Genomic DNA, 72089 nt, shown 5'->3' with positions numbered 1-72089 from the left:
AATGTCCTATTGAAAGAAAAGGTGTGTCATGCTAATTGAAAATGAATATATAATTTCCTTGGTATATGGTGAAATGGATGGCAAAAATTATATCCTCTAAAACCATATCGTCTTTTAATCCTCGAATTAATTTGTGTAGACGTAAATTAATAGTAGAAATCCGAATTTTTGAAATGGTTAAAAAAGGTTTTATATACTATATTCAAGCAGTGGCAATGATATTGTCCTGTAAATATTTGGCTTAGAATTTATATTTCAAATGTTTCAAGGTTCAAATAATTTTCACTCAAAGGCGTTGAAAAATCATCAAACAAGTAATAAATGCTGCCTATCACCAATATGTAGAGCAAACAGTGTTAGTTCGAATCGCAGTAAAAGCAATTTACAAAAAAAAACACGTGGACGTATCGTCAATAAAGTGAATCAATCCCAGGACGAAGATCATTGAATTCTGTTTTATTATATTAGTATGCTTTATGTAGCGTTCTCATGATTATAATAATAAATACCGTTTGTATTCTGCGCATATAGGATTTGGAAAAAAGCTATAAGATACAGATTTTTTGATTTTCAAAATACAATGGTATAAAATTGTTGAGATTAGAAGAAGATATATTTTCTCAAGATGATCCATAATTTTATGCATAATGATGTAAAATAAGAAACACACGTCGTAATATACAATTTAATATATATAAGACCTTAGTAAACATATCGCCTACAATAAATTATCCTATTTCATTAAATAAATAAATTTCTTTTATGCGTCGAATTTATTTGTAATATTATGTTCCTATGAATTAAAAAATTTTAATATATATATGCTTAAAAAAACTGTTTGTCATAATCTTACAGTATTACTAGAAAGTGTAACATTATATGGTTATATATGGCGCAATAAATATTTTATTATTACTTTATTTATAGTCAGAAAAATCATCTATTCTGAACTGTAATAAGTATAAATTATAGATGTATAATGTAATAACACTGATTACGTACGCAAATAAGTAACATGGGATTAATAATGATTAAATAAAATATAGAAAAATAAAATCGGGATGCATTTACAGTGTCAAAGTGTATGTGTATATCATCCTGACAGATCTCGATATTTGAAAATCTAAGTAATATGCAAAAAAAAACACGCTTGAGCAAACAAGTATGAATAAGAATAATCTAATTGATGCAATTATAAAAGTCTTTGAGGCAAAGATTACCAGTAAAATTGCTTCCCATTCAGAATATGTACTACACGGAAACCGAATCAAATCACAAATTATGTATTAAATTTATAGATAAAACACTGCAATGACCATAAATGCTCAATACAGTTTTTTTTATAAAATGGTAAAGATTATAATAAAAAATTTTAATGATCATATTAAATGACGATTATATAAGAATAGGACAGTACAATGATTCATATAGTATTAAGAGGTTTTTTTATCTTACCAGATTTTCAACTTTACAGCATCTCAATGTATAAAAAAATAAATTATTCTAGCTAAGTAATTCACTGAATATCTCTTTATAGAAATATATGTAGCTTTATTTTTAAAATTTAAGTCTTTATCCGCAAGAAAAAATATTTCTAATGCATTTTCACACAATAAATGATAATTAATCATGATAGACAAAAATATTTGAATATCATTATTTTATTGTCCAAATCTTTCTACTAAGATATAAATAATTCGATATATTTTATCATATACGTAAAAATTATTATATGAAATACTTTAAGACATCGATGCATAATTTTTTGAATATTTCATTTTATAATATACTAAAAATTATAGATATTAGTATTAATTATTAGAAAACTATATTTTTTATACTATAAAAATCCAATATTTATCCTATAAAAATTATAAATTTTGCATCATATTTAAAATGTCTGTAATAAATTTAGATATAAAATGTTATAGTATGCCTAAAATATCTATTCAAGGCTTCTTTTTATACTTCCATCTAAAATTTCGAATTTCTTTGTTTGTTGATAATTTATACATATACTTTTACCATGTTTCCAATCCACATATATTATTTACACAGAATATCAATAACAACCATCCTATTTATAAAAACATCTAGTCGATCGAAAAATATCTGGTTTACAAAATATTTATTTGTACATATTTTTTAAATGCTATAAAATACGTTTTCACAATGATTTATCCAACTATAACTTCTTTTGCTTTTTAATCACATCTCTTTTAAGTAAAAAGCTATAATTTCTTAATAACTTTCCGCTTCCAACTATAATAAAAGAAAAAAGCAGTGTTACAAAACAAATAGTCATATTGTAAATGTAATTGTGTATTCATAATTAATCGGAAATTATGATAATAGAAGCTCTCGTAAAAAACAGATTTAAATTAATATAGAGCAGATATTATGAAATTCTTTAGAACTAGATAAAACGACATGAAATCAAGATAATAATATCTTATAAAATACAAATTTATAAAATCGCATATGCTAGAATTTCATTTATCTTTTATTTAAACTATCATTGTAGTTCATACTTCTCTAATGTTTTAACACTTGAATTATCTATATACTATGATACGTTAATTTGAATAAAATAATTAATATTATGATTCTATCAATGATAAATACCAATCATATTTATTTTCAATTTTCTGTTATAGGTTAGAAATTGTTTATAAAAATTTATGGAACTTATAAATAAAGCTAAAAATCCCGGACAAAGTAGAAACATATATGCAAGCTCCAATACTCCGCAAGACACTAAATTCATCTCATTTGTGATAAGAAGAGCAGTTAATGAAGATAAGTTAGGGGAAGGTGCAAAAGATGCATCATGGAGTTATGCAATATTTCCAATGGGCTGACCACGTCTAAATAGATATTTTTGATAAAAATAATTAACCGATATATGTTTAAAGGTATTTATATAGACATAGAATTTATAGTAAAACAACTAAAAAATGAGCCAAAACACATAAAAATTTGATTTATAACCTGTAAATTGGATTTAAATCGACATACTTGATTTTTTCAATGCATCGTTAAAAAATTAACTGTTTTTAAAATTTAATAAAGCGAAATAATTACAGATCGTCGTATTTCAAAATTAAATTTAATCTGTGACAAAGATCTATTAAAAATGTTACAAAAAAAATTTATAGAATTAAGTACCTTATAAATTGTGTAATATATTATAGTCAAAAGAATTACATGTAATAGACATTTATATCAAATATGTTCTTTTATATTGTAATTAGAAAAAAAAAATAATTTCAAGTAAAACCATGTATTCATGTTTATGAATGCATTTTTTATACTATAAACACTTCTTAATATTTACAAGTATATTATGTGACTGGAATAAAAAATATGTTTAAAACAATCTAATTTTTAATAAATTTAATAAATATTTTTTTGAATGATAATTGTTCAAATATTATAATTTAAGAATACAAGTAAGAATATTTAAATATCTATTTTTTCTAAAATATTTTTTTTAGCACATGATAAAGTTAACAACAAATCTTAGTATGTTAAGGTATATTCTAATCATATTGATCTAGTATAATTATATATACGATATATTATCGATTATTATTTAAGAAATTATAATTGGAATTCGTTATAAGCCAGTCACATATGATGAGATATAAACTAAAAATAAAACACAAAAAAAACTATCATATGAATTAAAACTTCTATAATCACTATCTTATTATCATTCTGTATGCACAGCATAGAAGCATAAGCTCTTAATTTTTTCATTGTCTTCTAGTAACGAAAATGTATTCAAGATCGGACGTATTTTATAACTAATGCGCGCAATACAAAGGTTTATTATTTGATAAATTTACAAGCTTATTAAAAATCTATCTGATTATAAAATTTGGTGTAACTTACTTTCAATCATGGTTAAATAATATTTGAAATTTATATGCTACTTAAATTAGTAGTATATACATATTTCAAATTTTATTTCTATAAAAAAACATCATAAAATGTTATTATTTCATGCCAAGTATTTTATAAAAAAATATATAAAAGAGAATAAGATTTTACCGTTTTTAAGTGATAGTTTTAACTGATAATAGATAAGATTTTGAAAGAACCCGTGAATTGTAAATTTTTAATGTGAAGTTTGCAATGAAGATTTTATGTTTTGTTAATACATTATGTGACATAGAGTAATTGTAAGCCAAAAAATATATTGGCACAAAATAAAACATATAGAAAATCTTAAAATAGATGTATAAAATATATATATGCCTATAGGTTTAAATAAAGAGGAAATCCAAGATTTATATAACCATAAATGTGCTGTAATTCTAGCTACTAAGATTATGGCATAAATTATTGTATATTATTTTAATTTCTAAATCACTGAGAATTCCTTGAAAATTCTCTATATAAGATGTAGAAACAAGCTTTAAAACTGATCAGTAGCATAAGATATCGAATATGTGTAACCATGTATAACTATGGAACCAGAAGGGATGTAAAAAGTAAAACATTTATATAATGATGTGTATTTCAATGCATAAACATCCCAAGATAATAATCGATTAGATAAAAGTCGATATAGTTTTAGGAATTCGATATTCTTGTGTGTAATTTTAATTAAGATAAAGATATTTAAAAAAGTATATATTAATCAGTTTAAATATAAGTTTCTGTTTATAAACTATAGCATAAAGATATTTTTATAAAAATAAGACTTGCAATGGAATCAGCAAGTCAAATGTATTTAATTTAGCGAAAGTAAAACTTCAATAGTTCTTTTACGGTTAGAAATTAAAAATATGAAAATGTGTGTTAAAAAAAACTATTGTTTGTTAAGGGTCAACAATAAGCTTCGATTATCCTAAATTTTCATGGGTGCTAGTTACGCATAATAAATATTAATTTACGCTTTTGCATATATAAAACAGATTTTATGCTAGAAAACTTATTAACTTGTGCTTTGAGCATGAATTAATAAAATAAAAAGAAGTAGAAAATACATTAGCTAACAACAAGATTAAATGGTGATATTTATAGTTTTCGAAAATTAAACGATACAAATTTAGAGCATCAAAATAAAAAATATGAAGCTGAAGCTGGGCCTACAAACAATATCATCTTTAATAACGTTATGTAATGTATATCGAAATAACTGGTAAATTAACAAATACCATATAACAGATGATATTGAAAATTGTGGTAAGCAAGCCTTTTAGAAGCAATATAAACTTTTCACTATACGCTTTTCTATGGCTAAATATATATAAGCCCATCAATCAATTTAATGCATCTTACATATTATATTTTTATGATAAAATGTATTGATAGGACACAAATTATAACATTATATTTTCTAACATGAAATTCCGATATTTTAAAACATTTGCACAATTATTCTAAATCAATTACAAACTTTATATACGTTTTACAGAGCAAAATTAGATGGAAATATTATATAAATTAATGGCTCTAGGCATATTTACAATCTAATATAAAGATAACTAATATAATATCTTTCAGAACTGCAGAAAAACGTTATATTGCGTATTTTAGAAAGTATATAATTGTTTTTATATATTAGTTGTATTATACCGAATCTAAGAATAGATACACGCTTTCAAATTAAATTAATTAAATTTAATGTGAAAAATCTATTGAAAGTAACGTGGGCTCATTGACAAATAACAACTGTTTGTGTACTAATTAAAATATTTTAGCTTCTACATTTCATATCGATGGCTTTTGTAAAAAACAATAATTGATTACTTTAAAAGCCTATATTTGATAATCAATTTATAAATACGGTATGTAAGCAACGAATTTTAAACCCCTGCTAAACCCAGATGAAAAAATTTTCTTATTAAAATTACAAATTTTGCAAATGTTTTCTAGTTTTTATTATGCTCAACTATATTAGTAGATATTAAAAAAATCATGTCATTGAATATTATCTATTTATGGGGATATTTTACCAAAAAAAACTTATAATCGAAAACATTTAATAACCAGGTATAGTCATTTTTTGATTTTAAAAACAAATATTTCTCAAAATAATCTTTATTTTGTTACATTATTATTGTTAAATCTATATAAAAAAAACTTTCTAGTACTGAACACCAATTATATTTTTTAATAAAGTGGTTTGTATATATTGCTTACTTATATTTTTAACAAAATAAATTTATAATAAAAAAATAGATTATTAGACAATCATAAAAATACCTAATCATAACGAAACAAAATGTAAAATTACATTCAATGACAAGAAATCAATAAAATTTTATTTACGATGTCTATATGTAATATTTTTTTATAATTTATATTGATTTTGATTTTTTGCAAATACTAAAAAATAAGATTTAGATGGCATGTTTCTAAATTAATCTGCAGATCTAATATGAAATTGATTATTGCTATTTATATAGCACATATGCAGCAGAAAATATTTTAACTATTATATGTGTCAATTTGCACAGAAATCAAATTTTATATAAAAATAATTTTATAAATTGCATTTCGCTGGTATTAAAAAAAACATCCTATACAAAAAAATGTTTTTTTTTAAGTTTCCGCTGCAAATATATTTTAGGTATCATATTTATTATATAATATGTGTTTTACGATTGTCGATTGAATAATATTAGCAGTGAAACAATACAGGTTTGCAATAAAATATTTTACGAGTATAATGATAATTTTTAAACTTATTACTGCATGCATAAATTTCTACACTATACATATTTTGTTGAAAATAGGGTTCTATTTCACATATTTCATTGCGTCCTCCATAAACATATCGCTAGATACAATTACTTCATTTTGTATCTCAAAAATAAGGAGTGATTGAACAGAGATTCATAATATTATCAATATATAACTTTAGAATCGAATTCTTCAAAAATAATGATTCTGTGATATATGATCGGTAAACATTAGCAGAATATTTGTGGCTCATTTTTTCAAAATTAAATATGCTCCAAACCTTCCCAATTCTTTAATTTTATACATTATATTTATTAAATTTTCTAATAAATAAAGTTTTTTATTTAATATAAATTGATTTCATTAATCTAGAATATCTTGCAAAAATATATTTTTATACCATTTTATTCTAAATGCAGAGAAGAGATAAAGAATATGTAAATCTACGCAAATACAAAATATAGATATAATTATACACTTTTTTTTACGAAATTATTCATTCCCTGGTTTACTTTAAGCAATCGAACTTAAAATCTAGATACGTATGAAAGTAGTTATATGTAACTGTTTTTAAAGTAAAGTCAAAAAAAAATCCATTAAGTTCTAGACATCTTAAAGAAATATTTATATTTATTTTCATACAAATATGTTCTAATATGGTGATATGCTACAATTACCTAATTTATATTTGCTGAAATATGCAAAAAAATACATTATGACTGTGTAAAAACAATAAGTTTTAGTTTTAATCAGTAAAAAATATAATTTGCAGTGAAAAAGCAGATATTTTTTTAGACCGATAGAAAATTGATGTACAAAAAAAATTAGTTCAATTTTTCTACGATTAATATTGTATAAAAAATATTGATAAGAATAATTTTATTTATTTTAACCAATTCAATGATATCTTTTCTTCCTTATTTCATTCTTTTATATTTTATTTTGATGCGTACTTATGTACGGTAATAAGATAAAAGTCACTTAGTTATGATTTTTAATTACGATAAGAAAATAGAACATTCATAATGTTGTGTTCTTTGTTTTGAAATTATTAAACATAAGATAAATTCAATTCTAGCATCATAAAAAACCAAACTACAATTATTACCGTTTGTCTCATATAAATATTTCTATACGTCTATTATATATTAAAAAATAAATACTTAAGAACTACCTTTTACCAATAATGAAATAGAAATACTATTTGCGACATTTCACGAACACACAAATTATCTATTCGTAAAATTTGACGAAGTGTAAATACCTTTGTAAGAAATAAATTTAGATTCAGGATTTTATAATTTTTTGATACCGTTCTCTGAATTTACGGATTTTTCCAAAAAAGCAATATAACACATACAAAATACATACAGTTTATGTAAGGTTTTTAATAAGTATATCACAAATGTTTATAACTAGCAAAAGTTGTCGTGTTTTTTTCGGTAATTTTAGACCTTTTAACAATCATAAGTAAACATCATGAAATGAATACAGATGTATTGGTGACGAATTTTTTACCCACGTATTTCGATCTTTATCGGCTTTTCTGAGAACTTAAATTCACAAAATATTTGTTGTATAAAAAAAAGTTTACGAACTAATATGATTATTGTGCTATTTCAATCTATAGTTAGATGTGATTTTATGTTTTTATCTTTGTTAGATAAGAACTTTATAATACTCTATAGAATATATTTGACTCACTCTTCTGCATATAACTGCATCTTTAAAATATTCATCGATACATAATCTCTAAAGACTTGAAATTTTAGTTTCTTCTTTGATCTTATAGTTTGTGTGGCTGTTTTCGTTATAGTTGGCCTTCCAAACTCCTTCATATACGACTTATGATATTCTGTATCCATGGTATCACAAGGTGAAACGTTTGTAAATATTCTCATCTACATGTGTAAACTAGGGAGGCTAAGTTGTCGTACTTTTCAATTTTTCGTTGTTTCACATTTATTTAATTCATATATTTAGCAATATTCCTTTCCCCTATTTCTATTAACGTGAAAAGGTTTTTTCTAATCATCAAAAAAAATATCATTTAAATTTTGTGATTACTTGTGTCCATATTTTATTTCTATCGAGTTTTTAATGGTGCTAGTGAATTTTTTTTACTTCTTAAACTTGAGATATTTATTTCTACATTCGATTTTTATTGATTTTTTGGCGAGCATACAGTTTATATAAATAGAAACTTCCTTTTTCGCTGGTGTAGAGTCTAGGCCAAGCATTCCTTCACATTAAGTTGCTAGTTGTTCACTCTTTTTATATTTTATTTTATCCTATTGTGTTGAAATTTTGACTGATATCCTTTATATCAAATATATCTTAAATATAAAATAATCTTGCTTTTTTTGAACTAATCTACAAGATGAACATCTAGTTTTTAGATCTGGCTATTGTTATCATTGAGTTGTTGTAGATACTAAAAGATTTTTCATAACGTTTTTTATCTTATATTTTATGCATTAAACATTTTATTTGCTACAACTTAATATATTTTATGGATAGATTGTTGTTGTGTAAGTTTCAATGAAAAAATATGTTTAAAAAATATCGATGTTTTTTCTTGCTTCCATAATGTACATGAGTTCTATGATTGATGGTATTTTTTGATTGTTGACAAGTGTCTTATCAAGATTAACGGCAATTTTCTGTATAGAAGATTCTAAATAAATTTGTTCTATTTAAATTTAACTTTTTTAAAAAATATTATCTCATTCTCTTGCTGACTGTAAGTTAATATTTTCATTCTCTTTTAAAAAAAATTTGATCATCTCTTGTAGCACAGTCTTTTTTTTCAATTTTATAAACGCCTCCATAGTGGTTTTTTAGTATATTGCGAGCTAGATTTATTTTTTATAAAGTTTTCGAACCAACGTCTGTTTTAACTAGATTCGGAATTCTTGTTATAATTTCTCTAAAATATAGCAAATGTTATATCTTTTTCTTCTGAGATACTATTTTCATGTACTTAGAGGTATGAATATCTGACGAACCAAATATTAAATCAAAATATTGAACACAACTAATATTATTTGTTATAGATTCATTTTATTTTTTTCTAGTCCTATGCAATCACTGAAATGTACCCTTTTTGTCGTCATTTTTTTGTTTTACTGGTCTTTGGTCGCAAGCTGAAGATCAATAATAATAAGAAATAATTTATAATGAATAATTCATTATAGGTTTTTTCAAGTGATTTAAACGTCGATTACATAAAACAATGGATACATACACACGGCAAATAGAAGTTGAAATATACTAGCTCTGAGCATTAAATAAATCTTCTACTTTTTAGAATTGTTTTTTTCCTTGATGTATAATAAAATACCCATATACTCGTTAATACACTTATAAAGCTGTATAAACACTCTTTATGATCGAGTTTTGCCATCAGCGTAATTAAATAGAAATGAATAACTAGAAGCTGTTTTACGCTATATTTCGTTTTTATTACCTTGTTCAGTAGCTTTGTCTACAGATCCTTTACAAGTCATGGAGTACTAGTTGATTTTCAGACAAATGGTTACGCCTTTACACTTAAAACTACTAGAATATCCTCATAATTTATTTTCTAAGTTATATTATATTTTCATGTATGTTATGGGCTCAAATTTTATAACCAATTGTATCAGGTTACTATAAATGTTATTTATTTTTATAATCATTCTTTTCCTTATTTTCTTGCAAATCGTCTCAACAATATTATCGTAGATTTAATATTACAAATATGTCATTTCTTTATATAAAATTTATAGATCCCCTCAGGCGATGCTTTTTTCATATTAGGCCGAAAAATAATAAAATTTTAAGAATTATTTTGAAAGTCAACTTAAAAACACACAATTTCTTTATTCAAATAGATACTTATTAAACATCTTTTTTATATTATTTTATTCATACTTATTCGGGCAAAATCCTCCAATTTATTTCTTATCAGCGTTTATTGTTTTTTTTTCCTTATATAAAAATTTGGGATAAATTATTTTCTTGATATTCATATTAATTTATGCCTGCTGTTATTATCATCCCAACATTTATCGGTCTTTTTTATATTTTTTATACGTATTTTGCATGCAGTTTTTCTATTATTAACTTATAGTAATTAAATTTTCGGTCCAAGATTTTGTAATAAAGTCGCTTAATCTAACGCTGTTTATAATTTTTTTTTGTGCGGTTGATTCTTAGACATTAAAATCTCAATAACGTTCATTTAATGGCAGTGTTTTTATTATATATTCTTGCATGTATAGAAATTCCTTTTATACTGAAAATTCTCTTTTTTGGTGAAAATTCTCTTTTTTGGTGAGTTTATCGGAGGTAAACTGAATGCTCTGTAATATCTTAGACTTTAATAATATATAATGGAAGTTTGCCACTAGTAATTCTCTATACGACAATATACAGAATTTCAACACTTACTCTTTTACTTGTGAGATATTACTTTCTTTGTTCTTGTAAAGATACACATCTAATGATATCTAACTTCAGAGTACATTTTATATTTTATTGATTTACGTTTTAGAAAAATTTTCTATGGCAAAATTTTGTTGTGGTTTAAAATATAAATGCTTTATCTTTTTTTTGAAGTTTCGCAATCAAATTTTCGTTCGGGTCTTACGGTTATTGGTGTCTATTATATTTTCATTGTCTAGCTTCGGTACTTGTTTATAAGATAAGCGCGTTGTAAATTTTTTATTACAGTAATTCACATTTTCTGCGACAAAGGCGTGGCATATGCTCAAACGTGATCGGATTGATTTATAAGAATCCTGAAAAGGATAATAATTTGAAAAGAAATATACTGATAATATACTAAAAAAGCAAGTTCTTATATCGAAATTTATTTTATAAAGTAATTTCTTCATTTATTGAACTCTTCGTTCCTTATAAAATCAATTTGTATGATTTTGCTACTTTAGTTCTTTTCTGGTTTTTTTATTGTAAATTTATTAAAACTGTTATAACTATGATTACAGGTATTTATTTATAGGTTAATTTTCTTTTCATCGATTTTATCTATTTAGACGTGGTCAGCGTGTTGGGAATATTGCACAACTCCTTGATGCATCTTTTGACACCTTCCCCTGATCTATCTTCATCAACTGCTCATTCTTTCTCAAATGAGATGAGTTCAAGTATCTTGCGGAGTGTGAGAGCCTGCATATATGCTTCTTCTTCATCCGGAATTTTGCACTCTTACAATAACTATGATAATATACATTCATAAATAAAAAAATAATTTATCTCGTATTTTCATATATACAATTTTATATACGAAGATGAAGCTTTTTGCAAACAAAATTAAAAAATTATATGCGAGAATAATATGATCATGAATAGTAAACTCGTATCAGTTCAGATACAAAAATTTGTAATATTCAAAACAGACAGTTTTACATTTGAAAAGATCTATAGTAAGTCATTGAGATTTACATATACTATTGATAAAAGAATAATTTGTTTTAGACGGAAAATAAACGAGTTGATGGGATAAAGATACTTAGTGGAGTAACGTCTATTCTAAAATGCAAGAAGTTGTATCACAAGTATGTTACACATTCTATAGATCGTTTTCTATGAATTATATAATCAATTTCAGCTATTAAGTAAAGCTTGTGGAAATACTAGCTAATAAAAGTTTAAAAGAGAAGAATGCAATTTTATATCATAAAAAATCATACAAAGATATTTTTAGTAGGTAGATTGCATATTTTTTTTACAATGTATTTTTATATTTTATAAGGCTTATTGGAGACATCTCAATGCTCATTTATTGCAGAAAAAGACAATCAAATCATGTTTTCTGAATATGCACAAAATTAGAAGCATTTTAATTCAATAGTGCAATCAGTCTATTTGGATACTACGAAAAAAAAATTGTAAATATCCATAAAGGTCTGATATAATGATGCTATTATGCATAAGTTACTTAAAAAAAAATGCGAATCCATATTTCTTTCTTATGTATTATACTATATTAAATTTTAGAATTACTTAAATTATTTAATAACTTTTTTCCGTGATTTTTATTACACTTAAAGTCTTAGCTCATTAAAAACATATTAATATTCGATGGTTTTAATAGTTAAATTTTATAAAATAAATATCATCCTTAGATTAAAAAATCCCTAGAATATTCTTCAATTTTTTATTTTCTTTTAAAAAAGTGGTATATTGTTCTTATAAAACATACAACGAATGTAAATCTTTGCGGTATTCTCTAGCATCAATTATGAAATGTATTATACAGGAATAAAAAAATTCGGCGATAAAGTTGTTTTTTGGTTTTTTGTAATAATTTATGTTGTATATCTACATTTTTTATATATTTACTTCGATTAGCCGGGTAGGTTTATTCAAATCAATCGATTATTAGATTATTTTTGACGTTTAATATTATCTATCATTCCTCAATGTTTAAATCTGAAAACGGATTGATATTTGATGTTTTTCTATAGCTTTAATTACATATGCACATGATTTGGTCTGAAAGTGAACATTTTATTTGTTGAATATATAATACTCAAATGAAATTTCGTTCGTATCGCCAAGAAAGTGTAGTAGAGCCCAAATTCTTAGAAATAATTTAAAAATAAAAATTATCATTAAAATTATAATAAACTATGTTTATGTGGCTAACTAAATATCATCTAGGTTTTTTTGGGGCATAGATATATGTGTAATGTTTTTTTAGATATAATCATATAAAATTTCTAAAGAATGTCTGTTATATATTTCATAGGATTGTTTTAATGAATAATAATAAAATAATTGTAATGAAAAGAAATACTTTTGATAGGTCTTGGAATACATTTATATTGCATGAAAGTTACTATTAGTCCGATTGAAATATTTAAAGTAACCAATATTGTCTTTTATCATCCTTTTAGCTTAGTAACTCTTGATTTTTCCATGCAAGGCTGTAGAATTTGAGTTTTATTTTATTTGTGGATTATACAATAATATATCACATCCGAACTTTTTGGTAGTCAAATTTATTTTATTTATTTTTTGTTCTTTTATCCTCTGGATATATTTTAGATTATTTAAAATAAACTTTCACTTTTAAATTTTTTATTATAATCAAAGACAGTTCAATTTTTGTTTTCAATAATTTTCATAACATTTTATATAAACATTTTCAAAGTTCAATTTCATTATATTTAAATTTAATTCTAGACCACCCGTTTCAATTAGATTTTTCTTGTGTAATTGAATATGTTTATAAGCTTACTACGATCAGAAAATTACATGTTTTTCATCAAATATTTTAACCTTCTGTTTTAAATATATTAATTAAAATGATTATTTACTTTCATTAGTTTGCAATAACAATTAAGGGCTCTTTGCTTTTTAGAAATTTATCACACATATTTGTATTCTTTAAAATCCAATCCTTCATGAATGAACGACAAGGGTGTAAAAATATTTCGTAAAGAATAATAAACAACTATAAACCTGTAGAGGTTAATAAATAGGATATCCTCGTGAAATAGTTTCCTGCTTCTGTAAGATGGCATTGGCCAAAGATTAAAGACCTCTCACCAGGTGAATTGATAAAATGAATGAGAAGCTTTGATGGAGAAAATGTGGTGTTAATTATGCTGATACAAATGTAATTTAAGTTTTTTTATACAACTAAGGTGGTGCAAAAAAATTGTCAGAACATGTTCATCATTTTCTCGAATCTTTAAATAAATTTATAATTTAATCTTGAATTTTTTTAAAAAATATATACTGATACATCTTATTTACTCTATGCTTCTTTCAAACTTACTTTTTATCATTAATCTGATTATAATTATCCAATAAATTTCTAATTATTTAATTTCAAAACAAAAGTGACATCTTAAAAAAAATGAATATATGTTGTTTGTAAATTTGATATATAACATTTAATTTGAAAAATACACAAAAAATTTTTATTGAATAAAAATATGGTCTTTTCAAGCTGGTTTTAACGAATACTTTTTTTATAATATCAAAGTTTAATTTATACAGAAAATATTATGGTTGCAACTGAGATCATTTTCACAAAAGTATGGATTCTATTTTATTAAAGGTTTTTTTTTAATTATGTTGCTAAATGTAACAAAATAATTTATTCTGTCGATTTGAATAGCTATAATTTATATAATTATATCCCATGATTTATTACATTAAACCATCCCATATTATTTATTTATCCTTCTCGGCACAAAAAGAATTCAATCGTTTACAATTTTATTGATTTAAACATTATTTAAAATCTTTTTGTATAAATAAATTACATTTTTAAAATATATAAATAAGAATTCATTTGCATATCATAACTTTGTTAGAAAATTATTTCAAAAGAAAAAGTATGTGGTAAATAAATTATTTTCAGTACTGGGAATGAATAATAGAAACTATAAAAAACCAGCTAAAATCTAGAGAAAATTCATAATTCCTTTAAGCAATCTAAAAATAAATACCCAGGAACAAAATAAATTTATAAAATATTGAAATAAATATAAATTTCATGTTGATAAAAGTCAGACATATAAAATATACAAATCTTTGAGATTATATATTATTGTTCTTAGATTATAAATAATTCTGGATATACACCTTCAAATATAGCATAATTAAATATGAAAATAGACTGGGGTTTTGTAACTAATAATTTTGTCTATTTTTATTTGCAATTATATTATACTATAGTCTAATACTATTTATCATAATAAATATTTTTTCTTCGAAACTTTTTCAATGCTAAAAATAGATAAGGCCACAATTAGAATATAGTTACTAGTTTTATTATTTAACAGATCAATTTTTTTTTTATTTTTCAGTAAAGATTAAAGGCTTAGGCTTTTATAATAGGTTTTCTGACTAATAGATAAATGTTAAATGTAACCTTGTGCAAGATTATCAAGAAAAAAAGCAATAAATATTAAAACAAAAGTAAAACATTTTAGTTTAATAATATTTATGCATATAAATAACTCACAATGATTCGCTTTTTCATAAAAATAAAATAAATTTTATTCAATAAATTAAAGATGATCAACAAAAAATTATTGACAGACAAGAAAGGGATATTATATATATTTTTGTATCTCTGTATATATTTTTACCGTGAAAAACTTCTTATAATTTTCTATGGATCATCATCGATTTCTGTTCATTTTTAACTTATGCTAATAGTTTCTCTTATTTTATTTGCTTGCCTATATAAAAAACAATAAATTTCATAAAAATTGAACAAAATCTATTTACAATACTGCAATTTTATATATAAAAAAATGAAATTGATGATTTTAACTGTGATTATCTTTGTCACTTAAATTGGTTTAAAAAATAAAATATAGCTGTAAATATTTTTTAAAAAATATATGATATGATCCATAATATTAAAAATTATTATAATCAATATTTCTAGTTTTACAAAACATAATTCGCACATGCAAAAATATACCATAAGTAGTGCCTAAAAAAAAATAGTCAGCTCTTCGAAATAAGCCATCTTTACACAAAAGAAACCCATTCATTTATATGCTGATACTATTTTTAGTTTTTAATATTTTAAATTTGATTAAAACGATCTTTGTGTCGCTTTATAGATCCAATAAGGTAACATTAATATGAATAAAATGTTTCTTTAATAATTTAATTTTAAATTATAAACATAATGCGCGACATGTAAAAATATAACATTCAAATTCAATGACGGTTTTTTATTTATAAAAACAAAAATATTATTTTAAATTTACTATCAGAAATTTACAAGCATAAAAAAAAATATTAGAATATATTACAGCTAAAAATAACAATCAGGATGCCTAATTTGTGATTTTGTGTTTTTTTATATTCATAAACAAAATTAACTATTCGATTTATTTCATTTCCATAATAATAAACACCTTTCATGTAGTTTGATTGCTCTTTGGCACACAATCATGCAACAATCGAATTCCACCAAACCTTGAAGAATCAAAATTTCCAGTATCTTTGATTCTGGAATAATTTTATGATAGCTAATTTTTCATTAGTGTCAAATGAATAACTTTTCACATCGATCTACTGTTTAAAAGTAGCATTCTTTTAAAATAATATGAACAAATAAATGATAAAAACACATTAAAAAATTAATTTTGGTGTATTTCGGGGATAAAAAAACCAATCTGCGCATTTAAAACATACAATTATATAAATTTATTAAAGTTTATACTGTTATTCGTGGTACAACATACATTTTTGTTTCGGTCTTTTAAAATTTTAGTGGATCTGCATCAATTTTGCTTTCCTTATTGATGATATTTAGTTAAGACGGGAATATAGGTTTTAATCTTTATGAGTTACTTCGGTTTTATGATCTTAAATTTTTTCTGTATTTCTACTATTTTATATTTATCTTAGATAGAAGAACTCGATTAAAATCTAAATGTTTCTGATCTTAGTCATGTTCAAATTCTTTTTATTGGTTGTAGTAGCTTCAAATTCTATAGCAACAATCTTCTTGGTTTTATGTATTCTCAAAGATCCAAGAGATCGGCATTTGTGTTTTATATGGTCTTAAAATAGAAGTGGCGCCATCTTTAATATTATATGATTCATTGCAAATTAAATTCATCATAAAATGTGTTTCATTTTATCTTGATTCATGGTCTTTAAACTAAGTCTTTAGCTCATCATTGTATTCTAAATATCCAAAAAAACGATTTTCTTTATTTTGCAAATAATATATTTATTAGCTTTTCTGAGTTTTTTATGTTCACATTTTTCTTTGCATCTTCTATCGATACAATTTACATTTTAAAGTACTACGGCATCTAATCTGAATTTTTTTATATATTTATATCTTGTTTTCTTATATTTACTTCATTTGTGGAATAATATTTTCTATCTTGTTCTGTCTTTAAATTGGCTTGCAATTCTAATTCTTGTTCATAATTTCTTGGGGTTTCCCAATAAACATACATATTATTAAAATAAGATCACAAATTTCTTTTATCAATGATATGAAATAAATTTGGTTATACTGTATTTATATACTGCTGATTGTCATCTTCAAAGCTGTAGTTTAATCGATTCCAATATATACTCATTATATACATTGAGCTTCTATCATACTTTAAAAAAAAAATATGCTCCGGTATTTTAATAATTCACAATTGATAATTGTTGGTAAATTTCTATTTCAATAAGATTTTATCACATTTACTTTTTTAAGACAGATTTGTTGTATAACATTATTTATTCCAATGCCTAAAATATAATTTTATTACATAATGCAGGTTATTTGCTTTTTGTTTTAACAAAAAATATTTTTTTTAATGCAATAATAAAGAGTTTTACTCATATTACTAGAATCAGTTATTTGATACTCTAGTTATATGCGACATATTTACCATGAATGGTGCATCTAAACCGCATAAGATTCAAAAATCTCTATATCAAGGAAAATATTTTTGATATACGCTGAAAAAATATTTGTCATTGTTACTTGATAGAATAAAATTTTGTTTATTTATAGCGGAATATATATTTCTTTAAATTTAGCTTTATTTCAGTTGTTAGAAACAAATTTATATATATTTCTATTATATTTTTGGATTTTATCTTAAAGCATCTGAGCAGGTTAAAATATTATTTATCATCTATTTTCTTCATTGGGAAAAAGCACTTAAATGACAATGCAAAAACTTATAGATAAATTGCTTACAAATATCAAAAAACAGTCCGCAGATATGATCAATTAAAATGACACCAAGCTATATATTTTAGTTTTTATTAAGACATAAAATATTTAATATCACACGAAACAAATATGAAGTGAAAACTGCGCTGATAACTGTTTTTTATTTTTGCTTAGTATATAAACATTTTTTAACGTTTAAACTGAATCACAATAAAACCTTTATACGCTATTTTTAAATTATAGAAATTAAATTGTATAAATAAATAATATTTACTAAAGCTAGGAATAAATTTTTTTCGGCAATAACATGTAGAAAATAGAGCAATTGTGGTTCTTTAAAATATCTTTAATAGAAAAATAAAATCAACTACGCTATATGCATCAATGACTTCAGATTGTTGTTTTTTATTTAAGAATTTCATTCTTACATAATTTTATGGTTTATATCATATTATATTTGCCTAAAGACATTTATTGTGTAAAATTTTATCATAATTAATATTTTTTGTTTCTTAATACAAGGTTTTTACAAAGTTTAGCAAAAAAGTAAATTAAAAAAAAGAAGTTTATATTAAACATATGGATAAATATGAAACACATCCTTATATTTTTAATATATCATAGATATTTTTTCTGTCATAAAAAATGTTCTCTTGCTGAACGTAATTTCATTTTAACAAGATTTAATACATTATATTATGGCCAAAGTTAAGAATAATCATTTTAATCATATATTTAAATTAAATATATTGACAAAAATTCAAAACTTATTCGTTGAAAATTTGTTGTGAATATAAGGATGTTGGGAAAATATGTTTTTTATCGTGTTATATTTGCCTAAAAAATATAAAATGCAACAATAAATTAAGAAATATCTTAATTTTTTTTGCAATATTTACTCTTTATATGTGTATAATGTTCACATTAAGCAGAATCTAAATACAAGTTAATGTAAAATACGCATTTTCAAATATACGCATAAAAATCCAATATGATATACGTATTGCTTAGTTAAGATTTTTATGTTTTATACTACTTAATTTATCAAAAATCATTTTTTTTTATGCCTGGCATTCATTTTTTATGTGGAATATACTTTTATTCATGTAAAAAAATATAGCATGTCTGACAATCATACTTTAGTTCACATTTATTTTTTCTTACAAAAATATTATGTAGATTAAAAAATAAAAGCTTGTTTTTTTTATATTACTACGACATTTTATCTTTTTGCCAAGTGATCAATTGAAATAATTATAAAACCCCTCGGGATCCTATTCAATTATTCTAAAACAGTTTAAAAGCCATTTTATATACATTTTATTGTTTTTTTAATTGCTCTTTATATATATCTGGACTATATTTAAATTCTAAATACATGAAACTAGAAATAATTTATATAGCTTTTTATTATTGCCGTATCGCATAAAAAATTTACATTTTTTTTACAAAATCTTTCTATTAAATACTTTTTTTTTTCAAAATAACATTTTTTGCATTAAAAGGAATTATAATTGTTTAAAAAACGTAAACATTTTAGAACTATCTAAAGATATAAGAAATATTAAATAAAATAAATATATTTTAGTTTTTTATAATTATTTTCGTCTTTAGAAAATCTTTTCACAAAATAGAAAAAGAAGCGCAAGATCACATATACTGTTTTTGAATACATATATAAAATTAAGATTATATTTTCGGTAGGTATAATTTTACTATTTAACAGATGATTTGAGAAAATATAACAAAAACATTAAATCGAAATCGTGTACCTACAATATATGCATAGTTCTTTACCAATAAAAAATATTTCACATACCATCTGCAAAATAAATTATATTATTTTATAAAATTTATACTCGGCAGGAATCGTATATTATATTAATCTCGTTTCAACCAAAAAAATAACTAATTTGCTATTTTACAATAACGAAAAAAAAAAGACATTTTGTGTTACATTTGACTATTTTATACTGCATTTATATGATAAATGTTGACCATCGGTGTAGGTTTCCTGTCAAAAAATGAATAATCACTTATTAGAAAATTTTTATCCAGGCATATTATATTTTCTGTACACTCTATCCGATACTAATATTCCAAATCAGTTATTTGATATGAATATAAACAAAACAGATATAACAATAATTTAATATTTTAAATATGTTAAAACGTAGAAAATGTGCATATACTTCAGGAGTCTTAAATTGTTCTTGTATATTTTTAATATATTTGTTGATATTTTAATATTTTTCTGAAGATATTCCATATTTTCTTCGCTTTATACCACCCAAGGATTAAATTATGTTAAGAAACAATGAAATGAACCTTTTTGTACATACGCAATCGCTTTAAGTGCCCTTTTTTTTTATCATTGTAATATTTACTATCACTTTAGGCTCGTAATTATAGACAGAATGAAAAATAGATTTATAATACACAAGATTATACATTTATGCACGATTTCATGCAAATAAAACCAAAAAAATACATTCAGGCAGCAATAATTATAATAATGACGTTATATAATTTATAAATAGAGATGATATTTTTTTAATAAATCATTTTATCTAAATATGCAAACAGTTAATATTTAAGAATAAAACTTATAAAGACAAAAAATTAAAACGAATCAATGATAAATAATAATGATTCTTAGAATAAAACTTAAGACTATAAATAAGTAAAATTCATTCATGAAGAGCAGAATTATTTTAAATTCAATTAAATAATTGAAATTTACACGTATTTCTCAATTGACATTACAGCACTTCAATAATAATTTGAGGGCTTAATTGTTTCAAGCACATAATAATTTAACATTTTTGTTGGTGGAATAGGTGTATCAAAAACCATCACGAAATTAAAATTACAGTCCTCCATACATCAAATCTGGAAATTACTTATTTGGGATCATAAAAAAAGACTTAAAGTAATTAACAACATTGGGTTCGTTTTTATGCAGTTTCAACACGTGATATCAATTTGATAAGATGAGGCAAAGTCAATATATTACAAAGGTGATATTCTGTTATTAAAAGACATTTAAAACAATATACAAGACTTATTTAAACTGTACTCATTATAACCAAACCTTCACGTGTGATATTTTAGTTCAAATGCGTCATGATAATGTAAAATTTACATTTATAAATATTATCTGCCTATAAAATCACTGAAGAAGCTAAAATTCTTTCATTGTCAAAATTTAATATGTTTTTGTAATGAATTATGGGATATATTTATTTTTATTAGATAATAACAATATTCTCCTTATATGAATCTTTTCGAATTATTATTTTTCGCTCAAACAAATAAATTGATATAAATCTAATTAGAGGTGTTTTTTATGTCATCACGACAATAAAAAAGGAAATCAGCACAATATTTTATAAATAAAATTTAGATAGCTTATCCGATAAAATATTGGGCTTAAACCATGATTAATAATTTTTATATTACAGTAATAATTTAAAGTATAAACAAAAAATTATAAAATTTGCTTAACAATCAATAATAAACAGGAAATTATATGATTATTTTAAATTTTCTAAATATTATCACATACAAAAATGGTATATAAACCGAGTAACCTAATTTATAAACTCTTAGAATATAATTATTTTATTTTGACAAATTTTTTGGCTATTTGTTCTTACGATATCTTTTAATATCGTATATTTGCATATAAAGATTTCGTAACCGAAATACCCCTTTTCTACCATCAGCCAGATATTGAGATGGATCAAATACCCAAACCTAAAAAATTATATATATACAGGTATTAATGTGGATTTTAGGAGTTAAATCAATCGCCAGTATAGTTAAAGAATATACATAGCTGTTGATAATTTTTAAGGCTGGGTAAACATACGTCAAAGGAAATTAAAAGTCAACTTTTAACAAGAATATAACACCTATACACACATATTTTACATAATTTTTTTTTTGTGCATGCTATTGCCTGAACTATTTCTTTTAACCCATAAAAGCAGATAAATAATAAAATGTCTGCATGAAAAATAATTTTTATCTTATTGTATCATCAGAAAACGGATTAAATTTTGTATGATCATAAATAACACGATAAAACATATTTAATTTATTTTTTTACATAGAAAATGATCTTAAAATATATAAAAATATCATAAAAGGCTACATAAATAATCTAAAAAAAGAAATTATAATTATTTATTTTTAAAGATTAATATTTTGTTTACAATTTAAAAAAGAAATGTGTCAATCATAAAAAAGTTTGCATAAAAAGATAAATAAAATTCAATCTTTATTTTTTATCCAGTCCATTATATTTAGTAATTCTATTTGACGTGTATGAATGTTTTAAAAAAATAAAACTGCGTATTTTATACGAACCCATAAATTAAATTATATATATAGAAGCCATAATATCATCTTTTAATATCATTGACATGTAATTTTTTGCTCATACATTATCAAAAAATTAACATTTTGCGTATAAACTGATATCTTAGCACGAAATTCATAGTCAATGCATTATTTGTCAAACTATCTGTTTAAAATTTGAATCTGCTTAAGAGTTATTTTTTGAACAATTTAAAGGAATATACAAGGTAAACTTTTTAGTTATGGGCGCAACAAATAATTTATTTTATGTTTTTTTACTTTATGAATTATATTTATTTAAGATAAATTATATTTAATTTATACCATGTAAATCTCTTTTAGATGTTATTTTGTTCTTTTTATGATTATCATAATAATTCAGATATAAAATCTTTTTTTGTATTTAATTATAACTATGAACCCATAACATAGTATTTATAGAGAAAGCAGCTAGCAAAAATAAAGTATTTATGTAGTAATTCTCTATATTTTTTTGCGCATATGAAATATAATATCCATGGATTTTATTATTTAGATATTTTATTCGAATAATTATAAAAAGAACAGCAAATGCTATTTTGGACCATAAAATACTTACAGTAGAAATCATGGTAATATCAGCAGTTTTTTTTGAATATTATATATAAAAATTTGCTCCGTATGCAACAATAAATCATTTTTTACAGCAGGAAAAGTACTCTTTTATGTTTATAAAATATTATTTTCAAAAAAATATTCGGGAAGAAATTTATAAAATATTGCTTATTTTTTGCATTTTAACTGCTTAATAAACTAGCCTAATCTTTTTTCTGTTTACTTGACTTAGATGGTCTGCTTATTTGTTACTTAAAATTAGTAATTCCGCAATAAATGTAAAACACTTTTTATGTTATAATGCTATAATATCACGGGCTGATCGAATTTTTGCTGGGAATTAAGTGAAATCTCACATTTCATTAGAAAGTATATTATATGCATATTTAATAAATTTAACTTATTTTATATTGATTTTACATCTTTTACAACAAGAGTTTGTATTTTTCTGCTTCGTATATAAGCTTACTTTCTTTGTGATATACCATTTATTACTTTGCTTTATTTTTAGATAGATCGGTAAAAATACACATAAATGGACAAAATTTTTCGTAATTAATGACTTATACTAGAAGTCTAATACCCAAATAATAATATCTAAATTTTAAAAGCGTATGAATTAACAAAAAAAATAAAGTTTCTTAGGCTTAGTTTTTCAATATACAATAGTCTAATATGTCAATACTAGAAATATTCACAGAAAAAGTTCTAGTATAAAAGTTTGCGAAATCAAACATACAGTTTAGTACACCCCTATGTTATAGAGTTCAAGATTCTATTACAAATACTACTATTTATATATGTAGCACATGGGCACGTATAGACGGATTCAACACACTCTAACACAAAGATATATAAAATATATTGTGTGCATATTTTTTTGTAAATCTAGAAATTTTTTAATTATAAGATAGAGTTATAGAAAACAGTTTATAAATCTGCCTCGTTATTTGAAAAAATTAGGTTTTGACATAAAAAATGCAAAGGATCACTAAAAAAATATACGAATAATAAGAAAATTTACAAAAATTTTACAATAGTAAGCTATCGATTATTTGATAGATATTTGAAAAATATTTATTCTTGAAGGTTAATTTAGCTAAAAGAAATTAAATGAATATTTTAATATGATAATTTTACGGATTAAAATTCATTATGAGCTTGAATTTGTATTAAAATATAGTCAAATATTTTTATTGTATAAAATAAACAGTATAGTTAATGCCTTTTAAACATATATTATAAACTTTTTTCTGATCGACTATTTTAATTAGCTAGTTATATTGAAAAAAAGATTTTATAATAGTAAAAATATTGTTATAATATGAAAATTTAATTTTTATCCACATAAAATTCAAAAATCATTTATCAAAATCTGTAAATTTAAATATATATTACGAGCCATATCGTAATACTTTATAATATATTTAATTCAAAGTATGGTTTTCAAACTTTTGCAAAATGTTCTAGCCTTCTTTATCTTATCTATTTGAGCGCTCTGATTATCAAGGATAACGAAACTGAGATATTAGATAATAAGATCGAGCTATATTTCACTTATGTGCAATAATTTTTTTTTGGAAATCGTAGTAACAACTCTTATTATAGACGAAAAGAGCTTTTAAAAGTTTATTTATAGTATGATAAATCTACTTGGTAAAAAAAACACGAGTAATCTCAAAATTTTAAAACCAAATAACTTTTCCTTCTGAATTTATAAACTTAACGATAAAAAAAATGCCTCCAACAATATATATAAAACGAACCAGAATAAATAAAAATAGAAGCTAAAATGCTAACATAGATTCCATTGATTTTCGACAGAAAATACCTTTAGGTCCAGTATGAAAATCCATACTTTATAAATATATAGAAAAAAAATAGAAAAAGCACTAAAAAGACGCATTTTGTAGAAGTAAGAAAATAAAAAAACTAAAAAAATTATGTATCTAAATATAAAAACACGAAAGGGCCTTACCATAAAAAATAAAAAGGTTTGCGCACTAAATACAAATAGTAATATATAAAGAAATTAGATTCACGCTTAAGCAAAGAATACAAAAAATAATAATAAAATAAATAAACTAGAAAACTGCTCCTTTAAAATGTCAAAACCATTTTTTAATATCGGAAAGATCATACGGTATTATAAGATTAATACATTATTCTCAAGTGTTTTCTAAGGAGTTTTAAAAACTTATATATTATTAAAAAAAAAATATTTTTCACATATAAGGCATATATTTATATGGAAGTTTGGTATAATTTACATTAATGTTTACGAAGCCGAATGAGTATTTTGAAGGGTTTTAAAAGTCTTATCATATATTACAATATCCATATAAAATCGTAGACATTTCCAGCCACAAAAGTGTATATTTCATAGAAGATCAAGTTGTAAACATTATTGTATGAGAAACGAATTGTTCAATTTGAACGCATTACGAGTAATGGAAACTATTTATTTATATTAAAAAGTTCTCATATATCTAAACTACTAACTAAAAAAGAGACATATGAAAGCATTTAAATTTAAAATTTTATTTTAATTAAAGTATGTTTTTTTGAGCCTTATATGTATAATAACAGTATTAACAAAAAAAAAGCATTAAAAATTGTTATTTTTATGTGTTTATCAATATTATTTGCAGCATCTTAGCACAGATGCTTTATATAAATATTTCCCAATATAAATTTTATTTTTTGGGTTATAAAACATTTTCAGAAAAAATTTGAGAAATTTTGCCAATTATCACAAAAAAGAGTTTCTCATTTTTATCTTTATGCTAAATTACAGTGCCATATAATATTATCTGAACTGCTTTATGAAAAAAATATTTATATATTGTTATAAACATCTAATGTTACTCTATTTTCACATAAAAATGACGTATATACGATTAGAAATATATTTTATTGATGATTACGCGCATTTAAGTGAATGAAAAAAATATTAAATATATATTTAAAACTTGGCTTTTTTTTCAACTTAATAAAGATTGATTCACAGAATAAAAAATATATATTTTGCAATATAAATCTTTTTTTATTATTAATAAAGCGTGTTAAATATGGTAAAATATTTTATAACGAAAAAAGCCATGGCATAAAAAAAAGAATTATCTTCCATTATGTAAATTGGTAATTTAAATATAAACAAATAGCATGAGAACTACTCGGTAATTAAAGAAGTTACATTATAAGTTACTATTTGTCTTCTTTATTCTCGAAAAACGTTCATTCAACTTGTAATATCTAGTTTTTATTAAATCACATATATTTATTTTCGTAGCTTATTAGCGCAAAAATCCATTGAAAGATTTATATAACAATAAAATGACAGTTAAGGTTTTTACCTTTTTTATTAAATTGTGAAAGCATAATTTTGTGTTTGTTTAAACTTCTAGTTTCATAAAATATTTGTTAGATTTGTAAATATATTTTGAACCTACAATATGCATGAATATATTAAATAACAAACATTTATTATAAAGTTTGATGAAAGCGTGAACATCTTCTTACACATTTAAAATATCTCAAAATGCCGTGAAGCGATAAATTTGAAACATGCGTTTTATCGAGTTTATAAAACTACTGCATAAACGTATGTATAAACTTAACTACAATAGAATAACAGAAATGGTTTATTATGTAAATATATTGCGCCATTTATACGTCTTTTCTGACACAGAAACTGTAAATTTTTTTTAAAAAAAAATTACAAATTTTTGTTGAACCACAGCATGTTTATAAGGTGCCTTAAAGCTTTCTGTATTATAATAAAAAATAAAAAAATTTAAAAGATTGATTTTGTGCAGTATTTAAGAACATAAGAGTCGTAAATGCATGAAAAATGTACTTTTAAGTCCAACTTTAACAGCTTGCGCATTTCGATTATTTTTGAGAACAAAAAGCTTGTCTTTTATTATGATAAATCCTATAGATTAAACATAGACAACTTTAGAGTTAGAGAAAAAAAATTATTTTATTATTAATAACCGAACAGTTAGATGCACAACTAGTGTATTATTAATGATAATCAAAACTGATCTGTCGCTTTTTCATGTGATATGTTGCAAGTTTTGACCTATTGAAGCGGTTAACAAGCCTTTTTGTTAGTTATCTTGCGTCCTTACTATGTAGTTTCTAGTTTAGCACCTTATGACAATAAAATTATCATGTCACTTAGTCTTTTATAGTGGAACAAAAAAAAACCTTTCTTAGTTGCTATAATGGCGATATGCATAATTGTGTTAAAAAAATCACTTTGATTTCTTTGTGATTGATTTAGAACTTTTGGTTTGATGCAGTTTAACCTAGTCAAAATACTCAGCTTTATTTTTCCCAGTGGGCTTATGAATTTCAAAGAAAAAAATATATTAAAAATATTTTTATGTTTTAACATACATAGTAATATTGTTGTTTGCCATTGTTATAATTTGCATCTGAATTCTTTAATAGATTGTTGCCAGAAAATTTATTCGAGCAGTCTGTGATTCATTTTTATTTGTGATAATTTCAGTTTGTAATGAAAGAAAAAATACGAATAAGATAATTCAGCATAAACGCAAATCAATGAATAATTTATTGTGGAATATTAAGGTGTTCTTTCATAAAGACAGTAAAACAACATATACAACAAATAATTTACTTTAATTACAAATCTTTGAACAATTTAAAGATGGCTCTCTATTCGAAATTTTATCTTCCTTTGATTTGTCTTTAAAAAATTACAATAAGTCTAAAAATACGTTTTAAATATTAGGCATTTACAATTTTATTCGATGATACTTTCTAACTTTCAACTATCATTTCTTCAAAATTAAGTTATAAAATGCTCATATTCATGTGTTGGAAAAATTATTTGATATTTTAATTGTAATAAAATGTACTTGAGTCAAAAAAATTATATTATCGGTAAAAATATTGACGATCTTCAACTTTATCGATGTGATATGTAGATTCTGATTTATAATTCCCTTTTTGGTATAATATTTCGTAATAAAGAATCGTGGTTATTTCTTCTAATTTTTCTTTTGAAATGTCACAATAATCACCTTTATGTTGTATTTATTTTTTTTATAAATTAAAATGGATAAATTTTCTTTTTCATGCAATATATTTGCGAATTCTGTTTCTTTCTTCGACATTTCTACCGAAGCGTGCATGGAAGCATCGAGTTTTATAATATTATCCAGACTATTTCATAAACACTGTATGTATGCCAAGATTTTTTTTAATGATATTATTGATAATATATTAGATATTGCCTGAAAACGGATAAAAACGTTTCCTTTAAATATACGTATAAAATATTAACAGGTGTAACCGATCAGTTTATTTATTCTATGTTCTTCATAAAATTTAGGTGCTACAATTTAATTATCTGAGTCGATATATATTATTTATGGCAACATATCGTGGTTCAATTTTTAAAAATACAGTAAAACATTTACTTTTTGGTTCTACACAATAATTTACGTATTCTGTTCGTTCTTCTTTAATTTTTTGTTCGTTTTTCACATGTTTGTGTTTTTTATTAAGATTTGAACATACCAGATTCGTTTCTTTGCTTGAAATAGTTCTTTTTTTGTCTATATTTGTTGCTAATACATGTAAAGGATTCAAGTAAATGTTCATCTCATCAATATTATTTCCTTCTTTTGCAATGGATATAAGTTCTTTATTGTTTTTTTTGGGTACAGTTTATTTTTAATATTATATTTGAATGATAAATTGAGTTTATCGCCAAAAATTAAAATAAGCTTATGCTCGATGTGAGTCTGTGTCGTGTCATAATTATACGCGAATAACAGTTTTCTTAGATTTTTATGTCTTTTAGCTCTAGTTGGACAATAAATTCATGATCAAACTCAATGATTTTATATAATAACTGTATAGAAGAAGATTTTACATCACCGATACTGTTTAAATATTCATACATAAAATGTGTTTTACTTTCGCTTGATTTAGCGTGTCTTAATATATATAAGAGATTATCTAAAGGGATTTTTCACATATAAAGTCATTTAAAATGCAAAAATCATTAAAATGAATTATAATAAATCACATTTTCATCACATGTTGGGCCGAGAAATTTAGTTAGATGCCAGATATTGTTATTTTTGTATCTAAATGACAATCATACGAAACTAAAAAGCAATTATGGATATTGATCATAGGTCTCTTTATATCTAAATATACTTTGTTTACGTAGTATTCTTTATTGGACCCATTATTGTTCATTTTATCAAGATACGATAGATTTGTGGGAAGTTATAATTGTGGGATTTACTATAATAATCGCGTAGTTTTCCAGATTATTAATTTGAAGCCTTTTTACATTATTAATATCTTGTATTTTATTTATAAATGAAATTCTTTCACTATATATATTTTTATATTCATTTATATCAGGTCTATTTATATTATCACCATAGCTATTAGGATAGAATAAGTGGACATTTTCATTATAATTTAACTTATAATCCGAGATTCAATAACAATTTATATTCTAATAAAAAAATTATTTCATTTTCTTTAATATTTGAAATAATATCATTAGAAACGATATATTCAAAGCCTGTATATTGGTGTTTTCCGGCAATAAAATCCTTTCATCTTCTCGATTTGCTGCTATATACACAACGTTCCATTATTTTCTTTTCTTTATAATATCGATCGTTGACATAAAGATTTAAAAATCGAATTCATAGTTTATATATTCATAGCGAAAAAATATTTTCAACTGGATAGATTTGCATTAAAAGATAAGCATTATAAGTGTTTTTATAAGTATTTTCTATTTTGCCTTTTTCAATTTTATTATTGTGCCAATCTTTAAAATATTTATAGTCTGCTAAGCACTTTTTTTTCTGTTTTCATCATCAATTCATCGGATGAATAGTAAATATTTGTCTATAATGCACAATATAATTTCTTTGTGTTTGCATTCCCATGGTGTACACTCTATTGACATCAGAAAAACTGTAATAGAAATCCTTCCATATATACATGTCCATAAACTATGATTAGGTTATTCATCTTTGAATCCAAATCAAAGAATTTATGCAGTGAAGGTCATCAAAAAATTGATAAAATAAAGTGATACTTTTAAGCGTATACTTTATAGCATTAGAATCCTGATTGGTACACTTATTTTATATATGGATATAATTAACATCCTTTTATTGAGAAAATCTTCATCAAAAATATCCATCTGAAATTTATTGCTGATATTAGTTTGTTTCTCTGAGAAATCTTATCATCGCATTTGGAAGATTTTAAATTGGTATGTTAAAAACGATGTTTATTCTTATCATCAAGAGAAATGCAACTTTTGCACATCTGAATGTCAGAAAAACATTCTTCTATCGTATTTATCACCTTTATATTTTGACAATAAAGGTCAAGTTTTCTTTTTTTTCAATAATTAGTTTTCCAAAACAGAATCATCAATTCTTTCAAATTAATAACCGATAGTGTATATTTATTACCACACTTAAAGCATTTAATCCACCCTTTAAAAAAGAATAAAATAATAGCTATGTGGCAGTGTGACAATATTTCGTGAGATGAAAATGTAATTCTAAAAATATTATTTCAATTTCTTTCTAAATAAAATCCTTTTCAAAGTCAAGATTATTAACAAAGCATGAAAAAATCACAAGAGATTAATAAATGTATTACTATGAATTAACATACTGTAAAAAGTGATAGATTAAAAGGTTACTGCATTTTTAAAACCGCAGTTTAATGAAAGAAGTTTTTTTAATTGTTAATCGCAAGTTCTACCTGCTCCATTTATCACAAGATGCTCAAGTAAGTGTGCACTCACTTTTATTATGTCCTGAAATGGTCAGACTGCAATAGATAATGAGCAGGCGCTAAGAAGAATTGATCATAATATGCAATTAAAGCCCAATCCAGTTTTGAAGTTGTAAATTTTCATGAGTAAATTGATCGTCTTCATTTCAACATTTTGCTTGCTTCGGCGAGTAAAATTATAGGGATTGTTTTTTGTAAATATTTTGGTCTTGATAACATTCTTGTCAACCACTTATTATTTTATAAATTATGGGGCCTTTAAAATTAAAATTGGATACAAAATCGATAGGTCGCAGATCTTATTTTTACGCAATAACTTATCATGATCGTCAAATATTTCTGCCAACGTTGGGTAAAACTAAATAGATTTCCAAATATAAATCAATAGAATAATTTTTATTTATGGGCTATATTTATAGTCGTAATTTTAGTTTTTGTTCTCAGGTACAGCTTGCTTGATACTCTGTACACACAGTGTAGTTATACTTTCGGCTATCTTCTCCTCTACACAGTCTTCTTCAATACCCCTCCTTCTTTCGAGACCTATTAATTCAAGGGTTTTTCTCAATCCCAATGTTTGAATATATGCCTCAACCTGGTTCGTGACATCTAGTTCCTTCAGGTACCTTCTATGATATCGTGTAACCACACCGTCAAATATAAATCAATATCCATATTTTCATTAGAAAAATATACAAAGTCCTTTAATTAACTAAGAAATAACGTAATTATTTTGGTATCATAAAAAATTGAATATCATTGTATATAGAACATAAATACATGCAGATGTATAAGAATTTGGTGTATTTTGATTTAAATTAAATATTTTGCTTAGATACACAATATTTCTTTGTTCGAATACAATCTAATAGATTTATTTGAATATAAATATATTTTAAGTTGTGTATTAAACAATTTTCTGATTTAAGGCTGAAATTCAAATCAGATTAATTGATTTTAAAAGAGATTAATATCATCAACTTTATATCTCGTAAAATTCACATGTTTCAACATGATTTACCGCTTATAAACAAAATATAATGGAAGCTATTAGAAATAAATGTATATGGTCTAGATAGTTTGTCTAGACGACTTCCATGCGTTATTAAATGTCTTTTATGAAAAAATTTAATAACTAAATGATGTACATTTGCAAAATTCTAGTCTACAATAAATCAATTACTAAAGACATATTTAAAGCTGATTGGTCAACGGTGTATTTATTCAAAAATTTGGTTGTCTTGAAAGAAACAATGCAAAACTACAGTTCATTGTTGACTAAGTTATAACGAGACAAAGTACATCGAACTTTTTCCTAAATATTATTTATTTTTTTTAAATAAAACTGTTTAAAAAGTATATTGAATATATATAATTATTTCTTTAAAGTTTAGACGAAAAACTATGCATTAAAACCAAATTTTTACTTTAAACTGTTGAATAATTATAAAATACAAAAAAAAATTAGACAATATAACACATAATATCTTAAACATGAAATATATGCTATCTAATACAATTTATTATCAGAAAAAAATATGTTTAAACTTGTTAAAGAGTCAAATTGCAAGCTTATGTTATTTTTTGATTTGTATATATTTAATTACTATTGGTAAATTTTCTACTTATTGATATACTTAAGTTTTTAAAAAAATACCATAGCACGATAAAATATAGAAAATTGTTTTTTTCTAAATTCATACTGAAATTCATTTCGAAAAAATTCTATTATATGTATAGATAAACATAAATTACGAATGTTTGTATTATGAATGCTGCGTTCCTGTGTTGTTTGAAATCAACTTATTAATCAGCTATATTTGTTTTTTTCGATATAATAAACCTGTAATATTACATATATTTAGAATATTAACCTATAAAAATATATTTGCTAAAAAAATATATGATCACAGGTATCAATTAGTTATATAATTTTATAACGATAAATTTTTTTGTTAAAACCTCTTTAATTATTTATTTTCTATTCTAAAATCACTAAGAATAACCTGATTTATAAAAAAGTATAATTTCTATAAAAACAATTTTTTCATTTTAATGATCATTATAATTAGTTGTTTGGTTGATATTTCTTGCAAAATTATAGTATAAGACTTTTTTTATTGCCTGCTGATTTTACATAATTATTATATTCCACCCATATATGATAAAATCTTGATTAAACAAGTATAAAGGCATTTAAGAGACTCGTATATCTTAATTGAGTAATTAAAGACTAATATTGGTAAATAACTTAGATTTTTATTGTCGGATTGTACGATCTACTGCATATTATAAGCAAGATTATATGTCATGGTAAATAAGAACTTGTAATTCAAAAAGATTACAAATTTTGTGCAATAAAAAAGCTAACTTAGGCCTATTCTAGTCAATCTAAATACATGATGAAAATATCTAGCCTTTATTTACATATTTTAACAACGGGTTTTATATAACAAGTGAATCTTATAATTATATTAATCTATTTTAAAACTTATAATTATTATCTTTATATACTAAATATGACTAAAATTTCAATTTCTAATTATATTAAGTACTAATATAAATGCAGATTTTTATTTTCAGGTGTTATTTGTTTATAAAGGATCGTGTGTTTAATGATAATCATACATAATAATAAAATAAACATTTAAACTCTATATTCTTGTATTTTATTCAATGTCATCATACAAAAAATTTTTTTCGGAAATTAGTAGATTGAAAAAAAATTCGATGTTTCTCACTTTAAATTAACTATGCGTTTTTTGTAATCTGGGATAGTGTATATTTTACATAAATAAAAATAAGATATATAATTCGATTAATTTTGTAGATTTTAGATTAATTTCAAAAGGCCAAAGGATCACTTGAGAATATATTTAATAATTTCTATGGGTTGTTTATGCCATATGATTTACATTATTTATAAATTTCACTAGGTATTCAAAGCATATAGTCATTTATTCCAAGGGACGAAAAGATCGTTTCTTGAATAATAGAAAAGGATTTTCTATCAATTAAAATGGTTTTGCATAAAGATGTAATCTGACAGTAAATCGATATTTTAATACATCTAAAGAAGCAATAACCAGACATGATATATTAGTTTGGATCAAACTAAGTTTTATAATAACAAAGTAGCAATGGAGCTATTTAAATACACAGTCGCATTTTATTATGTTTTAATTACATTTTTAAGTTAAATTATATTGCTATAATTGCTAAATTCTAAGGCTAATAATTTCTCTATTTTTTTATAATAATACAGGTTATATTCTTGAAAAGAATTTTCACAATCGAAATTTTATATCACATCAAAATTTTATATATTTTAGATTTTTATTAAGGACATATTTATTGATACTTGTTTTTGCAAATTACAGTTAAATTTAATAAGTTGAAAATGTTTTTAAGATTTAATTATTAGCTATTTGAATTACGAAAGCAAAAATTTAGTAATCTCATAATAAAAAACATTGTTTAATAGTTCTTTAATTTCTTCTATATCCACATTAATCCATATTTTGCCTACTTTCAAGTGGCTTCGTTGCGTCTATCTTTATGTTTTCGATATAAAAAACGCTACCAATAAAACCTCATCTACTAAAAAACTGAAGTATCAATTTAATCTATAAATGCATATTTGACAAAAAAATTGACTTATATACTTGTTTTAATTTTTGATATTTAAAGCAATCTAATGTATAATGTTTTGAAATTTTGCAGCCATTAAATAACTTTTTTTATTAAAATTACATAATAACGGTTATGCTGTATACATAAAATTAAGAAACGCATAAAAAGAATTTGAATTGTAGAATTATACCTTATATTCTTGGTTCTTCTCTATATCACTATATTTGCTTATACAAAAATTAGTATAAATTTAAAAATATATCCAAATTATAGAGTTGTGAAAATATATAAATTATATGAAACTTTAAGTTGAAAAATTTAAAAGTATTTGGTATAAATTTCACATAAAAAAGAATATAAAAAAGTTTGCATTAAATATGATGGAATTAAATTTTATTACTAAAACATCAATGATATATAAGGCTAATAAATGACCAAAGAACCCATTAAATTAAGACTATAGAAATTTAAAATCTTCATATCCCTATATAAACAAAAATGGGATCTCAGGTTGAATTTGTACCGAGAAAATAAACATGAAAATGAAAGTATATAAACCAGTCGAAATATTCATATATTTTTGCATGCATTTTATCTATCCTCTAACAACATCTAAATTACATTTTTAAAAATAGACAAACAAATGAAATTCGAAAATATGAAATAAACCAGGGGAAATATATATAAGACAATAATTTTTATTTTCAAGTAATGCAAAAAATTACCCACTGGATGGAAACTATACCTTGATTTTACATTTCAGTTTTTAAATAGTGCTATTCATAAATCTTCTTTTCAGTTCTTGTGTCATCAATATTTATTGTTTTTATCCGTTCATATTTTGCCTTTTCAAACGCCCCATTGTCGAACATAAAGAATTAGTGAACATTCGTTTTCTTTATAAAAAAATTGCTTTGATAACGTTCTACTAAGCGATCGTTTTTATTACATTCAAAATGACTTAATTGTTTTCTATAGTCTATAATTTGCCATAAAACTACAAATTAATAGAAATTTGATATGTTAGTAGTGTCTATGTTTATATTTCACCTCAAAAACTGTAAATTAAATTCAAGTTGGTATTTAAACTAGTTAATATTATGCAAAACTTGTATTTCTTACATATTTAAGGAATTCTGAAAAAAAGATTGTTGTATTAGTAAATAAAATTCTGAAAGGATATAGCTAGACCATAATAATACCAGAAAAATATTTTCTTAAATCCTTCTAAAATGAATTATAGCCAATTTTGTTTCAATGACTATAGATAATTCATCCAAAACTGTGTTTATTTATCTGAACGCCGCAAATAGCCGATAAAAGAATTTTTATACATAAAAAACTTGTTTATTGTATACTTAATTTCATTATTTTGTTCCCTGTGTTTTATTAAAAGGAAGAAAATATAGATTATTTTTTTATTATGCATATAACCCTCTTCATCCCACTTTTAAAATAAAAAAACAACAATATTTAATAATAATAACAATAAATAAAATTCTTTTTGTGTTTTTATAATTAAGCCTGGTTAAAAAAAATACACCTATATACCTTTATTAAGCTGTTTCTTTAATAGAACAGAAAAAAATTAAATAAAATATAAGAACGGTATTATAAAAAATTCAAGTTTTTAAATGGTTTGATATGTTTTTACATTATTTTAAATCCCTTTTGAATTTGTTTTTATATTTATATAAACAAAAAAAAAGAACATAAGAACAGATTTAACATGTAAAGACAGTAGTTTTTACATTTTAAAATTTATTCAAAGAATTAATAACACAATCTGAAAATATTGGATTTCATAACACTCTGTGTACGATATTTAAAATAAAATGTGTAAAAACAAAGAATAGGGATAGTATTCACCTTTATAGGTATATAAGCCTTGTTTCGAGATTACAAACTTTAGCACGATAATATAAGTATATTTTTTCTTGCTAGTTAGTTATACAGTATATCATATTCAACAGATAACATGTCATTGATGCAATAACATTGCTTTTTTAGATATATGTATGTAAACTTGTATTGTTAAAAAATTTATTATTATTTATCATTTATATGAAAATTTTCAGTTTTGATGGTTTTTAGTGTACAATGATTTACAAATTTAATCAATATAATATATTCTGAAAAGTATTCTATCTTTACCTAATGTAAAATGCAAAATAGACAAAAGCGAATGAAATTAAAAAAAAAGATTTCTCGAAATTTCTGAATTTTATGTCAATAAAATATATATTCTAAAGAGAAGATCCCAAAAAAGGTTCTTAAAAGCAAAATTTTGTTGCACAATACATAAGTTTGCATTAGCATTTGTAAATGGTTCCTTTTTAAATAACTAGTGCTTTTATATATATTAATTTCAAAGGTTTACTGTATGTGCTTCTAGCATGTAAAAATGGTAATTATTGCTAAAAATACATCAAAAAGCCAAATAATAAATATTTTCTCTGTAGAAAGAATTGATATTTTATAAATTTTTAGTATTTTATGGCGATGCAAAAATGGTATAATTTTGGGCACACAACATAATAATTAACCATCTTAGAAAAAAAGCCATCTATTATCTTATATATATTTTTTTATGGTGGATTAATATTGAACATGGTTAAAAAAATAATAATAAACCGTATATTTATGTAATTTAATGCTTTTAAAACCCATTATGTATGTATATGTTTATACGCCTATTCTATAAACCAATCTTATCCATAGGTTCTTTCTTCAATCTAAAATGTTATATTAAATGAAATTTTTTAAATTTCGTAGCACTAGTTGTTGATTTTTAGAATAACGTATTGATTACATATATTAGGTTAATAAAGGAAATTTTTATATAAAAGAACATCGGATGTGTCATAGTGACAGCAGCAGAAGCTTTTTTCGAGTTTTACAGGACAGAAAACACAGATTGAATACTTGAATACTAGATTTTGAATTATTGGGATTCACTGCTGGTCTAAATATACAAAAATACCATAAATTTACTTGTCAAACTAAGAATCCCTGCACAAGCCTAGATAGCAATAATTCAGAAACTTGCACTATACTGCTCTATGCCACCTTAGATATATACAGTCAGCGATTTGACACCAAAAAATGCTCTTTCTTCGATTGATTAATTTACGATAAGAGAAAGAATAAAAAAAGAAGAATTAGCACAATGTTTATATAATTCAATCGATTTCTAGATAAAAGAACAAAATTATATGTAAATTATAGATAAATTGGCAATATAAAGGATCCCATCTGTAAGACGCGAAATTCCAATAAAAATAGCTTATTAAATATTAACTAGCAGGATATTGGGAACCCCACTGAAATTTTTGAAAAATACTATTTTTAGAAAAAATTTTACAGATACTGATGCAACAGGTGTTTGTAATCAAAAGCGCGTAACTAAACATTAATATTTAAATATAACATGCAAAAATACACAATTTAAATCATGCATACTACCCGGATATATAAAATCATGCCACCTAAGAGTTCAAAATTTAACACATATTTAAGGAAAAAGTATAAAAATATACAAATACATTTAAAGCTACCCACTATTAGCACAGTAGAATCATAGCATTGGTCAGGATTTTTTTTTGCAAATCAAAAGATTCATATCTGCTCTGTTTATACAAAATCACAAATTTATTTTTTTTAAACCAGATTCAATTTCAACAACAAACAAATTTTTGTTTTGATATTTACCGGTTCAGACGTCAGAAAATCACAGATAAAATGCAATTAAATTCAAAAGAAAGGATATTTTACATAAACTCAAAAAGGGTATTTTATAGAGATTATCTTACGAGAAAATAAACTCGAAATATCACAGAAAACTAAAAAATTTCACATTAATTTTCACGTAACCTCCAATAAGCCGCAATTAATTTTATTGGGTATGTGCTGAATTTTTAACCAAATTGAGATTACTGTTACAAATTTCCAATCTAATGTAAAAGCATATAATATACATGCATAAAGAATTACAAAAATAAACAAATCAAATAGAAAGAAAACAATGTGCACAAAAATATTTATTATATTCTAAATAGAGAAAGTTGTGTATTCTACATGAAGTTAGCTAGAAATAAAATAAATAAAGGTAGAAATACCCTTTAAGAAAAATGGCAAGAAAAACAATAAATTATGTGCATGAACTGGAAAATATTTTTATAAAAAAATATATGAATAAATATAAATAAGAACATCATACATGAGGATCGTGAATCGAGCTTATTCGGCTTCTAGATGCAAGCTTGAGACTTATAATCGACTAAAGAGAGCAAAAAAAGACAGAACAAAAATTTCACTCCTATACTAGAAAATACGAAATAACAGATGAATTATCATATAAGTGTTTATTATGTATTTTAGATGCACTTTCAGATTTGTGAAAATTGCAATCAAGTAGAATGTCATCTCAAAAACTGTTTTAATTTTTAAAAATTGTCTATTTGTTCTTATAAGGTCAAATGAGATTTTTAAAAGAAAGCTTATACCTATAAAAAGCATTTATTAAAAAAAATAAAATTGAAAGATTTCTAATTATATGCTTAGATATTATAATTTTATTTTTTGAATCTAACGAACAAAATAAAAAAGACCTCTCTAATGTTCCCATAAAACCTATATTACTAAAGATTTTACTATAAAAATATGTATTTCTTTTTCTTCAATAGTATTACATATACTCACAAGAAAATATCTCAAGTGGTTTAGTGAAGTGGAACCATCTAAAATCACAACAATTTAAATCTACATTTAACTTATGAACATTAGTCTAACACGATGTAATTATGTGTTATTTAGTATAACTTTGTTAAATTAATCAATGTTCTGCATAATCACGGCTTTTTTTACACTAACCAAAATGAAAATGACATAAATGTATAGAACTGCCGCAAAAGAAGAACTAGAGACTTATATATAAAGTAAATGCAATTTAAAAAAAAACATGCAAAAATCAACGAAATATCAAAAAATCATACATTTCATCGATGATGATTAACTTTGCAATAATGTCAGTTCGATTGTAAATAAAAAAATTTTAATGTGAAAAATTTCAACGAATCTTCTAGTATTCTAATAAAGCATAAATGAACAGAGTTTTTTTATATAAGTAACTTTGAGTAATATAAAAAGTAAGTAGCGATTTTTCGAAAAAATCAAACAGAAATATGTATACCATTTAACGGCTTCAGGCTTTTTAATATATAGTATAAAAATTCCTTTTCTATAAAATTTTTATTCAAGTTTTATGATCAAGATTTGTGTTTACACGAACATAACGCGATTAGGTAAATTTAGCATAAGTATGGCTGGCCAAAATCTGCAAATTCGATACAAGCTGCAAAGATAATATTGCATGCTGAAAATAATAATTTCATGTTTTATTTTTTTTTATATAATAAGTGTGAGCGGTAAAAAGTAACAATTTGCTTTATCATATCTAAAAAACATACTAGATAAATATCACACATGAAATAAAAGATTTTTGCAACAGCTGTTATTCCTCATTTTATATAATAGAAAAATCAATAATTAACAAATTAATCTACGGGTCAACAAGATATAGAGAGCTTAGAAATATAATTATAAGAAAGATTAAATTCTAGGATTACTAATTTTAAAATTTTTTTAGACACTACGGCATTATAAAAATTTAAATTAGAGGCAGGCTATAAAATCAAGCTACGGACCAAGAATCAGAATGACAAAAAAGCTCTTTTTAGATAAAAATTGGAACTTTAAATAGCACATTAACTGATAAAGACCTTTATTCACATTCAAAATATGACTAACATACTAAAAGATCATTACTTGCTAATAAAAAAAAGATTCTCTTACAAATTATTCAATAGATAGCTGAAACTGTTTATAAAAATTACTAATAAAAAAAATATGTTCATACTTTGAAACAGCACAGAAAGAAAACTATAAGCAGCAAAAAAAAAGCCACTATTTGTACATAGAATATGAAACCAGCAAAATATTTTGTGTATTTTGAGGTATAAAACAAGTAATAATTAAAGTTATGCGATTGGTAAATTGCTGGAAAACACATATAAGTGTTAGAGAAGAGACATTATTCTTTATATAAGCAATAAAAAAAATAAAAGAACATTTCGTACGATCATCAATTTCAGATTGATGAAGACACAATAATTATAAAAGTTGTCTGTCAAAGAAATTATGAACCAGTGAGTTATTGGATAAAAATTCTTAAGAAAAATTCTCAAGGAGCGTTTTTGCATAAACAAACTGAAATCAAATGCTTAATTTTAAAAATATGAACTATAAAATACATGGTAAAGGTTTTAAAAGATTGAAGTGTGGTTTTTATACATATTTATTATTATTTTACATTCTGCGAGGATAAAAAATATCAGACAACAAAGCCAATCATATCTTAACAAATAAAATCAAATGCGGCAAAAATCTAATATAAAAATAGGATTAAAATCACTTGATTGAAAACATTTTTACAATAGGCTTGTGAATCCCGATTATCGATCCGAATACGAAAAAAAAAGAATGGCTAAAAAATTATGAATTATATATGTTTTTTACGAATATGAATAACATACCATAATCAACTTAAATTTAGTTATAAAGGATTTGTATGATACTGGAATTCAATTTGTAGAAATAAGACAGCAGATATTAAAAATAATAAGAATAAATTTTTCGGAAATGAAAGATAAAAATTAATAAATAGAATGTTAAAAAAATTTAAGAATTATAAAACTATTAGAGCTCTCTTAATGATTGTTACATATTTTTTAGACATACATGGTAATAGTTGAAAATAAAAACGATAAAATATTTATATTTAATTTATATTATTTTAAATTTAATTTTCAATAATAACCTGCATGATCACATATCGTGTACTAATTTGAGTAAATTGGTTGCAGAATATTATGATATAACATATTTAGCATCAAATATACCTTTTTACTGCACATAAAGTGTTTTCTTTTTTACACCACATTATGCTTGTTTTTTGTCCCACTACTTAATAAAAAAGTTTTCCATTATTGCATGTATTTCTATATATATAGATAACCAGTAAAGTTTTGTTAAGTATTTTTATTAATATACACAGTGTAAACTATTGATTCAAGAATATATACGTTATATATATTTAGATACGTTGTATGGTATGTTAAAAACATTTTAATGCAAATTTCTATGCAAATTCATATATACTTTTATTAAATCTACTATAGATAGCGAAAATTTATTTCTTTAAGTAAAAAAATATATTATGTAAAGGATATATGAAAACGGAAATTGATGAAAATTTTTGTAAGTTTAAATAATATTGCTTTAAAATTGGAATTTATCTTGGTCTTGCTATTAAGAAAGTTGAATTTTATTTAAAAATATGCTCGAATCATACGATATTATAATATGTGCCATTAGATTCACACAAATTCAGCAACGAGGATATTGATTATAATCTGAACACATTAGTGGGGCGTTTCTTATGAGAAACATTTCTATCATACCAATTATTTTTTTGAATGATTGCTCTTGAGTTTTAAAAACAGGATATTTAATCATTGTCACATTTACTGTATAGTAGATCCGAAAGGTTTTTTTCACTATGTTTGCTGTATCGCTTGTGGATGGGCGGAAGTAATGACCTGTTTGATAATAAAGAAATGTAACTTAAGTGAAGAGTATTCAAAATAAAATCATAAATCATAAATCATAATCTGAATATCATATCTTAATCGATCGCCGTCAATTTTGTGTTTTTTAGCATTGTTATCTGATATTGAGTGATGACTGGGCTGAAATGACCTGTCAAAAGTAAAAAAAGTAATTCTTTGCTTTAAATTCATTTTATATAAATCTGAGCGATTTGTGAGTTTTAATTCTAACAATCTATATATTAGTCGGTCATGTACTTAAATTTACAATTATGGATGTGGTTGAAAAATCATGAAAAATGTGTGTATGATTCGTACAGCAATATAAAATTTTAGACACAAACATTCAACTATATAGCGGATCAAAATTTTAAACTAATTATCTTCTAGAAAGCTAATCGACCAGAAGAAAAATTAAATATTAAACAACCGAAGAGATTATATGTTAAGTGGTTAAAGAAATAAAATCAAATAGAATATTCATAAGTGTAACAAACATTCATGAGTTCAACTTATTCATGCTTAAATGTAATTTAAATGGTAAGCGATTCAAACAGAACAAATGGGCGGATATAAGTTTATTTTATAAAATATAAATGATGCTCGAATTTAATATTATCTGTCGGTTATACCAATTATATATTACGTTCAAAATAATTCGGAATTATTTTTTCATAAGAATCTTGTATCTATTTATGTGTAAACATATTTTCCTATTAAAAATATTGTCTGTAAATGATCAAACACTATTCTTGCTGCATCATATTTTTGTGGGTATTAATTACGCATAATAAATGAATCATTAATGTTTGTAATATATATTGTAGCTATAGCTGCTATCATTGCAACTCTAAATGAACGTAAAGATATAACTAAAATTACAGAAACCTATGCAATCATTTATATTTCCTATTATATAATGCTTTCTGCTTTTAACGAATATCAAAATGAGCTAATAAAGATCAAATTATCTAATTTGATGTTTTATTTTGCGTTACAGCTTTAAACAACGAATGAAGAAGATAACAGAATACAATAAAAATAACGATTATAATATATTGGAATCTGATTGCTATAATTAAATTGAGACATATGTGTTATCCTTATTTTCATTCAATTACTGGCATAGACACATTTAGAATCTAAAATAAAAGACTAATAAGACTAAAATAATAATTGAAAAAAAACCTATGAAAAATACAAAATTCATCTTTATTAAAAAAGAAATACTCTTAAGATCCTCTTCGGTAAAAAGTTATAAATGTATATATAAAAAAATATATAATTATAATATAATATTTTTAAAGCTATAGCTATAACTGTTTATATATCGAGTTTTATATTGTACGCTTAGTAGAATTTCCTAGTATTAAAAAGCAAAATATTAGTATTTTCTATTTATTGGTTAAGTTTCATTTCGAATTAAATATACTCAAATGATAAATTTAATATGAATATTTCACAACTACTGTCTACATCTTTTGAAACCTTATACTGATCCTGTTTCATCAACTGCTCTTTTTTATTCGTTTGTTATCTGTATAAGTCTCTTGTGGATTTGGGAGCTTGCATGTATACTATAGTTTCATCTAAGAAAGTTTTACTTCTTAGTATGGTTTTATGTAATTTTTAATCCACGAAATCTCAAGTTAGGGTTTATTGTTTTATTTTTGTTTTGTATTTGTATTTGTAAATAAAACTAATTTAATTTCCAAAGACGTCATATTTCTTTTATTTCACATTCTCGATTCAGTTAATTTTTTAACACTAGTCCTAATTTTCAATCAACGAAATAGTTTTTGTTTCTTATGATTAATTATCGGGGTTATTGTGTTTAATAAAATATCTGTTATTATTTTGGCATTTGATTTTTTTTCCATCTTCATATAAGCAAAACTATTGTACTGTGTTGGTTTTCAAATTTTTGGCATTCTTAGAACTATTACGGCTTGTTAAGTGAAAATAGATATCCTACAATTCCATTGTGTATGAACCTGCGTTCGGGTATAAAATTCACCTAAATTTCGTTACCAAATAGTTGATTTTTGCAATATTTCTGTCTTTTAACGTGAAATCTTATCCTGATACCGAAGAACTATTATTCTTTACAAAACTGAGTATACCACATTTGTTTTAGTTAGATGTTTCTAATTTACGGCATTTTGAAGATCCAAAATGATCAAACATTACGTTTTCTATCTTCCAAAGGATTTTATTTAATTTTGAAAAATAATTAAACCTTACTGATTTTCTCCAATGAATTTTGTATATGTTTTAACTACTCTTTTTTAAACAAAATCTTCTTAAATTAATAGAGATGTCTCTATAAACCTTTTCTAATTTTTTTACAACGGCTTTTCTATGTAGACAGTTTACTAATTCCATGCCGTTTTTTTTAACTTTTAGATCATCTCTCTGCTTTAAATGAAATATTGCAAAGATCAGTTCGAAAAAATATATCTTTACATATTCTATACGTTTAAAACCAGTTTAATGTTTCATAGAAAAATTATCTAAAGCATAACAATTATTAAAATTGAACTAACTTACTCTTCCGGTTTTTATTTTATTGCGCTTATATAATAATTTATGTGCTTTGTTGCATGTTTGATACGAGCTTTTAATTTATTTCTTGCATTTAATCTAGTCTATCATAAATTACTTGCTGTTTGCGATAATTTTTAAATAGTAATCGTAAGTTTTTGTTTTTACCTTCGAGCATTATGATAAATTACTGAAAGATAGCATATACAGCCGAGTTGAGCATATATGATGCAAATCTGCGCATATTTGATAGTTATAGGTTGAATAATTTTTTTGCGTATTTTGAGGCCTATTTTATTAAAAAATGTTTTCATATAATATGGCAGATGAACATGCGTTTATAACGTCTATTTTTTTAAAGTTTTTGATTGTCAGAAAACAAAAGATGATTTATTGCATACAAGTTTCTACTATAAACTGCGCTGATACCGGTACAAGTTTATATAATTAATGAATAGCGTTTTTTTCATAAACAAAAAAAATCAGGGTATCTCTTTGTAGTATTTCGATTTATTTTTTATTATTTATTTTCTATTTACTTCGATTTAGATATTACCGAGATACTCTATTTATAGTTTATTTGATAATATAAGATGATGTTCATTAGAAAAGTTTAGTTTCTAGTAAAAATATATTTTTTTATTTTTTTGACGATAGAATGGTTTTTTTTATTAATCCTCTTTAATATAAGATATTTTTACGTTTTCTTAGATCGAAATATTTAAGAAAGCCACTTCTTTTGAATTGGATTCGTCTTATTGTCGCATTGTTTTCCACAATAAATCCTTACATCCCCACCATTTATGCAATGTTTTTTAATAATATTTTGTACTAAAATTCTATAAATTGGACATAGAAGTGGTTGGACTTAATTTACTATTTTGACAATTTCTTGCGGTATAAGAAATTTTACCATCGTAGAACTCTCATCTGGGTTTTAATAAACCAAATATATTCACACATGATTGTATCAAAAATTTATGTAGGTTGGCTATTTTTGTAAGAAACAAACTATAGTTTTCATCTGGCTCATTGGTATTTTAATATTACAATGATCTTATAATTTCAATATATACGAATTCTGTTAACAAGCATGCATTTTCATTTACGGATCGGTGAAAATAGACATAGATAATCATTAAAATATCCTTTATCATTATTTTACAGACCCCTTTATTACATTATTATCTTAATTCCATTTATTTGTTTATTTGATCAACCGATTATATAGTTATTGTTTTCAGTCTGGCATCTATGGAAAAGTCTTCGATTAAGCACAAGGTAATTGTTTTCTTTTGGAAAGTTAATGTTTTAAGATGTACTGATCTACCATTTAAAGATTTATTCACATATTATCCGTAAAACTGCTGTAATTATTTAAATATATTCATATATTTTTTTTTATGATAAACAAGATGATTTCTAGAAGGTTTAAATTTTATATGAGCAAGCATCGTCAGAAATACAATTATCTAAAATATATGGTGTTTTTGTTTCATTTCGTTTCTTTATTTAGTTTGATTTGGTGTATTATCATTTTAAAAGAAGAAATACTTATATATGCCGAAATTGTTTTTTAAATATAATTTAATTTTTATTTCACCAAAATTTTATATTAAACAAATTGTGAACTATAATACCAGAATAAAACCGTATCAACAGATTTTTCTATCTCTATATTGATAAATCCTAATAAATATACCATGTTCTATCAAGACTTATAAGTTCGAGTGTATTTCTTAATCAAAGAGTACGAAATAATACATCGAAACAGCGGAAATATTATTTTATTATATTATATTATAGTAATCTTTTTATATGTACTTTAATATACGATATAAAAATAAGAATATCCGTATTATTATTCTTCTAATAGAAAAAAAATTCACTATTAAAGCGTATATCTACTTTTTAAAAAAATATTTGATATGTTTTCTTTCTTATATTTATTTTCATGCTAATAAAAAAAATCATACTTGTTTCTTTTAGTAGCTTATATTTTTCAATGTATTTTTATTTTGCTTGAAACATAAAATTGATTGAATGCACATTAAAATATAAGAAATACCATTAAGTCACTAGATATTGCACACAATGATCAAACCTTACATAATTTTATCTAAATCTTCAGTGGATTTTCATCTATGTCATTTTATCTGTCAACAGTGACTATTTTTTTAATCGTGAAATATTTACGAATTTTTAACAAGAAGCGCCTGTATATATAATATGCATACTAGGAAAGAAAAAATAGGAAATAAGAACTTGGAAGAGCCATTCAATTATCGTTCTCTAATCATTATATTGTAAATAGATTTTATAAAATTGTATTTTTCAATAATAAAACAAGAATTTTCTCTAAGATTGCAAATATAAGAAAATTATAATATTATATATGCAATATGTTAAAATATTCTAGTACCAAAAGTTTTCGATTATTTCTTTAGATTCAAATAAAATATTCAGTACAGTATTTAGCATAAACTTTGTGAATTATACTATTTAGGAAATCTTCAAACTTGAGTATGAAATATTTTGCGACATAATTATTCGGGAACGACGAATAATTTAGAGAATAGAATATTCATTGGAAAACAAAATTTTTATAGATAAAAAACATGCTGTTTATCTATAACGGCTATTGTGGATTGAATTTATAGGATATTATTTCTTAAATTTAATATGTATAATATATTAAGGGGACGATTGTATTGACATATAAATATCAAGATACAATAACACAAATGAACCTTAAGACTAAAAAATATGCATATACAATTTAATCGCCATTTAAGCACCCAAAAGAATATACTTTTATTAAAGGTTAAATATATTTGTATTATATGCCTTTAAATTCAGAATCTATATAAGGTAAATAATTGACTTGATCAATAAAAATGGCACATAGTATTACTAAAAAAAACTCATAAAATAAAATTAAGAGAAATCAAAAGTGACCATTCCTTCATTCACAAATGACAATAAGTTTCTAAAAAATCCCTTTTGTATGTTTAGATCAATAAAAATAGATAAAGCAGAAGGTATATTTATATGCTTAAAATGCCATATTTTTACAACATATCCACACCATTATTTTAATAGATTTGCGTATATTATAATAAAAATAGTCAGTTTGTGACAAATTAATACGCATTGAACGATCGAGAAACAATATATTCAGTAACCTTTAAACTTCTGCACTCAGTAAAAAATACGTTTAAATGTTGATTGATCGCATTTATATTTTACATCCACTATAAAATTGTTTTTAGATGAAGAATCATATTTATATAAATGTAAAGCCAAATATAATAGCTGATAGTCATGCGAACAAAGCCTTTATGATGGTTGTCTATTACATTTTTGTAGGTTTAATGTTTTTTTTTCGAGCATATATTACCTGTAATAATATATAGAGTCAGTTTCATTTATGTTGAAAAACTTCATATACTTATAATACAATTTATATGCCTACTAATGCCGCTCATGCAGTTTATTTTTTAGTTGTTCTTCACCTGCATTATATTTGTTATTTATTTTTTTTAAACGCCATATAAACCAGATTATTTGTGTTTATATCATTTTTGCTAGTACTTTGCGAATAAAATTCATTTTTGTGTAAATAAGCTCTGTTTTAAACATGCCTTTTTAACCATCAATGTTTCTTTTATATTATCAGAGATATTATATAATATTAATGACTTCTAAAATTGAACGTCTTTTATTTTTACTTATTTTATATCACTTTTGTTCTGTTATAAATGATACGTATTTGATATTAAAAAATTTATTGGTATACAGGAATAGCAAATATAATTAATAATAATATTCAACAATAAATTTTATCTTTAAAATAGAAATATGATAATGAATCTAAAATTTAATCGGAATTTATAGTATTGTTTATTACATTCTGCATTAAATATTTTCATATTTTGAAGCGTTTTATTAATTGATAAAAATAATTTTCTTCTATGGTGATTTGATTGTATTAAAATAATTTTAACGACCGTAAATATTATCCAATAAAATATAATCTGCATCTGCTATTTTATAATTGGTTTTTCTACTTTAAATTTATTTAAAAGTTGTAAGAACAGGATTAGAATAATATTGTAGCATCATTGGGATCTTTAGTGTAATATTTTCATCTTTTTGTAAATTTAATCAAAAATTTACACGTTTATAAATTTTGTGATATATTCGTAATTTAATTTTCAACGTTTTTGAATAGTTTAAAAATTTAACTTGTAATTTTTTTATAACATTATTTTTTCATTCATATTTAAATATTAATGATCTATGTGATATATATTAATTTTTAAAGAATTCTTGTAGTATATAAATTCCTAAAAAAACCTTTTATTTATTTATTAAGTAGATATTTACATTATTTCTAATTCTTTAATCGAGACAGATAGCTAGTTTATCGATAAAACCAGGTCTACAGGAAACATTCATCCACCTATTTTTTTACTCACTCTATGACATCATGTATAAATTTCGCATGTGTTTATCCTCAGATCATTAAAATCTAGAGTTTTTTAGACTAGGGTATTTTCAGATATTTTTAAAAATACTGTATTTCCTTGGCTCAAAAGATCTACATCATCAAATTAAATTTTGAGCGGTATGCATTTCGAAATTCCAATTCAAAACGGATTACACACGACGAGTCAATAATTTACAAAAATATTTATCTATATAATTTTTTAATATATCTTTTGTTGGTAAGTAATTCTTCTGTTTGGAAATAATTGAAAAGTATGATATAGCTTGCAAAGTCTTATATTCAAAAGATAATATAACTGTGTCTAATTTATCTAAAGCAATCTTTTGGTTCAAATGTTTTGATGCAATCTACACTATTGAGAGAAATGTGCTGCCGTAAATTCTTATCTGAAAACAATAAGCTGCATTTTAGAAAGTTTGAATAAAATATGGGCTGATTATTGTTTATATCATATGTTTAATGTTTGCGCTATCCTGTAACAGAACCGATGATATGGAACATACAATTTACTTTATTCATTAATGGTTTTCAATCTACAAGCTTGTTTTAAAATATGATCAATTTATCTAATAGTATCATAATCAAAATATGTTCAAGTTTTAACAGGATATAATCAAATATACTGGTATACAATGTCCTTTTAAACGATATGAAATATAATTTTTAGAAGACATAATTTTGGCATAATCTGTTTCAAATTTTATCAAATGGATCTTTGAGGGTTTTAAAATATATGGATTTTATCATTATTTAAATATCACATTCATTAAAAGAAAACTAACGATTATATTTTGCTATACGTTAAAATATTATAAATAGAGGTAGATAGAATAATAAAGATTCATATACTTACTAAAAATTATATAAAAAATTTACAATATAAATAAATCAGCGGTGGGCCTTAATTAAATTAGACAGCATTTCCCGTAATGATAAATTTTTTAAAAGAAATATTATTACATATTGTTTTTATACCCTACTGGGTATAAAAATTCAGTTTCTATCTATATTTAAAGTGTTGGTTATGTCATAATAATGACTTAAATCAGCGAGATTCACATCGACACAAATAAAACTATATTAATTTATATTTCATAATATAAAAATCTAAACAGATAATATTTTCAACCTCCAAGAGTTGGATCTTTAATTTTATATGCTCATTATAAAATGATGATATCATATGATTATTAGTGGATAGATATGTATGAAGTATATGGTACTTTTCTATACATAAACAGCCAACGAGCATGCATGTGAATTTTCGTAATATTTTGTCTTGATTTTGTCGTTCGCATATAAATTTAAGTCGATGTAGAACTAAACACAAACAAACATTACATTTATTTGTCATTCGTAGGCTAAAAATGCTAAAAAAAAATTATATGCAATTGGTCGTTTTTCCAATATTCGAGCTATATCATATGTAAATGGTATATTAAAAGATGAAAAACAATAATGATGATTAAAACCCTTTTTTCGATAATATGGTATATAAATTGTCGATAAAATTAATTTACACTTAACTTTTTTTTGGGTATAAAAATTTTGATGGATTTTGTACTGACTCATTTATAATAACTTAAATAATTTAATTTGAACCCTACTTAAACTATTGATCTTATTGTTTTTTTATAATGGTATAACGTAGGTTTATTGAATTTAAATTAAACAATTAAACATTTCATTAACTAATAACCACTTTATAATGCTACATATTTGTATATTTTAATTGTAAGATCATATGATTCTTATCATAAAATTAAAACATTTATTATTTTATCTAGATAAATATTTTACGATTATTATATATATAACATACTTGATATATTATGGGGCTCAATTTATGTAGATATTTAAAATTATAAACTTTAATACTATCTGATTGTTATTTTATCCATAAAAACGTATTTTATGAAGAAACCGGTTGCGAAATAGTAGCGATAATTATTCATTGAATCTTAATATGTTCATATCGTAACGCCGCAAAATAACGACTATTATTTATTATAAAGAATGAATTTCGCTATTTCTACAAAAAAATAATAGTTGAACAAATTCAATGTAAATCTATGCCTTTACAAACTTTTAAATATTACTTTGGATATAATAAATTATAAGAAAAATCTGAAGGGATTAGCAAATATTCCAAACCTAAAATGTTTAATTGTAATTATATTTATTTGTAATTTTTAGTTAAATAAAGTTTTAATCCGCAAAGATAGAGTCATAATATGCCACTTAATTCCTTAAAATTCAAACTAAATCGCGTTTAAAAAAAAGGATTAATGAATGAACGAAAATTTTTTGTATTCGTTTAAAATTTATTATATTTAAAATATGTTAATGTTTGCTTTTTCGTTTTTTACTTGATCTGAACAAATGTTTTTGAAAGTATTTCATAAGAAATTACATGTTTAACTAATAAAAGAATAGTGCTTATTCATGATAGGAATAATTCGTTTTTTTCAGCAAAGAAATGCACTTTTATCCTATGAGTACGTATATACTATGTTTAAAAATCGAATGTGTTATTTTTGCCGTCTAATTGTTAATAATTTTCATGCTTAATACGTAACTAGATGTTAAATTAAAAAGATGTCCATTAGTTTCCCTTTATCGTCTAACTTTAGTATTCTAGTAATATAAGTTTATTTCTAAGAAGATTATAATAAAAATAGGAGCTTATAATTTATAATTTTACTATTATTAGCATTAAAAAAATATAAAAAAAATTTGATACCTGCCCTAATGAGATAAAATATAAGCGATTTAATTTTTTTATACAATTAAAATTGAGCAAAATAAAACTTATCTGCGTCAAGCTCATCAAAATAAAGTCAATAGAAGAAGGCATATAATCACTCGAAAATCACTTATTAGGAAGTTTTAATCTTGAACAGACTAGTTCCTCTATTCTGTAATATGATAAACATAATATATATGCTTTTAATTGAGAATTAATATTGCTATTATATTATTATATGTATCATTTAAAATAAAATCTTTTCTTTATTGATTATTAAAAATGCTATCGAGTAGATTTTACAAGCTTTTTTATGATTCAGAACCAAAATAAACGTTAAGATGAAATCTTCTAACAAAAAATACTTATAAAAAAAAATAAGTTTGGGAGTATTTATTGCTCAATCTGTTATAAATTTAAGAATTCCACTAATAGCTCTTAGCATTAGAAATTTCTACGTGTATAAATATTGTTCTTATTCAATAATAATGTGGGATATATTCGATTTGAATTAACATCTAAAAATAATAAAGTAATTTTCGTATCTAGAAGGACAGCTTAGTTGGAACAGGTGTTGCTTCCTAAAAAATTTAAAAATTTTTACATGCAACAACACTGATATCAAAAAAACCAAAACAATCTTTATTTTGATAGTATATTAGCTTCAAATCTTTGTAAATAAACATATACTCTTGGTTTTATATTTTGGGTGTAATTTTAAATAATTTTAAATAAAGCTTTCGATTTTTTAAAAAATATCAAACTTCAAAAAACAACAACTATGCATGATTAGGCTATCATAAATTAAAAGGATGGGCATTTCATATACAATTTATTGATCTTAAAATATTAAAACGTTTATAATATCATCAATATGTTATTGCGTTAAATTTATCATTCACTCATCTATATTTAAGCGTCAAACGGTACATTTTTTGTCAGTATGATGTATCTTAAAAAAAGATATCAAATTATTTTTATTTCAAGTTTAATCTCTTTCTATTTTTTCCATCTTTTAGACAAAGCTAGTTATCGAGAGAATATAATAACTATTGATACATCTTACGGCACATTCTCCTGATATATCTAAATCAACTGCACTTATTCTCTCGAATGAGATAAGTGCAAGTGTCTTGCTAAAAATAAAATTCAAAATATTTTTTATAAACCTTAGATAATTTTGCTAGATTTTTTACTTTTTTATGCAAAAAGTTGTCAAATTTATTTTTTAAAATTGTGAGTTCTTGCCTTTCTAAATTGTTCTATTTTCCGAACAATCATATAGTATGATCACTTAAGATCATAATTTTGTTTTGAAACAAAATTTATAAAATAGAACCTATTTGATTTCTTTTATTGTGGTTTTAAAGTTTCCTATTGCGCCTAAAATCATATATTACTATATTCAATATTTCTGATTTTGCAATACATATTATTTTTATCTTTTTTATTCTGTAGTAATTTTTTCGATTTTCATTAACAATATGAAAAAAATTGTTGATCATTCAGTTTATAAATTTTATGTTTTTCTTGTGTAAAAGGAAATAATATCTACTATATAGTGATGTAGCTTTATTTCAAGCCTGATCATATATAACGTAAACTGTTAATACGATAATGTTATAAAAATAGTAAAACATTATTATATTACAATATTGTCAAATTTGGGAATAGAAACAAAATATTGTAATCGATTAAACAAGGAGATGCAGTGCTAAATTAATGCCTGTCTTATACAAAAGCTTATATTTAAAAAACCAAACACTACATTTCTACATTTTTTTTGTATTTATACTTATATTTGTTTTTTTTATTCCACACGAAAATTCTAAATCTAAATTCAATATATCAATAGGATGGGATTTTAAATAAAATTGATGTGCTGTCCTTTGTTAAAGAAAAAATAATATTACGTCGTGTAAATTCTTGGATTTACTATTTCATATAGCTAATCTTATTTTTACATCCATCCATATGCTTCTTCCTTGTGTTCATAGTTATAATTGTTCAAATTGCACCTTTTTGTGCATATGCAGACCTTGGTATTTAAAACTCGTTTGGTCAACTTTATGCCTTTGAGTAAAGAAATCTTTTTATAAACAAACTTTAAACAGATGGATACATTCATTTTTTTAGATTCTTGTTAAGAATTTTACACATTTAATGTCCAAAATTATACGTGTATCTAAAATTTTGATAGAAATTATGGTTCACTATTATGAAAACAAATCCATCTGAAAGGATTTCGGGTTATAAATTTATATATTTGTCGTATTTAGATACTTGAAAAATCAGTTAAAATATTGCAAATTTAGTGCCTTGATAGTTTTTTTATGAGCCTAAATATATTATCTAGAACGTGTAAATTGTAGAATATATAGCTTTTTAAAATTTTTCAAACCTTTGTTGATTTCGAGTTTGTTTATAATATTCAAAGTTAGTTTATCGTTTGTAGGATACCGAATATTATGAGCATAAAGTAACAGTTAGAATTTAAGGAATTTGTATAAAATTAGACTTCCCGTAAAAAATTCCTATACAATAAAAACTATATAGTTTATTTTTATTTTGGGGGCAGAACTAGGCGATGTCTAAGAAATTTTTTTAAAATATTGCATTTATTCATATAGAGGTTTTATCAACTAATCACAGTCAAAATATTTACCACACCTTGTATATAGAAGGTTGTGCCAAATTTTTTTGGTATTAACATAATAAGCTATGCTTGTATAGTGTTTATAACCTCGTGAAACTAGAAGTAGGCGTAAAAGACATCGAATTGTGCAAATATTATATAATGGAATTATTAAAGTGTATTAAGAAATGTGAAAATCTTTATAAGATTTTAGATTTCATTGGTGGTATAAATTTTGATCTATAATCTTATTATTCCGTTATTATTTTTCCGTTTCTAAAATGATTAAACGCTCCGTGAGTACTTTTCACTTAATTTTTTTTTAAAATGTGATTTATTTATACAAAAAAATAATGATTACGTAGAAACGTAGACATAGATAATTTAAAAATCAAAAAAATAATGGCGCAATGTATTATTTTACGATAATATCACTCTATATTATTTAAATGCAAAATACAGAAATTAAATAAAAACCGAATTTATAATATAAAGATGCAGCAAAAAACAGTAAACTATGTAATGAATAAATAAGCACCTATCAATCAAAATGAATTTAACAGGTGATTAAATATGTATCCCTACAATTTATATTTTGTACGTGTGTAATCTTACCATTTTGAACCAATATAATTTTATAGATTTACTATTTCGTAAAAAATGAAGGTTATTGCAATACTATTGAAAATTTAATGCGCTGGTTTTATTAATAAATATATTAGATACTTAAATTTGCTATGTTTTTTATTTTTTATTTGTACAAGTAAAAAACATTAAAGTACAAACTATTGTTTTCTTTATACCATTTTTGATTGTGTAATTTATTATAGTTTTTGCTTTATACAAAAATGTTATATATAATTAATTTTTTCAGGCAAAATATATATGTTGGGCATTCAAAACGAGCTTTTTACACAGCGAAAATATTCAAATATTCAAATATTGTTTTACTATTATATACAATTGTTTATTAAAAAAATATATAGAGAGTATCACTTATGCCATGGTAAATTAATATTTAATAAGAATTAAACTCTGTATAATTAAATAAAGGTTAAAGGGCTGGTTTTATTTTATGAAATTAATCGCAAAAATTTATTATTGTGTTCTTTACTTGTGAAATTATCCTATAATTTTTTCATAAACACATTTCCTTTATCTTTTTTATCAGTATTATCTTTCTTTAATTCAACCAAATTAAAATATATTGAACATAATTTAAACACAACATCTTAATAATTTCATTATAAATCAATGATTTTTTTAATATTTGATTACGAATTAGAGTTGTTTTCAATACTTATTTTTCTCTTCTCATATTAATGATTTACTGAATACATCCAATAAATCCAATAGTAAATGATTCTGTTGCTATTTAATATATGTTTTGGCTTTAATTGATTTTTCTTGTTTAGGCTTGGCTATTCTTATTGCTTAGGAACCATAAATAAATTTTAATTTGATATACGGCCTATTTAACTGAGGGTGTTCCTGTATCTATCAACCCCCCTTTTATGTAATATTTTGATTAAATGTATAATTTAATAATTAATTAGACTTCTTACAAAATGCTGATTTCAATCAACGCGTCACTATATATCTCTAGAAAAAATGTTTTTTATAATATTGGTATATATTTTTCTTTCATATATATCATATTGATAGTTTATCTATACTGTAAATTTACAAAACACATATCGAAAATCTCATTTGACGTGTATCTGCATTTTATTGAAATCAGAAGATTGTTTTTAGCTCCTTATAATATATAGGTACAAAAAAAGGTAATAAAATTTTAGTTTGTGAATTTCTATTAATATTTTACCTAAACTTATTAGATATCTTTTGACGTTAGATAAATGGGCTGAAGAAAACTGTTTATTTTTAAAATTCAATATACACCTGGATCTAATTATAATTCAAAATTTGTTTTTTCTCGCATATTCTAGGTTGAAATAAAATACTTTCTATTTATAAAAATAGCCGTAGAAACAATTCTTGTAAGATTAAATCTGTATAATATATTTATTTTTTTCAACCAACTTCTATTATGGTAAAAGAAAAAATTTTATAATTATAATATGCGTTGTAAATAGAATTTCATTAACAAAAATTATAAATTGTAATTTTTTTGTGCTTCCCAATTAAGATTATAACCGATTTTTGCTCAGTTTGAGGCATTTATCTGTTTCGTCTTTTTATCCATTAAAATAGATGATATATTCAAAACAAAATTTAATTCGTAATACATAAAATTTGATCTTTTTTTTTGTTGATGTTTAACAAATTGAAAAACATTAAAATTGTTTTTAATCAAAAAATCAGTTAAAAATCACATAAAATTAAGGAAGAATTATCTTTTTTGCATTCGTTTATTTAAAACAGAAATTAGACCGGTTTTTTGGTAGCTAGACTTTGAATATTATACATCTATATCTGAAACGAAGTTGATTGCCTTAATATGCATAATGGAACAAATAGTTCATTTTATAATTAGATATGTTTCTTGTTTATAAAAACCTATCATATTTTGTTAGGAAATTTATTTGAAATTAATCAAATTTATGCTCTAAATAAAATTTTATGTAGATATGCTGTTTTTTGCTGATTTTAAGTGTTTAGAAGTTTTGAATATAATGTATTGGATTATTTATAACAATGTCTCATTGTATTTGCGATATTTATAAATTCATTTGCGATAATAAAATAAAAATCATATGTTCCATTACAATGTTTCAACAAGACGACATTTTAAACTATACGTATATGTAGAGATGGAACAGATTTAATTGTTGTAATTAAATGACATTTGTAGTAGGTTGTAAATAAATTCTATTTGTCCACAATACTATGCTATATATTCAATCACAAAAGCGAATAATGCGTGTGAATAAAAATTAAGTCGATAATGTAATTACCCTCTTTTATTGGTCGTAAATCGACAAAATCTATCAAAGAAAATGTATGAACGACTTTTAAACGGTGCCTTTTTTAAGTCTGTGTAGTTTTATAGAAATTTATTTTTATGATAATAAAAATCAAGTTTATTATAGATTTTGTGTGTGCTATATGGAATTATTAATTTTAAAGAATTTGCCTTCGAAAAGTTGCGAAAAAATTTCATTGTGCTTTTTTAACACATAGGAAATGACTAATTACTTTCGATCGTAATTCTAAAATTGCTTGGTAATTTGCATAAACTGAAATATGTTAACGACAGCGAAAATCCTGAAACAGATAGTATTTGTTGCGAATCTGAATCATTTATATTGTATAAATCATCTTAGGTACATAAATGTTATTATACATATATTCCTTACTAAAAGGATGTTTTTGACGTAAAAAACTATACATACATAGTAATAAACCCATGAATAAAAGGATATATAATATACGAGAGCTTTTGTGATTATAAAATCCCAAAAATTATAGTTAAAATATTACATGGTCATTATGGGATAAAAAAGAAATGTGGATGAACGATTTGTATAATGCTATGTCAAATTACGGTTATTATATATAAATATTGTCTGTAAGCTAGATAACTAATATATGGTATATTTAGTAATGTTACATATTGTAAAGTTAGATTTAGGCATATAATACTTATAAAGTAGCAATTGTATTAGAACTTTCATCATTGTTTTTTATTTAATGATTACGAACCCTCGCAAAGATAATTGATTTGTCAAAAATAAAATTTTAATAATTATTATTAAATATAATATTATGGTTTTAAGAACAGACCTAAACGTGTAATTTACTCAAAAACGTTAATTTAGAACTTTAATTATATTAACTTATTCTTTAACGAAGATTGTATCATTTTTAAATTAAAATTTATATTACTTAGCTAGATAATCGAATATTTGTGGTTTTTTGCAAATTATATATATAATCGGTTACAATTAGAGTTGAAACAAATTATGTTCAGATTATGTAAAACGATGAGAACGATAGAGCTTCTATAATATAATATATATTATATATCATTAAATGTAGCATGTTTTGAATTTTACAAAATTGTCAATGTATTATTCAAGTTTTCACCATTATTTAATCCTTTTAAAGTACACGATCCTGATAATCCTGTCTATTTTTTAAGACATGGATAGACTATTTTAACCCGCAAAATAAATTTCAGAATTTTTTTTATTTCTCCTGGTTTTGAATTTTTTTGATGATTTATTTATTTCTTTAATTAATTCAATGTCTTCATAATAAATTATAGAGTGCAATATTAAATGAGTCAATTCATATCGAAAAGATAATTCTGTTTCTTTTTTCGATCTCCCTGTCAAACTCAGCGCCGCTTTAGGAATTTATACTGTTTTAAACGATTTGAATGAATTTATTACGAATTTAATCATACTAATACAATTCTATTGATTTTTACTGGGGTTTTAATTTTCTTTTTATCGATTTTATCTATTTAGACGTGGTCAACCCATTGGAAATATTGCACAATTCCTCGATGCATATTTTGACAACTTACGCCGATCTATCTTAATCAGATGCTCTTCTTCTCTTTAATGAGATGATTTCAAGTGTCTTGTGTTGTATGAGAGCTTGCCTGTATGCATCTACTTCGTACGTAATTTTTAACTCATACTAGTACAAATCACAATAATAAAGATTTTAAAACCCCTTTTCTATTTTCTTGGAGATTAATCAACATGAATATTTTTAACACATAAAAAATGAGATTTCGGACATTAACACTTTTTTACTTTTGTTAATGGTAAAAAATGCATGCTATTGTGATATTCATCTTTGAAAATCAAATAAAATTTCTAATTTATATGATAATAGAAAAATACTATTATAGATAATTATTCGACATATTTCAAAATTTAGTTTCATATTTATGCTGTTTTTAAATTGTTATCCAAGAGATAAAACATTTAAACGTTCTAAACGTACGAATAGATGTGTTTTTGACAAAAAAAGAAATTACAGAAGCAATCGTTTAAAAATAGAGTTTTAGAGCTAATTTTGATCTATGTATTGTTTTTTTAGTAGAAATACAATCTAGACTGTTTTACGTGTTAATTATAATAAATTCAATTTGCATATATTTAAAAATTTTTAAGTAAGAACAAACTGAGCCAAATCTAGAAATCGAAGATAATTAAGAATATGAATTACCATATATTTATATGCACAATTTAACAATGAATCGATCCGTAAATTCTTATTTATATATTGGAAAAGGTCAGTGGTTTAATATTCTTTTCAACGACATATTTTTTAAGCAAAATTTACACTATTCTATTAAAAACCGTTAAAAATTTATATAGATGCTTTTTCTATATCTGCAGAAATCTAGGTCAAAATCATATCTTTATAATTTAATTTAAAATTATAAAGGAAATTAAAATGTGAATTGCAAATTACAAATCAAGATAAAAAGTGGATAACGAGCAAATATAAATAATAAAGAAAACGGGAAAATAATATGTGTTTAATATTAGAGTAAGAAAATTACATCCTACGATGATACATACATATTATCCATTAATGTGTTCTTTTTTTTCTAGGTATAATTATCTTTTTAGATTATTGCTATAGCAAAAATGGCTGATAATGAACGTAAAAATATTTAGGAAAATAAAAAAGCTGCAAGAAATATGTAAAGTTATGATTTATCTACATCATAAATTTCAAAAACAGTATAAATATTTGTTTTAAGAGTGGGCTGTTACTCTATTATAAACGTCGAAAATCACAAACATTGTATTGGTTTTTCGAAGTTCATTTAGGAGTCATATTGAAACTGAAAGAATTGTACTGTGTCATATGATAATCGTAATTTTGCGGTGTAATATGGACTTCGAATACTAGGATTTTAAGTAATATATTTTTTTGCCCATTGATAGTCATTTTCATAATTAGTATCAATAAGATGTTGCTAAATAAACGTAAAAAAAAGAAGGGCTGATAATATATAATAATTGTAAAAACAATAGGATTCTTACCTACATAGACTAAATGCATATTTTTACGAGCGGAATATTTTATAAGATAGCTTTAAATAATGGGATATTATATCTCAAAACCTACAATTTAAATCACTCCATACTAAACAAATGTAAAAATTTTATCGTATTAAATGAAATTTTACTGCTCATAATATATAGAACTACCGTATTACGAAAAATTATGTTTTTGGCCATCAAAATATGCTGCAACATGTTTATTATATAAATAAATTGCAGGATTTGATGAAATATGTATGCATACAAACCTTATGTACCAATATAAATCGCATAGAGCAAAAGATTTTGACTTTATAACTACAAAAATACGCGAGAGAAAATTTTAATTATATGTATATAAAAAATTAGATTTTGATAGCAAATTCACAATTTTTATATTTAGTTCAAGATAAAAATTACACATCTTCTATTATATTAATTAAAAGAGTAGTAAAATTCAATATATGTTATATAATGTAATCTTGTTGAAAATATTGACTTTTCTAATAATATTTTTACAAAGTACATCTATCAACTTCCCCATTGTCTACAGTGATTATTAAAATCAAATAAAATATATATTTACAAAAATATGCGATATCATTTATCGCAAAATCATGATAAAATATACAACTCATAAACACACCACTATAAATATAATTAATGTAATGTGGCAAATAAAATATTCGAGTAGTATTTTATAGATACCAAACAAATAAGAAGGATATAGGATGCTATAATATTTAAATTTTTATTCGACAATTTACTTGATGTTAATAAAAAGAACCCATTAGAAAATGTATATAATGCTTATACGTCTAAAAATTTTAAAATTTATTGAAAAATCTTATAATTATCTTGAATTATACCGGTGTTTTCTTTTTTAACTTTAATGTAAGCACTATAATTCGCCTTTTAATAATCTTATTTTATACGTATGAAAATTATGAAATTAGCTATTTACAATCTTTCCAAGGAAAAATTCGGCCAAAGGGCAAAAATAAAAAAATTTTGTTACAATTATTTTTTCTATAGACATATCTGGATGGAACTAAAAAATATCACTCAATTGATCTTCCGGTAAAATATTCTTTTCATAATAGAAACACATAACAAGTTAAATCTTAGCATAAATTTATTCTTTGAATCTTATAATAAATATTTATAATATATAACATATTTGAACTAATTTAATATTTTAATAGCCGAAAATCTTACACTATGCTAAAATAGGCATTCTAAATACTTTTATAAGGATATTTAATATGTTCTAAAGATACTTCTATAAAGATTTTCTATAAAAAATACATAAATATGCAAATAATAATACGAACTGGATTGATATTCTTGCCAAAGCACTAAGAATCTTTTGTATATGTAAAAACAATAGTTTTTTTATATTATTTCTATATATGATTGATAAAATGAAAAAATTTTATATTTCTTATTTTATATAGTAGCTGTAAGATTATAAAATATCCCTATATTTAAATTATAATTACTTATATATTTTAGCGCATCTTTATATCGAGAATTAAAAATGTTTTCGTTTTTATGTGTAGGATATAAACTTTTATATATAATTTTTTATCCGTTTTCTTTGTTTTCATATCAGTTTATAATTCAAAATATATGAACAATATTTTAGCAGAAATAGAAAAGGGCTAGAAATTATCACACGCAAAACATTATTAAATTTCGAATTCGTCTTATAGTTGTGACTACAAGTAAACAGAAAAAAAATAGTTAGTATAAGATTAGAAAAGGTGATTTTAGAATTAATCATTTTATTTATAATGGCTCTTAAACAACTTTACACATTTTCAGTAAGCAAGGGAAGGTATGCAAGCCAACATTATAATAATAACGGTGTTTCCTTGTAGCAGATAACCAATTAAATACTCACTATCATCAGACTTGTTTATAACTTAACAAAAAGAAAGAATTTCGTCAGACATTAAATATCCAAAATATTTTTCTAATCCGATAGCTTTATGTTCTAAAAGAAAATTTACTTTGTATAATTGACACATAATAAATATTTATATACCTTTCAACGGCACATTTTCAGTAATGATCAACCGGAATAAGTTATCCAATAAATTAGGAAGATAAGAAGCATTTCAGTCTTCAACTAGATTTGTTTATTTTATGGGTACAAAAAACTTGGAATGCGACAAAATACAACTTTGAACATTTTAGATATATTTTGCGCATTTTTATATGCTTTTTACTGCTTTTTTTGGATTGAAAATAGAAGCCTAGATTTAAACGAAAATTTAGCTTTCCTTCAAAACACAGTTTTTGTAGCACCGTCAACCAAATATACATAAGCAACTGTCTACGAATATTTATAGAAACGTATTTTATTTTTAACTAATAAAAATATTGAATCGAAGAGTTTACTAGATTTTGCATTTAGTTTAAGAATCAGAGCAAAAATTTATATTCCAAATAGAAAATATATCACATATTGTTTTTATATTAAAAAAATAAGCCAAATAAAACATTTAATACTTGTCTAGAACAAATTTTTTGACTGAAATTTTTATGCGAGAAATATATAGAATATATCGAAATATGATGGTAAAATTTGCAAATTAATAATCTGGATTTTCTGCGATTTAGTATTGTAATCTACAAGATAAAAGATTTTATGCTTATTTATTGACAAGTAATGCTTTAAATTATAATGTTGTTGAATTTTTACTTTTTTCTGATACTTTTAGTATAAAATATTTTTGAACACATATTATATTCTCCGTTATAATATATAAATAATTCTCTGCTATACTGATATTATGACAGAGTGATAAATTTACATTAATGTTTAAAAAATATTCATATATACAAGAGTACTCGCTGTATATTTTTTAATTTTCTTTTTATAATAATATTTGAATATTTTCTATATATTATGTCATGCTTTTTAAAAACTAAAATTTAAAAAAATACAGGTATCTAGGAGACAAACATCCACCAATTTTTATTATTTAAAATTTTAAGTAAAAATAGAGAAAATAAAAGAAAATGCAATTAAAGAAACATAATTGCATAAAACGATTGATTTGAATATTTATTGATGCACAAGTTTCAATCAAAGTATCATGTATCTCAAGCAAAAAATCACCCTCAAAACCTTTCAATATACGTCTTAAACACACAAGAAATCACATTCAAGTGTTTTTCTGTTTAAAAATTTGAATGCGCTACTGCTTATGTTGCCACCACAAATTCCATTATATATAGCATATGATATTTCGTAGCAGCAAAAAATATTATATGCCATATGATATTATCTTTAACGTAGAAAAACCCAATTATCTTAGATGCATAGGACTAAATTGATATATTATATCTTTAAATTCTTAAACACCATATAAAAAATTTTCCTGCGCGATTTGAAGTTAATGTAAAATATTTTTCCATTTATAATATTGAAAGAATCACAAAGTATAGAATTTAACACATAAAAAATGCAAATAATACATCTATTGCCCAAAATGAAGTATTAAAAGCTTCTAAATTGCAAAAATATAAAATATTGTTTTTTGGTTATGATAATTTCATAATTTGTTTATTTTTCTTCGAAGTCAGTATATTTGAGATTTTTTTATTGAGAATAAGCTGTTTTTGAGATTACAATATAAAAGCTTAAAATTCGTTTTTTTTCAAAATGATGCCACATTTTCATATAAAACAAGCCGTAAAAACCTTTTTTTAAAAAGTTACATGCATTATATATCATATCAGTATAAAATTTCTACTAATAAGTTTTAATTTAAATTATAAAAACGAGCAAATTCCGATATATTTGACATTTGAGTCATATAAATTTTTATATATGAAAAAATGATTTTTTTATACTAAAATTGTATTTTTGTAGCATCAAGAGAGATACAATCTATTTAAAAATAATATATGCATCTAATTTATTTGTATTAGCGTAGAGTTGCATTAATCATAGTGCATGCTGTCTATATTATGGCGGATTCTTGTAAGATGATGGTAAAAAATGTATAATATCAGATTTTTATTATAATATACGTAAAAAAGCATATTTTATAGGATTTTATGTGGTCTTTCCGTGATATACTCGCTGTTAAAATTGTTTTTCATTGAATTTATTCAATACAATTTACGTTTTTTAATGCAAAAAAGCATCAATCATGCAATATATTGTTAGTTTGATCATAAAATTGCATTTTTTTCTTATTGTTTTGCACACTGTTCATGCAAAAACACTAACAAACAATACCTAAAGTTACCGGTATGAGTAATATATATTACATATGTTGTGATAATCTAGATATAAATATATCATGTTAAAAAATTAAGGTAATTCAAATTACCCAAAAAAAATATCACATATAAAGATAACTTTTTATTATTTTCCCAATAATGTTATAATTTACGCTTGTTAAATTGTATATATATCCTAGGTATATGAGAAAAAATAACGAAAAGATAAAAAAGGTAAATATTTAAAATATTCACACAAAATGTCAAAAAATTAAATTTAATCCTATCTTAAAATATGATTTTATATAAATATATTTTTGTACCATTATTAGTAAAACCATATTTATCATAAATATTAAATCAATACGTAAAAGCCTTTTCTTGCTTTGACTTTCTTACAGTCATATTTTTAGTACAAAAAATCGCAATCTAAACAAGCGTGATAATTATCATGAATTTTAAACTTTTAAATTGATTTTACAACAATGAAATCTTTTTTCTAGAGCCTAAAACTCGTTTTTTTGACAGTGATGATTTTTAGAGTTTTTATATTTAAAAGGTAAGTAAAAGGCACTAAAACATAAATAACTCGTATATATATAAAATTACTGTCTTTGATTTTTATACTTGCAATTATTTCTAATACTGCACTAAACATGCTCAAATGTAAAGAAATAAAACAATTGATAAAACATATTTATAATGCATATTTACACTTGAATATACATTTTCTTTGACACTGTTTTAATTTTCTAATGAATTTTTGCTATTTAATTATGATGCAGAATATGAATTGTTTTGATGGATATAAGATACAAAAAATTCCGTAATACTGGTTTGCAATAGTAAAGCTAAAAAATGTACAAAAAAAAGTACGTTTTGCATACTATACTTTTATTAAAAAGAAAATTTACTTTACATATATTTTATTGCTAAAAACCATATATTTGTCTTTGAAAGCTTTTTTTTTGTTTCTCAGTTTCTCGACTTCTTGTAAAAATTATACGAAAGATCTTGAAATTTATAGATTTGGAGTTATGTATTGTACTCATGCATATTTTTCTATTCTTGCTACTTCTTAAGCTGGTATATTATACTTATTAATTGTTGATTTATATTATTTTACCATGCGAAAACCTTTTAATTTAGAATTCTATGCTATTTATATCTTATATGAATTTTTTACCTAAATTAAAGACATTTATTATATTTCGTATTAATATTATCACAAATATTGCAATCTTACGATAATCGGACATATTGCTACAAAAAAATTTGTTTACTATATTTGAAATACATTTTCATACATCATTGTTGTGTGACTACATATATATATATATAGTGTGACTATATAATCTTATATGAAAATCTCACATTATTCTTTTATATTTTTTCTTATCAAAAAAGAGCGTATCATATACACCTGAAATACAAAGTAGATTTTCTTGTGCTTTACTAAAATACTGAATAAAATAATATGTAAAAAACAAGCTTTATTTTGCGCTGTCAAGCTTTTTAATATAAAAATCTTATATTTAATGCTGTTTTCAATTCATATATTTGTATTCTTTTTTCAGCTAAGTTACTAAGAATATTCAGGGTATTTTTTATTGTGATTATACAATCAGTATCGCCAACAGTTCTGACATTTTATGTTATTATAGTTAATTGGAATGGTAAAATAAAGTTTGTGCATATTTTAAATTTAGAGCTATTGCCTTATTAATACAAAAAATATAATGTTTAGATTCTATGCAAACTTTTGTGCTATTTATCATCCGAAAAAGATTTTTAAATCTATCTCTAAACATAGGATCTATACTTATAAACAAATAAAACGTGTATTTAAAATTTTAAAACAAAAACTTTAAAAAATTTCGGATGAAAAAGAATTCTCATATTTCCTCGATTCTTTGTATTGTCTTAAGATCACTTAAAATGTTCATTTTACTATTCTCTATAATATTTGATAATTAAATTGTTTTAATTCACGGTTTAGGTGCTGATTTTGGAATGTATTAGACAAAAATTCAGACTAATATGACATATAAATGTTCTGCACTAAAACTTTGTATAAATTAATTTCATATGCATAACATTTTACAAATATTTTCCCCTTAGATGATGATTTCTTGCAATAAATACTATATATGCTATCAAAAAATACCATAAACTTGTAATAGGCTACATAAAACTACTGAGAAGTTTAAATACGCACACACATTAATAGCCGATCTATGGATATTAAAACTATTTGTAAATTTATAAATAGGTTATATATCGATTTTTTTATACTGATAATCGTAACTTTTCAGTTTACTTTTTTTTCAAATAACAAATTTTACATGTTTTTTTATATTTTTTCCCTAGTATATAGATCATTACTAGAAAGTAATGTTTTGTATAACTAAACATGTATCATTATATTTCACTATAATTGAAATTCTTGAAAATTCGCAATATCAGATAGAAAAACATTTTGCTGATAATCTATACACCCGCATTACAATATTCTTTGAAAAAATTAACTTTTTTTTTATAAAATTAGATTAGAAGACTATGCTATATATGTGTTTTTTAATCCTACCATTAAAAAATCAAAAAAAATTATTTTTATTTATACTTTACAATATCAATATCTAAAATTTTCTTTTTAACAAGATAAATTTTATTTTAAAGTATTTTTTTCTTTGATATTACGACAAATCTTGCATGATTTGTACATCGTTAATTTTATTTTGCAATTTTAGGCTTTTTATGTTAATATGTACGATATTTAAATCAGGAAAAATGAACTACTACTGTATAACCATTAGGATTCTTTAAAAAAGGCATAAAACGTAAAACCCAATTATACCCATAAAAAATATTAAATTGTACATTTGACTGCCCATCATACACGCAAATCTATATTTTTTAATGCACTCAAATAAGTTTTTTATATTTTTTTTATGCTGGTGGTCATTAATATTGCCATAAACAAATAATCTCTGTACCATACAATAAAATTTCATACCTTTTATCTTTTAAGTTATATGGCCCTTTTTACATAAGATTACAAGAAATATATATAGAAAGGTTTTTTATATGTTTTAATCTTATAATGCTGAAATTTTTCTAATGATAATTACCATTACCTTTATATATATCTCAATCATCTTCGTAAAATCTCTCATATTCTACAAAACAAAAACTAGTATTTATCTTGTAGTTTAGAAAACAATAATGATACACCGGATGCTTTTAGATGGCACCATAATAACCAATATAAAAGTTAGTTTATTTATATGCTGAATTTTCCTGTAATCATAATATTTCTTGACTTACTTGTTTACGTGATTTACTATACAATCTAAATATATTTTTTTTATCATTAGAACTTTTTATATTATATCTAATTTTATAAAGTGCTTTTTGATTCTCATTTGCTGTGATTTAAAAACAAATTAATGTCAAAACTAATGTATTTGGCACTTTATAACTTGTTTTATAGCTTTATCATATTTAAAAATATTATTTATGTAGCTAAAACACACAACATATGATTTATCAATCTGCTATTTGAATATATTGTTTGAAAATAATTTTTGCATATCTTACATATAAAAAACCATATATATACTTTAATTCGGCTAATTTATGTTTCATATGCTTCACATTATATTTTGAAATTACAATAAAAATAAAACTAAAGTCTTCATGCTTTTACGATTAAATCGTGTTTTATAATCAATAATTCAAAATTTACTATCTATTAATGATAGCTTAAGTCTTAAAGGTCAAGATGATGTAATAAACTTCTTAATACAATAACACTTAACTCAAATTATCAATATTTCTTATTCCTATTACATTTTTACAGTCATAGAATTTGGAATAATAATTTTGTACCCAAGGCTTTTTTTTTATACTTTAAAATCAAAGAAGTATGTTCTATATGAAACCCTCAAATATTTTTATAAAAGTAAACTACAGAATATAATACCGTTGAACTCATTTTAAAAGATCATTCTATGTTTATTTAGCAAAAAAGAGGCAATTGTAGTATTAAATATAGTTTATACACGTAAAATCAAGATTTTTATCATGATTTCTGTAATTATGATATAATGCAATTTCTATATAAGTAAACCTGAGATATTTGTTAGGTTTTAAAGTTTTCACAACAAAGAATGTTATATTTTGCTATTTTTATGTAATTAAGCTTTGAAATATATTTCTTTTTATTTTCGTATAATGCATTACATTTTTTCGCCTAAATTGATATATAGAAAGCCACTTGCATATAATAAGATATTTTCAATTATATTATAGCGTTTTAGAATCATCAAACTGAAATTATGGCAAAAAATATTAGTTATAAAATTTAAATATAAAAAACAATTCGATTAAAATACGGTTGAATTTTAATTCTAATAGCACAGGATTCGATGTATGTTATATTTTTACCGTTATTTTACACTTTATATATATAAACAGTTAATGGAACGTTTATTTTTAGCCGTTTATCGATATATAATTTACTTGTTTATCATACAGCTTTAAATTATAACTTATAACCGATGGTTTATGTAAGTGATTATATGAATTTTTTTTTTTGCAATAGATAATCAAAAAAATATATACAAAATGTATAAAAAATTAGGTTTATAAGATAACTTTGAAAAATAAAGTTTTAAATACATATTTTATAATATAAATATATATAATTCTCGAATCTTATAACTACAATAATATCTTCTGAATGTCGAATGTTATTCAATAACCCAATAGAATTTTTTATTGACAATCTTCTGTGCTTAGTATAGTTTTCTATTTATTATTTTCTATTGCAATTTGTTTATATTTAATGAAACTTTTAGGTCCAAATTTATTAAAATCATTCAAAGATTAGAAATCTTAAAAAGATTGTTTTAAATAAAAACGTATCATTTTTTAAACATATTATAGTTTTAATTTTGTATTCTATTCAAAATATTTTATTTTTGCATTTATGTATCTACAAGTATAAAAAGACAATTTTTTATATAGTTATCTTAGAAAAAAGTTTTGAAACATTTGAATTTATGCAAGTATGCCATATCTAGCATTTAATATGTTGTTCTAAAATTTCGAATATAGGAATTAAACAAGAAAAAACAAAAGAAAGTAGAATTATCTTGCATTAAGAATATCACTAATATGTTTATATAGTTAGAATATATATTTTCTAAGTATATTAGCATTCAACGACATAAAAGTTCTATTATTTATGTTTTTCTTGTTATGAACAAGTTATTGTGCCTATGATTTGTTTAAAGAATTCCAATTTCTTGGATTTCACGTAAATTGAATATAAAATCAAAGAAGAGTCTAAAATTTGTGTATTATAGCGGAAAATTTCATGACAAAATTTAGAATATATTATATGTCTCTGAATGATATCTACACTTTGAAAATCTATATAATTATCATTGTGATATTTATAACCGGCGGATATGGAAAAAGCCTTTAAGCAAGGTATTTTAGAAGCGAAGAGTTGCCGAAAATGATGCATTATTACAGAATATAGTAAAAAGTAAGATTTTCTTAGGAACGAAGAAATATTCTTCTAAAAATTTCCGAAAATAAATAAACTACAATTCCGAAATAAATTCATTATCATACTTTTCAAATCATAAAATATGGCGTTAGTATGCTCATATCATTGTCATAATATACATTTTATAAATTTTATAAATTTTAGATTTATATCACGGAGCATGTGGTAAATTATGTGTTTTATATACGGTTAAATTATGGTCAATGCAAGATATTTTCGAAGGATATAGCATTAAATAAATCTACTGATGTTTTATTTATATAATAAAACATATAATAGACGTATATATTATATATAAGCCGCAAATCTGGCAGCCTTGTTTAATTTTAAAGAAGTATATTATTAAGACATTTATTATCTGTAAAATACATGTGTACCTGTTTCAAGACGGTAGATAAATTTCAGATTTTAATAAAAATCGAGCATATGATCCACGATTTATGCATTTATTTTGCCCAAAAACATATAACCAATCTTCAAATAATTTTGAATCTATGAGATTGTAGGTAGGTGTAAAAAAAGTCTTTTTTATAATCTTGTTTCTATATTTGATTTATTAAAAAAAAGAATTCTTAACTATAGAAATTTCGCATATTGAAATAAAAAAAGGTTTTAGTATACATTTAGCATATAAATAAACACATAAAATCTTATGTAAAAAAAAAGAAAAAAAACTAAAATGTTATATGAAAAAAAAAATTATTCCATGGTACTGAATATAAGAAACCACAGATTAATTTACAAATTTAATACTCAATGTGCAATATTTTAACATTTGTTGCATCATTATGACAGTGGTAAAATTTCAATATAAGAAATATCAAATTGATTCTTATAAAAAAACAATAAAATAGAATAGCTAAAAATAAAGTAAAAAATTCGAAAACACCAAAATGTGTATATATCAATAGAAAGTATTTTGGTGATTATAAGTCTGTTCAAGATTCTTATGTAGCACATATTAAATAGAAATAACGCTGTCAAAGCCCTTCAATTACATATGGTAAATCATCTTTAACTTTTTTAGAGTCATTTGTTATCTAGACAAATTATATTACTATACTAAAAAAATAATACTTTTATGTATTAAAAATAAAATTAGTTCATATCGAATATCTAAAATCTATTAAAATATCATAAATTCTTAAATTTGGCAAAAACCTTTCTTTCTTCTATTTTAAACAAGTTTTATCTTGACAACAATTTTAAAATGTAAAATAAATATTTTAGAAAATCTGTTTTTATAATTATCTAATCTGAACGTAGATTATGCACTGTTTCTATGTTTATTTCTGGTTTAATTTTGTGTTATTCAAAATAAAGCATTATTTTGGCACCCTCATTTTATTTTTCAGAACAATTCGAACCTTCTATTATAATTTAAT

The sequence above is a fragment of the Rhyacophila brunnea genome, unplaced genomic scaffold, assembly GCF_057557595.1.
Source record: "Rhyacophila brunnea isolate RB1 unplaced genomic scaffold, BYU_Rbru_1.0 scaffold_79, whole genome shotgun sequence".
NCBI classification, from domain to species: Eukaryota; Metazoa; Arthropoda; class Insecta; order Trichoptera; family Rhyacophilidae; genus Rhyacophila; species Rhyacophila brunnea.
This window is presented reverse-complemented; position numbering follows the sequence as displayed.